The sequence below is a fragment of the Phragmites australis genome, chromosome 12 (assembly GCF_958298935.1).
Source record: "Phragmites australis chromosome 12, lpPhrAust1.1, whole genome shotgun sequence".
Taxonomy (NCBI): Eukaryota; Viridiplantae; Streptophyta; class Magnoliopsida; order Poales; family Poaceae; genus Phragmites; species Phragmites australis.
In genome coordinates, this window is record NC_084932.1 from 30,927,628 (window position 1) to 30,999,716 (window position 72,089).

A 72,089-nucleotide genomic window follows, 5' to 3' on the forward strand; every position below is an offset into this window, starting at 1 on the left:
CCATACCCGTCACTCTTATTGCGTCACTAATTATGAAATATTAGTGACGGGTTGGGACCTGTCACTAATGACTGTCATCAGTAACGGGTCATAGTTGAGACCCGTCACTAAAGTGTGTCTCATATAGCCTGAGAAGGCCTGTTGCCCGTCACTGTGACCGTCATTAGTGTCGGGTGTATTTACCATCCGTCACTAATGACTCTATCATTAGTATCGGGTGTATTTACCACCTGTCACTAATGACTCTATCATTAGTGTCGGGTGTATTTACCACCTGTCACTAATGATCGAGTCCCAGTGACGTGCAGCTTTAAAACCCGTCTTTGGAATTTGGTCATTAGTGACGGGTGGTAACTACAACCCGTCACTGATGACCAAGTCATCAGTAACGGGGTGTATTTACCACCCGTCACTGGTGACTGAATCATCAGTGACGAGTGTATTTACCACCCGTCACTAATGATCCAGACAGTAGTGATGGGTCCATTTACCACCCATCACTGGGACTCGGTCATCAGTGACAAGTGAATTTACCACCTGTCACTGGTGACCTCTATAGTGACGCGTGAAGTTTTCACCTGTCACTAATGTTCTCATCCCCCGAAGGGATTTACCTGTTTCTTAGCTGCATCCTGAAGCAATGTCAGGATTTGGCAGCCGTCTTCTCCTGCAAATAAGACACATCCAGATACCCACATCGAGACCACTCAAAACATTCATGCCATAATCACATTCATGCCACACCATGCATTTTAAGATACCCACATTGTAGGGACCAAGTCACAAGATATGCACATATACATAATCAAAACGTACAACGATGCAAGTCCACATCAAGATAACTACAAATTACATAAGTCAAAAGTGCAACCACAAATTACATAAGTCAGCACCCCATGTCCCTACAATAGAACTCACCTTTTAAAGAGACGACTTCGGTCATTATTGTCGAAGGTTTTTTCCCTGACAATATGCTCGTAATTGACAGGGTGCTCTTCGTGGATCAGTAATCGACAATGTGCGAGACACGCAATGTAGACAGGTTCGGGCCCCCAGATGGAGTAATACCCTACGTCATGTATGTTGATGATCAATATGTGTTCATCCGAGTACAAGCAAGATGACTAGCCCTATTACAAGAAGTAGATGGGATCTAATCTAAAGATGAAGTCGCCGAGTATCTCTTGTCCTAGGATCTAGAGGCTTGCGTCTGGATCTCGGTTGAAGCTCCCAAAGTCCCCTCCTCTGTCTGCCCTCCTTTGCTTATATAGGGGTCCTGCGTCACCTCCTATATAGCCTTAGTCGATAGGGAGTCCTTGGTTCTGTCGGTCGAGAAGAAGCAGATAGAATCAGGATTGGATACTAGGTGTCCCCGAGTTGGGTAACCAATCGGGACCTTCCTAATACAACTGTGGATCTTCACGAGTATTAGGTACCGCCGATTCGGTTCCGTAATATCCGGAGTCTATTAGGTGTATGTATTATATACCCTATTTCTGTGAAGTATACTCCTTATGCGTATATATCCCATAATTAGATATTCGAAGTAGCCCCCGAACTCTACTCGGAGGAAGAGAGGTTTCTACAATCATCCGCTCGAATAACGCCAAGTCAGAGCTTTGGTCGAGTAAAGGCAGATTAGGCTTGCAGTTGAAAGAATCGAGTAAAATAGATCTCGTTCTGAGTACCGAGTGGAAACGCTAGTGGGTCGGACGCCCTGTTGTTAACCTCACTCGAGACTTTGTGAAAGGACAAAAGATCTCGACTAATCAACACCCGTCTCCGAGTAGAGTTAGAAAACCTTTCGAAATTCGAAGCAATGGGAACATTTAATGCAGGCGTGCTAAGATTCACACGGTGCCATCATGCCACTTTTCACCCCTATCGAAACGTCGTGGAAAGCGGGATTGATTTCTGAAGTGGAATCGTCCACCGAATTCCATCAGGATATTAAACCTATTTATTCATCTGGTAAGGGAAAACCTCCCCTCACCTCGCCATCATCGCCAGAGCTCCGTAATTTAGATTTGTCCTCCAAAGTCTCTCGACATCACCTTTCTCCTCCATAAAGATCTTCGTCTTGCTCCCAGGGCCTCATGGCAGGGAACCCCGATTGGGCTTTTTTACCCCCTTTTTTGAAATATCTGTCAATTCCTGAAATTTGACTAATCAAACCATTAGATGATTGGTCCCCGAGTAAGAACTCGAAGGAACCAAGAAGGTAAGAGAAAAGACTAGTGAATAACTAGAAATTCAGGGACATAATAAAGATTTTTGCAAACTTTCACTGGCTTGTGCTTTCGACCAATCGTAAGAACTCGTCAGAGAACATATGCAGGATCGACTAGGACTTTTGAGACCTTTATCAGCCGTTAGGCGTTGAGATGTCTAACAATCTCGGTTTCGTTATGCCTTATGAGGTGTAATTGTCAGTCATCAAGCAAACATGTGCCTCCGTTGGTTCTATCCAATGCCAACATTACGAAGCCAGATAAATAAACTTTTTTGCAAAAAAGATGTGTAAAAAATATGGTGATATTATGTAGCCCCCGACTCTATGGTCGAGGAAGAACTTTCTCGATCGGAGAGTAAGAAAGAACATACCTGTACCATTGAAAAGATATAGCGTAACTCTCGACTTATCACTCGATAACTGAATAATGTGAAGAATTAGGCTCCAGCATCGAAAGTATGCGATGTAGCCCCCAACTCTCTGTTTGATGTGATAATCAACACAGAGAGTAAAGCATATGCAACATACTTGGTGTGGCCCCTGTCTGCTTACTTAACAACTGAATTCGAGCAAAAAATGGAGCATAAGCGCTAATCTTGCGACGTTATTCCTGTTTCTCCAACTGATATGATAACCAGACAAAAATCAGAACAAAAGCATGATCAAAAAGATGTGATGTAGCTCCCGACTCTCTACTTGATATGAAAATCGAGTGGAGAGTAGAGCATAAGCATCAAAGAATCCGTGATGTGGCTTCCTACTCTTTGTTCAATGCGTTAATCGAACCGTTTGAGCAAAGCATAAGCATCAGCATATCATCCTCGACTACCCACTCGAGAATGTTAGCCCCCGAGTGGTATAACTATTATTGAGTGAATTTGTAACGTAGTTATCAAGTGAATTCGAACCGCCGGGTAGGTAGGCATTAAAAACTCACTCCCATTAGAGCTCGTTTTCACCGCAACCCTGATTTGACGTGCCGTATTGACTGCCCATCCCTCTTTGCAATGATGAGACAAGTCATAACGTTATCATGACGTCTCGACTTCCGCTACCGTGCCGCGCCCCCGAGGCAACTTTACACATAGCAACGTTTCGGATTTTGACGCCTCCGTTTCTACAGTGCGACCCGTTCCCACGTCTATAAATAGCGGGGACTCGAAGCTGGCTTGCGTTCACCTCGTCATCTCTTTTCTTTCTTCGCTTTACCCAGTAGACTCATAGAGCTTAAGGCTATGGCCTCCACTCCACCGCCGTCTCCCGAGTCAAGCTCAGAAATAGGAATAGACACTCTCCCCCCAAGGCCTCTCGCCATGGTTCCACCTGGCACAATTATTATCTCTTCCGACGATGAGGACTCGAAGGAGAGGCCCAGAGGGAGTGTTCGTGAGGTTCCATCAGAGGATGATCAGCGAGCACAACGCTTGATTGCCACCTATGCCGCGAGGCGAGCAGCGAGATTATCGCGGAGCGATGATCTTGACGAGATCATCGACCACACTGCTGACGAGGTCTTCAGCGATGAAAACCCCGAGTCTTTGGCAACAAAGAGAGCACAGTCGTCCCCTCCACCGACAGCCATCAGATCATTTTCGCAATCTTTGGAGGGTCCGTCCGGATCACCAGCGCCTGTCATCAGCTCTAGCAGGGCTTTCGCGTCGACGACCTTGCCCGACCCGTACACCGGCCATCGCCTGATTCCAGGGACAATTAGCTGCCGCCCTATGGAAGAGCACAAGAGGTTCCTTGATTCATTCAAGGGCGAATTGGGCGACCATGGTGGCAAGGACCTCGATACGCCGCTTTTTGGTGTACTTGACGCTCTCTCCACAACTGGTCTGCTGAACCCTTATGGGTGGTGGATCGTCACTTTTTATGAATGAAACTTTCAGAGTTGATCGATGTGCCACGAGTTTTCGAGTACCTCACCGTCTGATGTAGATAACTGTACTGATCCAGGTCGAGTAACTTCGACTACCACGTAAGGCCCCTCCCACTTAGGCGATAACTTATGGCGATTAACCTGTTTTTGCACCTTTCGTAGGACAAGATCTCCGGCAGCAAGACTCCTAGGCTGAACTTTCCGACTATGATATCTACGCAACGCCTGTTGGTACTTAGCTGCTCGAATAGGCTCTCGATTACGATACTCCTCTAGTAAATTGATATCGTCCGCTCGTAACTGCTCCTGCCCTTCTTCCGAGTAACTTTCCACTCGAGGTGACCCAAACTGTAACTCGGTAGGAAGCACTGCTTCTGCTCCGTAGACCAAGAAAAATGGGGTTTCACCGGTGGCCCTGGTAGTCGAGGTTCGAGCGACCAATAGTACCGAAGGAAGCTCTTTCACCCATCGTTTTGAGTAAGCTTTCAACCTATCGAAAACCTGGGTTTTGAGACCTTGCAAGACTATACCATTAGCACGCTCTACCTGGCCGTTACTTTGAGGGTGAGCTACTGAGGCGAAACAAGTTTTAATGCCAAATTCTTCACAAAATGCAATAAAGGTTCCGCTTTTGAACTAGCTACCGTTATCTGTAATTATCTGATGCGGAACCCGAATCGAGTAATTATGCTCCTCATAAACTTCTTGGCCGCTTCTGTGGTTATCTTTCCTATGGGTTCGGCCTCAATCCACTTAGTGAACTTGTCGATAGCCATGAAAAGGAATTTGTAACCACCTTGGGCCCTTGGGAACGGTCCCAGGATATCCAAACCCCATACGGAGAATGGCCAAGAAAGAGGAATGGTTTGCAGAGCTTGGGCTGGTCGAGTGGTCTACCTTCTGAAAAATTGGCAGCTCTCACACTTTTTGACCAGCTCGAAAGCATCCTAGAGGGCAGTCAGCCAATAGAATCCCTAGCGAAAAGCTTTTCCGACCATGGTGCGGTAAGCCGCATGATTACCACACATGCCTCCCTGGATATCAAGCAATATTCTATTGCCCTCTTTCTGAGTGATGCATTTCATCAAGATTCTGTTACTCCCCTTTCGGTAGAGCTTGCCGTCTACAAAAGCATAAAGCTTGGATTTACGAGCAATTTTCTCTGTAGACGCATCATCGTCAGGGATGTCTCGACCCTCGAGATAGGCTTGGTACGGAGTCATCCAAGTCGGCTCGCGTTCGAGTAGAGCAGCTACCGTGTATGCGCATTCTGCCTCGCTGGCCTGACCAGACTGCTGGTTGGGCTGAGCAGTATCCGTTCGCCGAACTGTCAGGACAGAAGGTCTGAGAAGTTTCTCAATGAAGACTCCTATGGGTGCCGGTACTCGGGAAGAAGCGAGTCTAGCAAGTTCATCCGCACCAGAGTTGTCACTCCTTTTAATGTGCGTTACTTCTAGCCCTTCGAACTTCTGCTCAAGCTTTCGCACCTCTTGCAAGTAAGCCGCCATGTTGTCTTCCGAGCACTGGTATGCCTTTTGCATTTGGTTTACGACTAGCTGTGAGTCCCCTTTCACGAGAAGTCACCTGATTCCAAGTGATGCAGCTATGCGGAGGCCATTTACCAATCCCTTGTATTCGGCAACATTGTTGGAAGCTTTAAAATCAAATTGAACAACATACCTGAGTTCGTCACCCGTCGGAGATTTGAGTAAGTATGATGCCAGCCCCCGAGCCCTAAAGCATGAGCGATCCATCGAAGAAGAGCGTCCAGTGGTCCTCGACCACACTTGGTTTGACTTCGTCAATGTTAGTCCATTCGGCGATGAATTCCGCTAGTATTCCCGACTTCACGCTCGTGTGTGGTACGTAGTGTATGTTGAATTCATTGAGCTCGACCGCCCATTGCGCTATCTGTCCAGTAGCCTCCCTGTTGCGTATGACATCCTTCAATGGAGACGTCTGTGTGCTTGGAAATAGTGCCGTAGCTTCCGGGAAGTCATCAAGACTGCATATAGCAACTTTTGCACTTGTGGGTATCGTAGCTTAGCATCGTGTAGGACTTCACTCACGTAATAAACAGGTTTCTGGATCTTGTTCTTTTTCTCGAGGCATTCTCGTTCGACCACCAAAATCGTGCTTACAACTTGTGGGGTGGTTGTAACATACAACAATATATCCTCTCTTTCAAGAGGCAGTGTTAAAATTAACGGAGATGATAAATACCTTTTTAAGTCCTGGAAGGCCTGCCCCGCTTCTCCTGTCCACTTGAACCGATCCTGTTTCTAGAGTAGCTTCAAGAAAGGCATCCCTCGTTCGCCCATCCTTGAGATGAATCGACTAAGAGCTGCAATACAACCGGTTAGTTTTTGGACTTCTTTTACCGTTCGAGGTGACCGCATTTGGTCGAGAGCTTCGATTCTGCGAGGGTTTGCCTCAATGCCTCGACCTGACACCAGGAAGCCGAGAAGCTTACCGGTCGGCACGCCAAATGTGCACTTTTCTGGGTTAAGCATCATGTGATACTTCCTAAGGTTGTCGAAAGTTTCCCTGAGGTCGCTTACCAACGCGTCATCGGTTTTCGACTTTACCACAATATCATTGACATATGCCTCTACATTGCGCCCAATTTGGGGTTTTAGACAATTTTGAATACACCTTTGATATGTAGCACCAGCGTTCTTTAAGCCAAAAGGCATTTTTACATAGCAGAACACGCCAAAATGAGTAGTGAAAGCCGTTTTCTCCTCATCTTCGACCCCCATGCTAATTTGGTGACACCCCGAGTAGGCATCTAGAAAACAAAGCAACGCACAACCAGCCGTAGAGTCGACTATTTGGTCGATGCGTGGGAGAGGAAAAGGATCCTTGGGGCAAGCTTTGTTGAGGTCGGTGAAATCGACACACATTCTCCACATGTCCTTAGCCTTCTTGATGAGAACCGGGTTCGCAAGCCATGTAGGATGACGAAGTTCTCGAATGAAGCCCGCTTTTAGGAGTTTGTCGACCTCCTCCTGGATGGCTTGCTTCCTGTCCTCCGCAAATCTTCGCTGCCTCTGCGCCACAGGTTTGGCGTCGGGTCTAACAGCTAGTCGATGCTCGATTGCTTCCCTGGGGACCCTGGACATATCAGACGGTTGCCAGGCGAACACGTCTTGGTTTGCCTGGAGGAAAGCAATGAGCTCGAGTTCCTATTTGGGGTCGAGACCGGCCCCAATCTTGACCGTCTTGTCCGGTCTAGACGGGTCAAGGGGCACTGACTTGACTCCATCATCAGTTCTTTTGTCCTTGGTACCGTTGTTGGCATTTTCCTTGGAGGTATCATCGAACTTAGAGGTACCAGATAGGCTTACCAACCTGGAGCTTTCAGCGGCTTGGTTCTTCTGGCGCTTAGACCCTTCTCCCATTAAGATGATCGTCGCCTGGTTGAAGTGCTCGACCATATCCAAGCTTTGTTTGTCGCACTTCACTGCCGCACGCTGATCCCCTTTGACGGTTATGATTCCTTTGGGACCTGGGATCTTGAGCGTTTGGTATGCGTAGTGCACCACAACCATAAATTTACCCAGCATGGGGTGGCCCAGGACCACATTTTACGTCGTCTCGAAGTCCGTGACATCAAAGGTTAATCTCTCAGTGCGGAAGTTGTCGGGCGTGCCAAACGTGACCGGCAACTCGATCTGGCCAAGAGGCATGGTTGAAGAATTGGGAGTGATACCATGAAAGGGCTCGACTCCTCTTTTGAGCTCCGACCTACTGATCCCCATTTGGTCTAGAGTCTTGGCAAAGATGAGGTTGAGTGAACTTCCGCCATCGACAAGGGTCCAACAAACTTTAATGTTGAGGATAGTCGGTTGTACCACCACTGGATATCGACCAGGACAGGGAACCGCAGACGGATGGTCGTCTTGATTGAAGGTGTTCGGGACCTCTGACCACTTGAGGTATCGAGTAGGACCGGACAAGGTCAGATTGACTTCTCGTTCGACTGCCTTGTATTGCCTTTTGGACTTATAAGCGGTAGATCCTCCGAAGATATGTGCCAGGCTATGATACGGCTCGTGGAACTCGGGTTTGTCATCCTTAGCGTCCGGCTTGACCTGCTTGCTGAGCTGTTCAGTCGCAGCCTTCATCCTTTCTTCGAGCTTTTTCTTGAAGACGTAACACTCGTCGAAGTCGTGCTAGTTGGTGCGATGGATGGGGCACCACTTCCCACCACCTCGGCTCTGGCCTTTGTTGTCCCCAGTGTTGCGTGATTTTCTCCTGTCGACCGCCGCTACGGTCGTATCTGGTCCTTTACCCTTGTCACCGGGCTTGCCTTTCTTCCCCCCGTTCTTCGAGGACTCGGGATTGTCCTTGCCCGATCGAGGGTCCTTGGCATGTGCCTGAGCCTCGGCACGTTTTGCACACTTATCGGCCAACTCGAAGAGTTCCTTGACCGTGCGGAGCTTCCGAGTAGCCATCTTTCCGAGTAAGTCGTCATTCTTCACTCCTCGTTTAAAGGCGATGATGACTGATTCATCAGAGATGTTCAGGATCGTGTTACGTCTATCACTGAATCGTCGTATGAAATCCCGAAGAGATTCATCTTCACGCTGGTTCAACTGATGGAGATCGTTTTCCGTTCCTGGGCGTTCAAATGTGCCCTGGAAGTTGGCTATAAACTGAGCCTTCAACTCTGCCCATGATCGGATCTAATTGGGAGGCAGGTTCAACAGCTAGGACCTGGCTGGTCCATCGAGTGCGGTCAGCAGGTAATTGGCCATCACCTTGTTATCACCGCCCGCCGCTCGAATAACCATGGTATAAATCTGTAACCACTCGTTAGGGTTGAGCTTCCCGTCGTACTTTTGTATCGGGCCCGCCTTGAACTTCTCGGGCCATCGTATCGAACGGAGCTCTCGAACGAAGGCTTCGCAACCTCCATCGAATTCCTCAGGAGGGGGCGAGCTATCGTGCTTGTTCCTTTGAACAGGGGAGCCACGTCGACCGTCCCGTGCTGGAGATCTACGCTGTTCGTATTGTCGGTTATCTTCACGACGCTCCTCGTGGTTATTGTTGATGAGTTCCCGCAAGTCGCGTCGGTCATGTGGGATGAGATTTTGTAGATCTCCCTGATGTCTGCACTCGTGTATGGGGCGATTGCAGTTTGGTCGGTAGGGTCGAGGTCGAGCTCCCGAGCTTCCTGACTGCGACCCTCCTGCTTGAAGATGATCGTGACCGTGGCTCCTCGACCCAGTATCTTGCCGGCTGGAGAGCCTAGAGCCGTTAGGATTGTTTGCTCGAGCATTCTGAGCTTGAGCCGCGTCAAGCAAAGTCCTGGCCTGTTCGAGCAGAGGGGTTAAGGGATTCATCGGATCTACTCGAGGAGCAGACTTAAGAATCAGGTGTGCCCCTTGGATGTTAGCTTTTGGGGTGCTAAAAACATCGCCGCCACCACTGATCTGGGGTGGGGGAGACACATCCCTATGAAGGTTGTCCTGTTGAAGTTCGTCCCTCGACCGTATGGTCGGCACCGGAGGAGGTGTACCCACAGGTAGTCGTCGTCGCAGACCAGGGGGCGGTGGATCTCCTGTGGGCCGCTGATGAACAACGGTGCGCAGAGCTCCGGCCGCTGACGTCCCTGGCGGGATATCCTCAGTATTGCCAGCGTTGGCAATCGTCGCAGCTGGATCCCTAAGGTTCTCCATGTCCTCATCTTCGTTGACGGTCTGATCTACCACCATCGGATCGAGGGGTGGTGCATCCTCTCCTCGAGCCATGAACACGAATCGATCTGTTCGGCTACTTCGGCTATCGACAGAGGCGTCATCGGCACTCTCCTCGCTGCTGGTGTCGCTGAAGTTCAGAACATTGGGCTCATTGGGATCCCACTCGAGGTGCCCCACCTCGCGATATGCGTCCACTGGGCTAGACTCGAGAATACCGGTGTGGATCAATCCACCTTGACTGTGCCATTGAAAGACCATAGTTCCAAAAGTGATATGCGATCCGGCCGGAGGCGATTCGAAGGCAATCGCTTGTGACCCAAAGCAGTCGTAGAAACTGGCATCCGAAAAGCCGGTGCGAAGATGCACTCGAGACATTGTCGATCTGAAAAAGCAGAAGCCCCCTACCTGGCGCACCAACTGTCGAAGATTTTTTCCCTGACAATATGTCCGTAATTGATGGGGTGCTCTTCGTGGATCAGTAGTCGACAATGTGCGAGACACGCGATGTAGACAGGTTCGGGCCCCCAGATGGAGTAATACCCTACGTCCTGTATGTTGATGATCAATATGTGTTCATCCGAGTACAAGCAAGATGACTAGCCCTATTGCAAGAAGAAGATGGGATCTAATCTAAAGATGAAGTCGTCGAGTATCTCTTGTCCTAGGATCTAGAGGCTTGCATCTGGATCTCGGTTGAAGCTCCCAAAGTCCCCTCCTCCATCTGCCCTCCTCTGCTTATATAGGGGTCCTGCGCCACCTCCTATCTAGCCGTAGTCGACATGGAGTCCTTGGTTCTGTCAGTCGAGAAGAAGCAGATAGAATCAAGATTGGATACTAGGTGTCCCCTAGTTGGGTAACCAATCGTGACCTTCCTAATACAACTGTCCTGGATCTCCACGAGTATCAGGTACCGCCGATTCGGTTCCGTAATATCCGGAGTCTGTTAGGTGTATGTATTATATACCCTATTTCTGTGAAGTATACTCCTTATGTGTATATATCCCATAATTAGATATTCGACAATTATGAACGAGGCGATTCGTCCTCGAATGTTGGCGAGTGCAGACTCCTCGATGTTGCCATCTGGTAAGTTGAATTCCTACTGAATGAAAGTAGTTATGGAAAAAGTATGCAATTAGCATGAGCAAAATCATTTTATCATCATATATTAGTAATGAATAAAAGCAGTTATGAAAAGACTATGCAATTATCTTACATCTGGGGATTTCATATCCTTGGCTGCCATGGTTAACAGCATGTGACGTGCAACATAGAAGCCGCAGGCGTTGCCCGGTGGTTGGTGGTGGCACTAGAGAGGGAAAAAACAGTCAGTTCAAAAAAAGGTAGTAGTATAGTATTTACAAATATGTATGCTGGCACTTACCGTGAAGGCGGTCTTATGTGTCAGTGTGCGGGGCTCCTTCGGATCGTACTTTGGATCACAGCGCATATACCTATCAAAATCCCTACATGCGAAGCGGGATCCAATAGTCAATATTTGGTGTAAGTTTGAAAAGTTCAATATGTAACCTAAGTCATAAAGAACTTACTTGTCGAGGATTTGTTTGACGAAAGTATAGTCATGTTGTCCTCGTTCGACGTTAGGTCCTACTACTGGTCTTGATGAATCGAGATACCAGACCAAGTTCTACTTGGGAGCAATGATCAGGTAGTCCCTCTTCGAAAAGTGGCTCATTGCCTTAGCCGCATTTGCCACAACGAATTCCCTTTGTTGTTCCATCACATAAATCGTCATAATTTGGGGGTCAAGGAATCCGAAGGGCTCCTTCTTCCTCGTTTATTGCATCAAGAGTCTACAGATAAGAAATTAGTTAGATTGGAGAATTAGTGGTAATAATTAATGAACGTCTAGTTTGAAAGGGCTTACAATGTAAAGCATCGCAATAACCCCACGTCCAGGTCATCGTGGTTGAAGAGGTCGTATAAGTCGTTGAAGCCCACGAGGAAGTAGTCGTCCCCTTCCAAGAAGTGACGATTTTGGTAATAGACGACAATGGAAATCTTCTTCTCTCTACAACCTTACAGGTAGTAATTATGCAACTGGACACAAGGTTGTCCCACCCTCCGAAGTGGATCTGCTGGCAGCAAGGGCTTCCCAAGCTTGAATTTTGGGTTGTCCTAAGTCCAAGCTGCCGCTATCTGGTGCTTCTCGGTGATTGAGTCCTTACCAGAGGATGTGGATTTCTTCGGCAGCTACTTCTTGGACCCTGGCTTGGACTTCTTCTTCTTCTCTGGGCTGCCCTCAGGTTGCTTAATTGGAGATGGCAGAGTAGGCAAAGGTGACACAACTAGCGCATCTCGAGGCTGAGGCTTGGACTTCTTCTTCTTTGGGCTGCCCTCAGGTTGCTTAACTGCAGATGGCAGAGGTTGGAGTAGGGAACTTGGTGCACTTGAACGTCTAGGCGGATCGCAACTAGATGGTTCCCTGTGCACCACGATGTCCCCCCTCTTTCATTGGATCCTTTGAAGACGATCTTGACCCAGTTTTTGGATCTCATCATTGGGGGGCATAGGCAAATCTGTGTCCACAGCATTGGTATGTACAAAATCCATGAAGACCACGGCATAGCCAGGACATATCGGGACTGTATGTAACACCTGGACCTCTGGATGCACCTGGCCCTTTGCAACCTCAATATAGTAGCCACCAGGTCTTACGACCAGCGAGCATGGCATGGGCCCATCGAGAAGGTCTATAGTATCGGGCTCCATGGATGGAGAGAAGACAGGTTGTTCAACCTCCCTGGAGGCTTGACTACTCTTGTGTCTAGCAATGGGGTTACCACCCGCTGGTGCACTAAGTTTTGCTGGATTTGAAGGTTATTTCTCCACTATCTGACAGCGTACCCCTCGCTCGCAAATACGATTGCGATCGTCCCGGGAATTGCCACCAAGGATTCTCGCGGCCTTCGTTGGCCAACTTTGCATCCTCCGCCTACCATTTATCCCTTTTCCTCACGTACCCGCCTGTGCCCAGGTTGTGATTCTGCTTGTTCTTTGCCTGAAGCTACTTCTTTGCTGAACTATCTGTTTGGAACACCTCTGAGGTCTTCAACTCCACAAAAGCTTCCCAATCCTCTCTTTTAATATATGGGTACTTGCTGAAGGGCTCCAACTCTTTTTCCATATTCTCGTTCACAAGCTTGCTCTTGTGGCTTCTCCATAGTTTGGCAATCATTTTCATAGCAGCCTTGGAAGCCTTCGCCTTCATGTTCTCCAGGAACTCAAGAAACATATTGACACCATCATTGAACAAGGCGTCCTTTTGAGCCACAGTGAGGTCATTGAACTTAGGAAGGGTCAATGGCACCCTCTCCCGAGCATTAAGGCCTGCGAGCTTCCGCAACATCTGCAGTGCCTTCTTCTCCGTAGGCACACCGTCATCATCGATTTTCGTGACAGTAATCTTGTCCGTCGGCCACTTTTCTTGTGCCCTTGGACTTCGTACTGTTGCTCCACTGGGACCTGGTTGCGCAGACGTTTGACTGGGAGCTTGTGCTTCGTCAGAGGATCTCGATGACTCGTTGGCAGACATCTAATAGATACGAATATGCAGATATAATTGTAGAAGTCTTAGTAACTATATTCACTTTTATATGAATTTATGAAAATATGATGTATTTCTTATCTAAAGCGAAGGATCCTAGCTAATTTCTAATAGGCAAAGATAGGTCCTAATCCCATTCGAGAATATGTGGCCCGAGTAGGTTTCCATGCTCTTGTACGGTTCTAGAGAAAACTTCAGCAGCACCTCCCCATTTTCTCCAAATACACGTCTTGACAATGAATTGAGAGGGTGTGTATCCGAAGAACAACAGGGAGACATCACCGAAATTCTCTCTAGAACCATACAAGAGCACATAAACCTACTACTCGGGTCACATATCCTCAAACTGTCCAAAGTACGTGGACAATTCGGGTGCATCTTCTTATAAATATGACGAGTTGCCAAGTCATATTTATAATCAAACACTCCCGAACGGGAGACGACGTAATAGGTTACACAACCTAAATTCATTTTTGGGATTTTCTTACAAATTTAATTTTAATTTCCTAAATGTCATCATCAAAGCAAAAATGGGTAACAACATGTGTATTGAAGCAAAAACATTCTAATAACATGATCTTGCATAACTGAAAGTAACTAGTAAAAAGCAGCATAAGAGAATCTAAAATAACAGTCACAAAGAATTCATCCTAACACTCACAAAGAAGGAACAAAAACTGTAAGCTTTGTATAATAGAAATCACAAGGAGAAATAAACTATATAAAGACAGCATGACGTACTCTTAATCTTCGGCTAATAAAAAACAAGATGTCATAGGAACAAGAATGATCCAATACAATTTATAAATATCAGTAGACATTATGGTCCACAAGATCATGTATAAACTAGCAGCATAAGAAGTTAAGAACATAATACGCTTAAGCATGAACCATATTCACCTCGACCCAGTATACAAGAACTGACACTCAGATTGCTAAACAGTTTTAACTTCCTAGCCTCCAATCTAACACTAAACACTAAAAATCAATGAAGCTAGAGTGCTCAAGCAAGCAAGTAAGCACATACGTGTGGCCTCACACAAATATTGATTACAAAAAGTGAGCCAGGAGGCCGGCCTACCTCGACGGATGAGGACGATGGCGGCAGGCATCGATGAGGAGGGGACGGCGGGAGGCCTACCTCGACGGATGTGGACGATGGCGGCGCAGAGCACGGTGGAGCGGGCTCCTCGACGTCGGGGTGCTCGTCGGGGAGGAGGCAGCGGGCTCCTCGGCGTCAAGGTGGTGATCCTTGGCGACGGCGGCATGGGCTCCTTGGCGTTGGGGTAGTCGGGCACCAGGGTGCGGGGGAAGACGGCGTCGGGGAGGAGGATGGGGACGGCATGGAGACGGTGGCGACCTCGGGGACGGCCGGGAGAAGGAGGCGACGAGGAGGGCTGCAGGCGACGAGGAGGAAGCTTAGGCGCGGGGCTTAGGCAAAATTGGAGGCTAGGGTTCTCGGGCCCGTTATATATACACAGATCATTAGTGACGGGTGAAATTACCACCCGCCACTAATGACTAGGTCACAGTGACAGGTGAAATTACCACCCATCACTAATGATCAGGTCACAGTGGTGGGTGGATTTAGCACCCCTTCACTGGGACTCGGTCTTTAGTGATGCACGACGTTATCACCCGTCACTAATGTGCTCATCCCTCTAAGGGATTAAGGGATTTACCTATATACTGGATGCACTCATAAAAGACTTCACCCCACTCATGTACTCGTTACAAGTACGGCAATCAAGGTACATCCAACTTCGGTCCACCATCTACAAATTGAAAAAATATTCATTCTTAACATAAACGACAGAGTAGCTAGAATAAGTATAAAAATTCTAACTCAATTTAAGTAAATTAAGTGTGTGCGTGTACTGTTCTAGTGATATTCAAGCTAACAACTAACATCCAAATATGGTAAATGTTATCTATGGCGAAGGATCCTAGCTAATTTCTAATAGGCAAAGATAGGTCATAATCCCATTCGAGGATATGTGGCCCGAGTAGGTTTTCATGCTCTAGTACGGTTCTAGAGAAAATTTCTGCAGCACCTCCCTGCTATTCTCCAAGTACACGTCTTCACAATGAGCTGAGAGGGTGTGTATCTGGAGAACAACAGGGAGACGCCACCGAAATTCTCTCTAAAACCGTACAAGAGCACAGAAACCTACTACTCGGGCCACATATCCTCGAACAGTCCAAAGTATGTGGACAATTTGGGAGCATCTTCTTATAAATATGACGAGTTGCCAAGTCATATATATAATCAAACACTCCCGAACGGGAGACGTAGGTTACGCATATACACTAAGGGGGACAATCCATATATATCAAGATCTAGGAGAAGGAGCAAAATTGATGATTCCAAGTACTCAAACCCTAGAATCCACCATGCATATATGAGCAAGAGGAGGAGAGGGGGAGGCAATACTTCAAAGGCCAGGGACAATCCCAACTTCAAATCACCGAGATTTGATTTGGCCTCAACAGAATCGCCAAAAAATCTCCCCTTTGCCGAGCAGCCGGCGGACATACACTGTCTGGTCATGCTGCTCGGCGCAGAAAATAACAGTAAACATCAATAATTAGTGACGGGTTAGAAGGATATCCGTCACTAATGATTTAACATTAGTGGCGGGTCATAAGTACATCATCACTAATGACTTCACATTAGTGATGGGTTGTAAGGAAACTTGTCACTAATAATTTAACATTAGTGATGGGTGATAAGGACACTCGTCACTAATGACTTTCATGGCATATTAGTGATGGGTGAAAACTAAGACCCATCACTAATGACTTCTACAGAATTGATCGACTTTCATAACAGAGGCATGCATGCAAACAGAGAGTATTTCAACTGTTCCCATTCAACAGAACAGAACAGGATTTGACAGCAATCTTCACATTCAAGAACACAGATATGCATCCAGAAACTTCAATTTAACTCAAGACAGTCATACAATATAGTTATACATACATTACGTACTTATCTAAATATCCATATATCATTACACTTGAGCATTTGCCGAAGCACGTAACCTGAGATATTTAATATAGTTGAAATCTACAATACTGTATCCTAGTACTTCATCGATATACATTAGCGCATGAATTAGTGCACTCTCTTTCGCTTGACATAGACGACCCGATGCTTTACCATAGAGAGTAAACAATGTCTTATTAGCTGGTTCATTTCCTCTTAAATGAAACCTTATATCAGCCTGGAAGTTGCCTTCAGCAGTGAAGTCCACTCCGGGGCCATAAAAGCTTAACCCAAGATGATCCATGGCTTGATCTAAGATAGCATGAAAACTAATTGATGCAAAGGTATCACCAAAAATATCCTACAAGCAAAGAAAATAAAATTATGAAAATAACACACGATAACAGTCATGTATATCAAAACAACCGGATTATATATTATTGTACCATATCATATTTATTGAACTGAGCAAGCCTCTCATTGATTGAAGCCAAATCCTCTTCACCCTCCTCAAGCGTTTTTATTCGAAAATAGTTGTAGTCAGGCAAAAAGAACTCATGCTCCTCAAGCGCTTTCAGGCACCCTTCCACAGTGGTTTTTTCGGCATGCAACGCAATCGGTGATGCATTGCCACATGCCCTAATAGTGATATCTCCACTACTTTCTCCCCTTAAACATATGTCAAAAGAGATAGCTACCTTCACAAAATTCCTTCCATCTACCGTGGATTGCACCAAAGGTACAATACTATCTATCGCAGGGATTACCTCTTTGAGCCATAGGATCGGTTTCAACACCTATATGATAGAATGATATGAATTGAGCCTAATGTACTATAAACTCAATTAAATTGTTGTGTCCTAATGAGTGTTACTATGAGCCTAACAATGAGAGAGAGAAAAGGAAAGAGGTTACGTACTATGCTAGGGCTCGATCCTGACCGCCGTGGGGTCGTCACCGGGGACGCCGCCAGTGGACAAACGCCTGGAGGGTAGTGGACGTCTGGTGCGCGAGCCGATGGAGGAGTCATCAGGATCCATCCAAGACCGCCAAGGCCACGGCCACGGCCCCCGCCGCTACCTTGATCCATCGCCCTAACCCTAGAGGGTAGAAGGGGGTGGCGACGTCGGGCTGTGGTGGAGGCGGGAGGATGGCGGCAGCTTCGGGCGGCGCGGTGCGAACGGCGGCGGCGGCGGGAGGAGGAGGTGAGCCGACGTGAGCGGAGATGAGAGTGGTCGAGAGAGAGAAATGAGAGGATAAGAGTGGCCGAGCAGCAGAGAGTGGTCGGCACAGAAATTAGTGACGGGTGATAAGGACACTCGTCACTAATAAGTAATTCATTAGTGACGGGTAAGAACTATGACCCGTCACTAATGACTATATTATTAGTGACAGTCTTTAATGTTACCCGTCACTACTATCTTTAGTGATAGGTCGTTCCCTCCCCATCACTAATGAACCCTCGTTAGTGATGGGTCTTGATCAAGTCCCAGCCCGGGCCACACATTAGTGACGGGTCGGTACTGGACCCGTCACTAATATTACATTAGTGACACGTGCTAAGGAGACGTCACTAATGACGTGTCGTTTTTGATGATTTCTTATGTAGTGATGAAGATTTGAAATCTCTATCTCCTGGCTGTCTGACAGCGGGTCTTGGTGGTCTAACCACTACCCATACATATTCAACATCGTTCCACCAACCAAACATAAGGTGCGCACAATAGGCAATGCGCCGCTGAGCTCTTCAGGAACTTCGCTGAGTACAACCACGGTGAAGTTGGGCGGCGTCGCACCGGCGTGCTCACCCTCACCGAGGCAGCGCATGGCGGGATCAGGAAGAAGCGCTGCATGCGTCATCAAATACTTACGTAATTTGGTTAGTTTATTAGTTTAGGCTCTGGTTAAGTAAGCACGTGCATCTGCTAAGTTTGCGTGACACACGCAGACAACACGTCTGTGGGCAGTGGCAAGGTCTCAGGGAGGACGCATGGGGAAGCAAGAGATGGCCAGAGTGCGGTGGCGCTCCGGCGAGCCATGCCTTGGCGCGGAGGAGGCTGTTCTGGGGGGGTGGTCGTTATTTGGAACACCGACCACCCCTTGGGTCTCTAACAGCCGTTCGATCTCGCTTGTGCAGCCCATATTAGTCGAATTCGCAAGCCGCGCTCTTGGTCGTCAGGTTCAACTTCAGAAGCCAGACGCCAGCGGTGCGCTGGGGAATTCTTCACGGACTTCGCCGAGTATATCCACGGTGAAGAATTGAAGATGGGCGGCGTCGGGCCCTGCTCACCGTCACCGGGGCGCATGGCGGGCTCCGATTTTTCATCTCTACTCTTAATAGATGCATAGTTTTGCAATTTTTAAAATTTAAAAATATAAAAATAAAAAGGTTGTAGCGTCGCTCGAAACGCGATCAGACGGTGGAGAGCTTTTCCGCCGACGTGGCCCGACGGAGCAGCGGCACCTGGCTAGCTTAAACTTTACGAGGCCCGGACCCACACGGCAGTGTCCGCCTCCGCGTCTCGTCTCGTCTCCTCGTCGCCGCGGTGTCTCCGGCGACGATGGGGAAGAAGAATCGGAATGGCGGCTCCAAACCCGAGTCCTCCTCCGCCGCCGCCGCCCGTGCCGCACAGCAGCCGGTAACTAAGCAACTACCTTTCCCCTCCTCTCTCTATTCCCTCCAATCTCTAACGGCGTATTCATGGCGGATTGGGTTGCTCGGGAAATGGTGGGGTTTTGCTTTCCTTTCGGATGGGGTTGGTTACTCCTGGTCCTGTGGAGGGGATTAGGGCGGGGTTAAGAGAAGCGAGGAGCGTTTCCGCCATGCCGCGCAGTTGGTTCCGTTCAGCAAGCTAGTTGAACGATCTGGTCTGGTCAGGTCAGGTCAGGTCAGGTCATGCCATGGGTGGGTACAATGATTGGTTTGGTTGGTCGGGGATTAAGAGGCAAATCAAGTTGTGGGAGATGTGGACGCGCACTAATCGTGATGTTTTTTATCCCTATTCTGGGCAATGATATCAGTGGGCGCACTAATCATGTTGCTGCCATGTGCCCTCACCTGTGGCTCCATCCAGTTTGCAATGTTGGTCCACAAATCCCCTCAAAAAAAAAAAAAATGTTGGTCCACAAACTAGCATTCCATTCTACTGCAGCTAGAATTTCATAAGTAGTAATTGTGTATCTGCAGCTGCTTTGCATGCCCCTCCCAGGCAAAACTTCCAAAACAGTAGTGACCCATTAATCATTCAGCCTCCTGTAGCAGCGCAGCAATGTAAATGTTCATATCAAATATAACTCCTCTCTCCTGGTAGCACCTTAGCTTATTAGAAGACTTTCTTAACTGCATCAGTAGCTCCACTTTTGCAAGATAGAGAATGCCAATAGCAGCCCAGCTCAGTGGTGTGCTTGTCTTGTTGATAGCATGGTGACAAGCTCCTCAACGCAGTGGCCGTGCCCCTGCTGGTCGTCTTGTCCACCTGGCCATCACGTGCCTTAGAAGCACCTGATTGTCTTGTTAGGTACTCAGGTCATGTCATGGGTAGGATGATTGGTTGATCGGGGGATTAGAGGCAGCGATGGGGAAAGTCAAAGTCATGGGGGGTCTACGGGTCTCCAGTCTTGGCCCTGGATCCCTCCCTTGCGGCTTGCTAATCTTTGTGTTTTTGTTCCCATGGGCGATGGTATCAGTGTGCATTGCTAGAGTTTCCAATTTTGCCGCCTTCTTTATGCTTGTTATTCAGACTGTTGCTGCTGCCATGTGCCCTCACCAGACTCGCACGGCCCCAGTTTGTGATGTAGACCTACATTCTATTCCACTCCACTACAGCTAGAATTTCAGAAATAATTGTCTGGACTGCAACCGCTTTGCATGCCCTTCCTGAGTATAACTTCCAAAAGAGTAGTCTCCCATTGATCATTCAGAATATCATTTCCTCCTGTACCAGCGCAGCAAAGCAAATGTTCATATCAACTATCCTGTCGCCTGGTCCGGGTACCACTTTCACTTATCAGAAATCTTACTTAACTGCATCAATAGTTTCCACCTTTGCAAAATGGAGAATGTTACTACTTCCTTGTCAGATGGATGTCGTCCTAGGGTTCTTGTATGCAATCGTTTGATACTTTGACCATCAATATCTGTTAAATTATGGCAGAATTAGTTTTGTGGCATGGAAAGTTCACGGTTCTAGTTTTATACCAGTGAAAGTCTTGGGTTCACAAGAGTCTTGTAGGTTCTGCTGGGTAGTAGCATGGTTGTTGTACTAGCCAACTACGATGCGCAGATACTTCAGTACCCCATAGGTAGCCAACTCGGGTTTGAATTGTCCCTTTTTAAATACGTTGTTCTGGACCATCATGAATTTGTAAGATCTCAAGGTTTTTTGTATCTTTTATTAGTACTTCAAATTTGTACTGCCCTCCACACGAGAACATTTCAGTTTGGCTAGTTGCTTTAACATGTTTGAGTGCCTTGATGATAATACAATATACTGTTGTACAATCCTGTCAACCATTATAAATGTTAAAACCAAGGGTAGTCCTGACTTTTTGTATATATTCCTCCCATGCATCAAAGTACATGAGTAGAGAAGTCTGTTGAAATTGAAGCAAGTCAGTCTGGTCATAACAAGTTAACAAGTAATTAAATAAATTGTTCGCAAATCGAAATGGGCAGTGTTTAATATGCCAAATACACTTTGACCTTTCTGCCCATATCACTTTTTGCTAGCATATGTGAATGTAGCTTCAATCATTACTTTTGCTTTTGTTGCAGTTGTTACCTCACGGCAATGGGGAAGCAGAAAGAAAAGTGTGGCTGCCTTCTTGGTGTTACCATCCTTTTAGTGACCAGGTAAGTAACTGCTCCTTTATTTTAGGTTCTTCTTTTCACATATTTGCTACCCAAAAGATTGGCAATCCATGTTTTGTCACTTTAAAATATACTCAACATAATGCCACTCAAAAGATGGAGATTGTTATTATTTGCCATAATTACCCATATTTTCATTTATCATTTAGGCATTTGTTTACCCACTAAAATTCCACCTGCATATCTCCTTAACCACTACCCACAAGAAAACTGCCAAATGAGTGATGACATATAAAGAACAATGCCTTCTGTAGTTTCAATCTCATCACACAATGTACACTTCTCACTTCCTGGACAATTTCTCTTTTTCAACTGCCCACCTGACCAGCGGCGGAGCCAGAGCTGTATGGCGGGGGGGGGGGGGGGGGGCGGACAGAGGGGCGGTGGCGCTCAGGGTACTGTTCATGTCCCGGCTACTGTTCACACAAGACAGTGAGCTGAAAGGCAAGGGGCGGGGCGGAGCCCAGGTTGGCCAAAGCCTGGCTCCGCCCCTGCACCTGACTGAATCTTCCGTTGCATGACTCGCCATATTTTAATCTTCAGAGGAATTTTTGCTTTCCACATATCTGTCCTCCTAGTATGAATGATTGCATGAAAGCTCAACAACCTATACATCGACCTATCTGCATACATGTTGTCCGATAGAAGTGCGACATGCCATCATGCACTAGCCGGCCGTTGCAAGCCTGCATACCTGTCGCATGTTGGAAGGGTCAAAGCCTGTACTTGCAATTTTTCAAAACGGACGTATATATTTGCAAATGTTTTATTTAAACAATATAAAAAAAATCGAGAAATCGCTCCTACCGTTGAACCGTCCGTTCCTAGTCGCTTCTGCTTCTGACGACGCTAGGGTTCCTAAACCCGAGCACCGCCGCCGGTCGAACGGGCCACCTCGAAGCCCCTCTCCAACAGGCGGTCTCCTGCGCCATCGGTCGGTCGTCTTCATCGTCGAGCCGATCCGCTGCAACGCCTCTTTCCCTTCCTGTACGGATGTGAGGTGGAAGAAAGATGTGGACCAACTCCAGGCCGACTCCGATCCGGTCGACCTCGAGAAAAGAGCCGCTGCGATGAAAGAGGAGGCGGTGGAGGAGGAGGAGGAGAAGTTGGCCGTCTTGGACCCGCACAAGGCCGATTTGATCAGGCGCTTGCTAGTGAGGCTACTGTTCCTCCCTTCTCTTACCCACATCAATTTCCTTACCCTGATTCTTTTTCTTTTTGTTACTAATGCTTACTTGCCTTGCCCTCGATGGATACTCTACTCCTAGCTGCGAATTGAGATGCTGCATTGCTGCTGGTTTTTAAAATTGAGTGTTCAGATCCCACAAATTTGGAGTGCGCTGCAACAACTACTATTCCTTTTTAATCTCTCTGGAAATTTGTAGCCTGCTTGCTACTTCCTTTACGTTGTGGATGGTGATACAGTGACCTGACAAGTATTATGTTTTTGTGCAACTATAATATATTTCTTACCTGTTATCTATTCAAATGGAAGGAACCTGGTTGGACTTGATTGAAAAAACCTCTGTTCATTTTCAATTTTTGTATTGATCGATCATCATTGCTAAATTACTTTCTAGAGATCACTTTGGTGGGAATATATATGAAAAGAAGAATCATTCATTAAGGAAAATATTCGGTGGAAACCCCTCTCTTAGTGGAATCGTGGTAACCCTCCTAAAAAACATGACTTTGACAAATTCTGAAAAAGATCACACATATAAAGGATGGGGTTGCATACACGCATATAAATTTTCAAGTCCAAACTCGAATTCATTTGTGAGACATAAAACTGACAAATCTCAAACAAAGAGGGAACAAAAAGACAAAAACTGTATTTTATATGCATTCATGCAACTCCATCCTTTATATATGTGAATTTTATAAGAAATTTTCAAAACTTCTAGACATGTTTTTATAAGAGTTTTCACGATTCCACCAGGAGAGTTTTCACAATTCCATCAAGAGAGAGTTTTCACGTATGGCACAGACACACACACAACTTTTACATGTGCAATCGGCTGCTGCCAGCGCTACCCAGCGCATGATAGCTTTTTCGATGGATGAAGTCTATTTTGGCTCTTCCAACTTTTGCCTATATCCAAGTTTACTCCCTTAATCGAAATACCAGTTACGCAGGCTCACTCAACAATTGAAACCGTTTGTTTTTCCTCCCTAAGCGGTTTGGATAGTGGTTTTTGTTAGAGTATATGGTATAGAATATATAAGGATCCGGTTGTTATGGTAGGATAAGATTAGATTCCATATCAACCTCTTGTCCGATGTGAAACGAGCCAACATGTTCTATCATCATCCATACGATGGTTGTGAGCTCACCACCACGGTTAAGCTGCTTGGCATGGGATTCTCTGGGGCATCGTATGCCTGCATACATCAGTTTATCCACCCACACATCAAAGATGAGTTTTAACAGTTCTGGCATGTACCATTGATGATATTTTAGCAGTTCAATGCGAAGTTCAATTCCATCTGACATAAGGCGCGTTTTAGCATCACGTTGACTCCAATATTTATTACCAAACTTTTCCTCACGCAGGATCTCGGCAAGGCTCTCTTTCCTTGATGTACAACTGGGGCTATTTTTCTTATATTTAGTCCATACGTCACGCAAAGCTTGGAGGGTTTCCTCAAGCAGGCTTTTGAGCGGAAGGCCTGGTAGCATTTGTGGGCGCACAGCGACAAGGAACATCAGGTATTCTGACAGCACCTCAATTGCCTTCACATATGTGCCATTGATGAGCCGTTGATCGGCGCAGTAGAGGAAAATGCAGGTGCCAATGTGCCATGCGAGGATGTCCTCTTGGAATTCACTGCCGAATTTCAGGTTGAGGTTGCGGTCCTTGAGTTTGTCCGGACATCTACTGACGGCCTCGTGATCCCAGCGTGTCGTGATGTCCAGCATGGAGTAGGAATCCTCTGCAGCTGGGCCGGACGCCGGCAGCGGCAACCTTTGCTTGATCCGTTGGAACAACATCTTCTTGACTTCTTGTCGACACTTAAATAAGCAGCTCAAGTACTGGTGCTCTTTCCAGATGTCCAAACCAGCTGCAGCATGGAGCTGGCATGCCACCACGAGCACTCGTGCACTCGTGCAGCAAGTTGTACCGCCCAGCAATGCCCGGCCGACCACCTCCTGTAGCTGCTTGGATCCTTGCCAAAGAGCCAGCATGGATCCAAAGACGCGACAACACGATGGAACCAGAGCCACCTTCCAGAGCACAGGACCTGATGGTGAAGCCTTGCCCATGTTCCAGCATTCAGGAATGCGTATGACCATGTCGACCCTAAGGCCCTCGGTAGCCATATCGCATCCAGGAGGAAGGCAGAAGCCAGCATGATGTAAGTGAACCAGACGTCAATAGTCATGCTTTGGGGTAGAACCAGAACAGTGAGGCTCCTGTTGCCGTGGCGAGCGGCGAGAGTAGACGGATGAGGTAGCCTTTCCAGGTGTGGATCACTGTGGCCTTGGTGTACAGGATGTCGTACATGAGGGAGAGCTCCATCTCGACAACCTTGCACATACTCCATCTCAAGGAGAATATCTTCACGCTGCTGGTATCTTGCTGATCTGGAGAATTTTCCAGGAGTACCGAAGAATCAACCATAGCACGCTTGCAGAAACGGAACATGTTGTGAGCAAACAGCAGGGCTTGCTCGTTATCGAGCTCCCGTCCTATTGTGAGCAAGTCCAGACGCCCAGACGAATCGCTTGACTTCTGCTCATTGCTTGAGCTTCGGATGTTGCCCAAGTCGCCTTGGTACAATGCGCGTAGCCTCTCTTAGTACTTGGCAATACCCACAAGAAGCATGATAGCAGAAGCCGCAGACAGAACCCTGCTATCGCTAAGAAATATGAAATTGTACAGGGTGAAGAAGGACCCAAAGACCTGCGTGACGATCTCAAACCATTTTGCGCAAGGAGAGCATGTTGTCTTCAAGGGAGTAGGCGGTGACGTTGTCCGGGCCGCCAAGGTGCAGTAGGAGGAACGGAGCCCAGAACGCAATCAGCTGCTGCTCGCGCGACGTTGCGTCGGTGCCTGAAAGGGACAGGTCACCCAGGGCGTACGTCGGCGCAACATCTGCGATCTGGTAAAACACCCACAGGATCGTCGTCCCCCAACGGGATCCGTGCCGGCGGCTCCTGGCGAAGACGATGAGGATTACATGCGTGGCGAAGCTGAAATAGACCGCGATGCCGGCCTTCCTATCCAGCACGAGAAAGAAGTGGTCGCGCTCTTCGATGCTTCGACGGAATTTGAGGTGGGTAACGGAGAATCAACAATTTTCTGGACTGATGCTTGGCTCAATGGCCGCTCCATTCGTTCCTTCGCTCCAGACCTATTTGGCTGTGTTCCTCCTTCTACTCGGAATAGAACAGTCAAGTCCGCTCTGTCCGAGCGAAGATGGGTCAATGATCTCACCAGGCTTCTGTCATTTCCAGAAATTTACCAATATTTGCTGCTGTGGTCTTTGCTTCAAGATATCTCCTTAAGCTCTGAGCAAGATCGAGTACGGTGGAAGTGGACTTCCTCGGGAGAGTACTCGGCTTGCTCCGCTTACCAACTCATGTTCCAGGGTCCATCCAATTCGACGGCGCCAGTTTGGTATGGAAAGCATGGGCACCTTCCAAGGTGAAGTTCTTCGGTTGGCTCATGCTCCATGGGCACCTCTGGACGGCTGCAAGGAGAAAGCGGCACAGGCTGCAACTGGAGGATTTGTGCTCGCATTGCTTGCAGGATTCTGAAACAACCGATCATCTACTCCTTCACTGCAATCTGGCACGAGAAATTTGGTGGTGAGTCTTGGGCGTTCCGGCGACTGACCAGGAGCTCTCCTTGTTGGACCGGTGGTCTGCACTTAGGCAGCACGTCGCCAGCGATCTGCGCGATGGACTGAACTCCCTAATCCTCCTCACATGCTGGAAGATTTGGTCATCTCGCAATGACGTGGTATTCAATAACCACCGCACCTCATTGGACGCCTTGGTGGCCCACATCTGGGACAAGGCGGCACTTTGGTGTTTTGCCGGAGCGAAGAAACTTCCGCTGATCCTTGAGCAGCTGCGGAGCGTTGGCAGGATACTTTAGATGAAGCTTATCTTAGCTCTCCTCGGTTGTTTCTGCTCTAGCATAAGTTAGTCAGCTTTTAGTTACTAGCTCTTTTCTTGGACCTTTCATGATCGCTGTGTAAGAACCTGTGTTTCTTTCCTGCTCTTAATATAAAGATACGCAGTTCTCCTGCGTATTAAAAAAAAATAGACCGCGATCCGGAGCCCCCACTCGTTCCAGAACTGGGCTGTCTGAGTAAGCCATGAAGCCATTGTTGGCGATCAACCTCCTACCTACACACAAATCGAGAGGCTACACGACATCAAATAGACGTTCATGCCCTGAGACCTACACATATCTACATGTACAAATTCGACTTAATTAAAAGAAATAAGTGGTGAGAACGAGCTTGAAGATACATACCGGTAGGTCGGGCAATCGTCGGAGACTTGGAGGCAGTCCAGCTCGCACCCTGTATCTAGAATATTTCTTTGATTGATAGGTCAGACTGGAAGCAGAGGCAAGCAAACCAAGCTATAGGTTTGGAAGTTGGAACTCGGAAAGGTGTCCTGTGTAATGATTACCAAGCGTTTCGATGGGTTTAGTACGCTTTTGAAAGCATGTAGCGCGAGGCTAATAGTCACCACTAAGGAGTAACGAGGACATGTACAATACAAGGTGCTTTGACACAAGTGGTTAACAAAATAGAATGTTAATATATCATTAAGCACCTGTGTAAAAACTCTTCTATTCAATGCAAACAGGTGGTTAAATAGGTCTAACTGCCATGTTACACACATTAAGCACATGAAGCAAACTTAAGCACCCACTTATAAGACGTGGCAAAAATAAACCCTTTTTTTATAAACACCTACTCTAAACACAGCCGAAAGGGAGACTGCGCCAAATGACACTGGGTCGCCAATTATCCATACCTTAAGCTTGTCCAAATGCTCACTTGGTTAGATTTTTGTGGTTCAGATCTGTCTGCTTGTAGGTCTACCCACTACATATTTCATACGGTTCTCAGTTACCTCAATTGGTTAGCATTTCTTGTTTCAGCTTCCACATCACTCGGCTGTGCCTACTGCATATTCCATACAACTCTCTGATCTGTCTGTCACCGAGGATTCCAATTCAATAAGAGTGTGTTTGGTTGCTCATATCATGGGTATTCTGGTTCTGCCCATGTATATACTCCCACAGAGAATGTCGTTTGGTTGCCTACATATATTGTTCCTCACTGCATCCGCGGATGCAATTATACGATTGGAGCCTGGCCTAGTAGATATGCCCGGATTGAGTTTTTCTATGGAGCCTGGCCCGGTGGATGTATTGCATCTGCTACGGTGCTGCAACGAGTCCACTCGTTAGTCTCAAGTGCAAGATCATTGCATTCGTCTATACAGACAACCAAACACTTTCATATGATCATTGTATCCGCAACTGCATAATTATTGTATCCGTAAGTGCAGGATCATTGTTTCAATCCATACATACAACCAAACACTTTTCTTTTTAAAATTACTACATCCGTTCAACCTACTTCTACTTATCCAGAATATACACTGCAGCTCACAACAATTTATACGGACAACTAAACACACCTTATACGATTGTTTGACATCTGAGCTATGTACGATGTGCCTCAGCAACTGAGCTGAGTGGGCCCACGTGTTGAAAGTTACATCGCTAAAATTAAGGTAACCACCTACACATAGAAGAAATGTAAAAGTTAGCTGCCACAAATTAGGTAGACTAAAAGACAGCAAACAGGGGTGGGGGAGACAGGTCACTCTGTTACATTCGATAATCTCGCACTCCGCTCACAAATGATTCCAAGCTCGACCAGGTTTAAAAATTCGTTTACAACCGAAATATGGAGATTAGCGATTTCACAAAATTCAAAAATTTAGTGAGAATTCGGCCAAATTCACTTGGTCTGGTTTGACCGCGGCAAAAAACGGCATAATCGACCGAGCGAAAGCCCATCAAATTCAACCGAAAACCAATCGCATTTTCCGCATTGACCGCATTTAGATCAAATTAGTCAAAAACCGTTCGAATTGCTCAATTTACCGAGAGCATTTGTTGAATTTTAGTAAAGTTCAAGAAAAACAACAAAATCATAAAAAATCACAAAAAATTCTGAAAAATAGAAACCAATATGGCATGACATTTCCTCTATTTTGTTTAATCTCTACCATCTACTCCACGCATATATCATACACAAATTGTCATTCCATTGTAAATCCTTTTCTATTCGACGAATGTCAAAATTCCATTTCTATTTTGTATGATTCGATATGTATGGTTTGGAATCATTTTGCTAATTAAAAAATCATGAAACCAATTTCTGTGTAAAAAAGAAAGAAATATGACAACAATAAAATTCATTACAAATTTTATCACTCACCGCATCCAGCTGTGCTGAAACAGGCCGTTTGTACTGTGCATTCAGCCCATTTCGGCCTTTTTAATTTTTTCGTCTTGTTTTAATCCATCAATGTTTGAGCACATATTTCCTGATGCAAACAATTTTTTTTTTTGAAAACTTTTTTCACAGATACTCTTAGAATTGTCTCTAGTTTTTTTATAGAATTTTTTATTTTTTTTAAAAATCCGATTTGAATTTTTTGAATTCAAATACGAATTTCAGTCACATTACAAAACCGGACCGCACCAAATTGACCGAATTTTGCGGTTTTCGACTGGTTTTCATCGAATTTGCGAACCCTACTCGGATGGCCGCCACAATCTCATCGCGAAAGACCTTCACGTTCTGGGCCTTCCAGATGTTCGAGAGGATGGTGTCGAAGCAAGGTTGCTGGGGGAGGCCGTGAACTGGCCTGACACTGAATCTAGGCATCTTGAACAGAGGGGAGGTCACCGACGTCCTGCCTGCTGCCCAGTGACCAGACCGCAAGGGCACGGGGGCAGGTGCAGAGGATGTGTCTTTGATCTTCCACTTCTCCGCAGGAGAACACAGCAAGGAGAGTTCGCAATCCCGCGAAGATGTAGCCTTGCACTGGCAGGTAGATGGTCATGGTGAACTAACCAGAGAAAGTGCTTGTATGGCGGCGCCAGGTTGGTCCAAATGAAGTGTACGAAAGGATTGAGGGGCACTGTGACATAATCTGTTTCTTAGATTAACCGTGGGGCCGGTAACCCCTATTACGTGAAAAAAAGGTCATGATGACAGGTGATAACCGTCATAGATGATGGGTCCCGCAACCGGTATTCCGAACATGTCACTGATGAGTCGTCATTAGTGACGGGTTACGACCCGTCACTTATAAGGTCAGAGGTGACGGGTGATAACCATGATCCGTCATTGACGTGCGTCTCCCATGTGCTGGGGAGAAAGACATAAGTGACGGGTAACCTCGTTACCCGTCCCTTATGTGTAGGTTACCCAGTAGGTTTCTCATATTTTTTGGCTGCATCCTGAAGCATAGTCAGGATTTAGCAGCCATCTTCTCCCTGCAAATAACAGTAATGTATCCATATCCATATCGACAAACACATTTATATAAGAACCCACTTCATCACAGAATCGCAAAGGTTACAAAGTTCCAATCAATTTATCACAGAATCACAAGTTATAAAGTTATAATCACTTCAGATTACATAATACCTCACAACTCAGGGTTTCTACAGTGGAACTCGTTATGTGGGTTGATGACTTCAGACATTATGAACTCGGCGATCCATTGTCGAATCCCCGGGAGTACACCGTCGTCAAAAAAATAAGCTTCATAATCCTGCATAATTTGACGCGTAACCAATGTCATATTATCATAGAATTAAACTAATTACTGAAATTAGTTATGAATAATCATGTATTGAACTTACATCGAAGGATTTGATATCCTTTGCTCGGATCGTGAGAAGCCTGTTCCACGCAATATAGAATCTGCAGGCGTTGCTCTGTGGTTGTTGGTAGCACTGCGGAAAAAAAAATTAACTGTTAGATCAAAAGGAAAAAAACAGCAACAGAGAGCATTTGATAATCTATTTGGTAGTATTTACTGCAAACCCGGTCTTGTGTGTCAGTCTGCGGTCGTCTTTCGCGTTGTAGTCAAGATCAGCTTGAAGGTACTTGTCAAAAGCCCTGCATAAAGAGCGATCGATTAGGGAACCTTTGAATGTTAGAAAAGTTAAATCTGTAAACGAAGTTAGGCAGAACTTACACGTCAAGGAGTCTTTTTACAGCGTTGTAATCAAGCTCTCGAGGTTTGCCTTTTGGTCTTGCTGAGTCGATGTACCACACCAAGTTCCACTTGAGGCAAATGACCAGTAAGATCTAACGACCACCAGTGTTGTGGGCGCCCAACAAGTAGTTTATTTTGGAATAGTGTTGCATTGTCCTGGCCACATAGTCCACAACGTAGTCACGATGCGCTTCGATGATCGAGATTGAAATGACCTCAGGGTCAAGAAATCCGATGGGCTCCTTCTTCTTGTTTCTTTGATTAAGTGTCTACAAATAAGAATATAGTTAGATTCAAGATTTAGTGGTATTGATTAATGAATGTTCAGTTTTAAGGGACTTACAATGTGAAGATCCGTAATAATGATACGTCCATAACATCAAGGTTCAAGAGATCATATAAATCATTGAAACCCACAAGGAATAAGCCGTCTTCAGTTAAGAAGTGACATCGTTTGTATTGTACAACTATAGATTGACCCTTGGTGTCTCTAGAAATCTGCATGTAGTAACTATGCAGATCGACACATGCTTGTCCCACCCTTGTTAAGTCATCTGTCATCATAAAGGATTTCCCATATTGGAATTTCGTGTGGGCACTAGTCCACGCTTGTTCAATGTTCGTGAACTTCTTTACCGGTACAATGGCCTTCGACTTCTTCGGCATGTGCTTCTTATAGCTTTTCTTCCCGTCTCTCTTTTCCTTCTTCTTTGGGCATTTCGATGGGTTTAGTATGCTTTTGAAAGCATGTAGCGCAAGGTTAATAGTCACCACTAAGGACCAACGAGACATGTACAATACAAGGTGCTTTGACACAAGTGGTTAACAAGATAGAATGTTAATATATCATTAAGCACCTGTGTAAAAACTCTTCTATTCAATGCAAACAGGTGCTTAAATAGGTCTAACTGCCTTGTTACACACCTTAACATGAAGCAAACTTAAGCACTCCATCCTTCCTATAAGCACCAATCTTATAAGACGTGGCAAAAATAAACCTTTATTTTTTTGGTAAGCACCTACTCTAAGCACAACCTGCGAGACTGTGCCAAATGACACTGGGTCGCCAATTATCCATACCTTAAGCTTGTCCAAGTGCTCACTTGGTTAGATTTTTGTGGTTCAGATCTGTCTGCTTGTAGGTCTACCCACTACATATTTCATACGGTTCTCGGTTACCTCAATTGGTTAGCATTTCTTGTTTCTGCCTCCACATCACTCGGCTGTGCCTACTGCACATTCCATACAACTCTCTGATCAGTCTGTCACCGAGGATTCCAATTCAATAAGGGTGTGTTTAGTTATCCGTATCAGAGGCATTCTGGTTCTGCCCATGCGTATACTCCCGCAGAGAATATCGTTTGGTTGCATGTATGTACTGTTCCTTCTTGCATTCACGGATGTAATTATACGATTGGAGCTTGATCCGGTGGATACGCCCGGATCAAGCTTTTCTATGGAACCTGACCTGGTGGATGCATTGCATCTGCTACAATGTTGTAACGGGCCTACTCGTTAATCTTAGGTGCAAGTTCATTGCATCCGCCCATACAGACAACCAAACACTTTCACATAGTCATTGCATCCGTAGGCGCAGGGTCATTGCTTCCGCCCATACAGACAATCAAATACTCTTCTTTTCAGAATTACTGCATCCGCTCAACATGTTTATACTCATCCAGAATATACGTTGCAGTTTTATAAAAACTCATACGAGCAACCAAACACACCTTAGACCATCATCAACCATTTTCCCTTCATTTCGTTCCCTTCCTGATTCTCTTTCCTGTTCTCATTCTTTTTATTTTCTCTCATCTCCAACAGCTTCACTTCGAAGGCCTTCGTAAAGCGAAAGGAGAGAGAATCTCATCTTAGAGAGAATGATCTTGAGAATCCTTTCGTGAAGAGAACCGTGAACGAAACCGTTGGAGTGCTGAAGAAAACAAAAATCCTTTCGTGAAGAAATACTGGATCGGGAAGGAAATCCGTTAGGTATAATCTTAGATGATGTTTGGCATCCGAGCTATGTACATGTGCCGGAGCAACTGAGCTGAATGGGCCCACGTGTTGAAAGTTACATCGCTAAAATCAAGGTAACCACCTACACATAGAGAAGAAATGTAAAAGTTAGCTGCCACAAATTAGGTAGACAAAAAGACAGCAAACAGGGGTGGGGGAGAGAGGGAGACGGGTCACTCTGTTAGATTCGATAAGAATCTCGTACTCCTCACCAACGATTCCAAACTCGACCACCAGAGCGTGAGTATGTCCGGACATCTACTGTCGGCCTCGTGACTCCAGCGTGTCGTTATGTATATTAAACTCAATAAAAAAAATGCTTCAACCAATCAGAACAACTCAATCATTGCTAAAGTCCAAACCTGCGACGGCTGAAGGTAGATCGCACGTCGCAAGCCAGGAGTACTAAATGCGTGCTAGTTGGAAGCTTTATGAGTCCCTTTTCATTGTTAATACCTTTACTAGAAACACTTTTTACCGATGGATTATTAAAACCTGAATCGCTACATTAGTTAGCAGGAAATAATCTCACACTCGTTCTAGTACATACATAGCCCCGGACGGATACATAGATCAAACTTTGCTCCCCCACATTGTATTGCCGATCGATCGATGTTGGACTGAACCCAACAATAGTTGTTATATATTTTTTTAAGTAAATTTCACAAATCCATCAATTTTTTTTCTAATAGTCACAAACTCACCAATTTTTTCTCATTTCATAGACACACCAATACTTCGACCTGTCATCTCACAGACCCACCAATTTTGCATTTCGGCACTGTTCACTGGTATTGTTCATAGGGTAAAGTGGTCTTCGGTTTCTTAAAAAATTGGTGATCTTCTATTTCTTTAAAAATTCTAAAACTTTTTATATGTGTTTTATAATCCATGTGCAGCTCATTTTAATTAGATTCATCTAAAAATCCCGTGTATAATTTAATCTAAAATTCTTAAAAAAGACTACTTTTATAACTACTAACAATTGTTAGGGCCTCAAACAAAATCCCAAAAATCTAGAACAATTCACTAATATTTTTCTTATGTGAAGGAATAATTTCTAAAATTGTTTTTAGTCCTATGTTATATGGTGAAAAAGTGAGTTCATTTGTAATGCTCTATTTATATGCATTTTTAAAATTATTGCATATAAATAAAGCATTACAAAAGAACTTACTATTTCATCATATAATCTAGGGCTATAAATAATTTTAAAATTATTCTATCATATAAAAATAATATTAGTGATTTTTTTCAGATTTTTTGGATTTTATTTGAGGCCCTAACAATTATTAGTAGTTATAAAAGTAGCATTTCTTGAGAATTTTAAATTAAATTCTACACAGAATTTTTGGATGAATCTAATTAAAATGAGTTGCATATGAATTATGAAATGCGTATAAAATTTTTTAGGATTTTTTGAGAAACAGAAGAACATCAATTTCTGAAGAAACCGGACCACTTTGCTCTGTAAACAGTACCGGTGAACAGTGCCTCCGAAAACGCAAAATTGGTGGATTTATGAGACGGAAGTTCGAAGTATTGGTGGGTCTTAAAAAAAAGTGATAGGTTTATAAAATTTACTCTATTTTCTTCAAAAGGGTCAATGACCACCGTTGAAATTGGGACGAAGGAATGGTACATGCTAAAGCAAAAGTGATGAAGACGGAAACTGTCGTAGTGCAATCACGTTCGCAATAGACTGATAGAAGCAGAATTCAGAGGTATATACAAGTATCTCTCAGGCTCCCGTGAGGTTTGTGTGGCCGGGCTGGTTATGGCCTATGGGAGGCAAGTTTGAGTGGTTGCCTCCTGTGAGGTCTTTGAGTTCGATCCCAGTCAGCACCAACATTTAAGCTTTCTTAAGGCTGGGGGCCTCCTGTGAGGTTTTGAGTTCGATCCCAGTCAGCAGCAACATTTAAGCTCTCTTAAGGCTGGGGGTTTTATCCACCCCTTTAATATTGTTATTATATACAAGTATCTTTATACTCCCTCTGTGCACAAATGTAGTGCTTGCTTCTGTTGTGAGACGAATGATTGACGAGAGTGTCATTCCTTTTTTATTTGTGCCTGAGATAACCGTAGTTTATTTATTTTCCTGGTGGGTGGATCTCAGCTTTAGCAAAGCAACCACTGCGCTGGCGAGATGAGGCGGTGCAGGGCAGTGCAGTACACTACAGTGCTGTATGAAATACTAGATCTATATGTTGATTGGTAGTTGGTACAAGCAGTGTAGCCTGAACCAAGAAATATACAGTACAGTAATGAGTGATGACCATATGCCATGAAGCTCTATATATATAGTACTGGAAGCTTGTGCTACTCGATCAAGCAAGCGCGACTGGGGCATGAGCTAGCGAATTCACTTGGGTCCAGTTCGTTCAAAACGAACGCATACCAAGCTACCATCATCGATTAGCCAAGCTGCCAGTAACTATCCTTTTTCTCGGTCGGTTCTGACCACTTGTTTCCTTTCATTAAGAAGTCAAATCTGTGTGTAGTCTGAAAACTTTATTTTTGCGTCGGTCCGTCGGCGGCGGCAAATGACGGAAACGTGGTTCACTCGGGCGGTGGATTTCTGGCACGAATGGGCGATCCGGGTTGCGGCCAGTTCAAGCCTGGTCGCCCATGTCGTCCTCGCCCTCCTCGCCGGGAGCCGTCGGCGCAATTGGTGTCCCGGCTGGAGGCTCGTCCTGTGGGTGGCGTACCAGATCGTGGACATTGCCGGAACCTACGCCCTCAGCAACCTCTCGATCGACACCACCGGCGACAAAGCGGCGGTCGAGCGCGAGCAGCTGCTGGTTGCGTTCTGGACGCCGTTCCTCCTGCTGCATATGGGTGGCCCGGACAACATCGGCGCCTACTCCCTCGAAGACGACAAGCTCTCCTTGCGCAAAGTGTTCGGGACCGTCTCCCAGGTCCTGGGTGCCTTGTATGTCGTCTACACCAACATATACCTTGGCGACAGCTGGCTCCTGCGCGCGGCAACCATCATCATGATCACCGTCGGTATTCCCAGATTCTTCGAGAAGGCGCTCGCGCTTTTGGGAGGCGACTTTGGCAAGATCCGGGGCTCAAGTAACAAGAAGCATCCGTCCCCTGCGGTCTTGTTTAGCATAGGGGAACAGGAGCTTGACAACGAACACGCACTGCTGTGTGCTCAGATCATGTTCCTATATTGCGGCAGGCGCACCATGGCTGATTCCTCCGACGAGAAACACAACCTTGAGGTCAGCCGGAAGATCCTGTCCTTGGGATGGAAGGACATGTGCAAGGTGGTCGAGTTGGAGGCCTCCCTCATATACGACGTCCTATACACCAAAGCAGCCAAGGTCCACACCTGGGGAGGCTACCTGCTCCGCCTCATCTCGCCGCTCGCCACCGCCACCGCCGCCTTCCTGTTCTGGCTCTACCCAAAGGTTTCTGTGGAGCCAGTTGACGTTATCATCACTTACATCTTGCTTGTCGCTGCATTCATGCTGGATGTGGTCTGGCTGGTGACGGCCCTGGGGTCGACCTGGGCGTACGCATTCCTGACTGCTAGGCCAAGGGTTTGGCTTCACCATAAGGTTCTGTGCGGTGGCTGGTGGTGCTGGTTCCGCCACATCGCTGTGTCTCTGCATCCGTGGCGGCTTCTTGGCAAGGATCCAAGCAGCTACAGGATGTGGTCGGGCGCCATTGGGCGGTACGACTTGCTGTACGAGTGCACCCGTGCTCCTGGTTGTACAGCGAGTCTATGCAGCTGGCTGGCGACCAAGGTGGGACAGGAGGACACATGGAACGAATGCCGCTTCTGGAAGTATTTATCTGAGATTCCGCAAGATGTGAAGGAGTTGCTGTTCGAACGGATAAAGCGAAGACTGTCCGACACAACTGATGGGAATGCCACTGCCTACCCCAGGAAGGACATCAGGGCGCTCTGGGGCCAAGAGGCGGTCAAGAGATGCAAGAAGAAATTCGGCGGCCTCAAGCTGCCTTCCTTCGGCCGCGAATTCCAGGAAGACATCCTCTTATGGCACATCGCAACCACCATTTACCTCTGGTCCGGCAACCACCAACTCATCAGGGGTGCAAATGCATCGACGATGCAGCGGAACCATGTCAAGGCAATCGAGGCGGTGTCAGAGTACCTGATGTTCCTCCTTGCTGCACGCCCACACATGCTGCCAGACTGTGCCCTCCGCAGGCTGTACGAGGTTACCTGCCAAGTATTGGAAGAGGAATGGGTTAAGGGTAAGGAAAATAGTTCCTGTTGTGCATCAAGAAAGAAGAAGTTTGCTGAGATCCTGTGCAACAAAGAGGAGTCCGGGGACCCAGATTCGGACCCTAATAGACGTCTTATCTCGGAAGCAACTCGACTTGCCATTGCGCTACAACAAGTGGACTCAATGAAAGTGAAGGATTTAGTGGAACTCATCTTCGATGTGTGGGTGGATAAGCTGCTCTATGCGGGCATCCAATGCAGCAGGGAGTCCCATGCCAAGCAGCTCAGTCGGGGTGGTGAGCTCATAACCATCGTGTGGATCGTGGCAGAGCACGCTGGTCTGTTTTGCATCGGGGAACCCTACAACGAAATTATCGATGATGGTTCTTCTCCCGACTGCTCGCCCACGAACCCTCGCGTGCGCACTGGGAGCGGGACTGAGCGTGTGTGCGTGTGTGTGTGCGCGGGGGTGTGTGTGTGCGCTCTTCGTGCCCGCTCTCAGGCCGCCAGCCTCGGTGGCACCGGTTGCCCCCTTTCCTGGCCCATCTCGTGAAAAAAAAAGCCTGACCCCGACAGTCCAAACAAGATTTGCCACAAACATCCTAAGAGGCATGTGTGTCCTCACTCCTGTTCTATGACAGACTATTATTGCTAAGCAATTTTCTGATTTATTTAATCCAAAAAACAAATTTATTATGGAATGTATAACTATCATATGTATATAAATGAAGGTACACAAAAAGTGGCATGAGCATTTCAAAGTTGTAAAATTATCGCTAGCAAAGGTGAGAATTTTTTATTTTCTAATCTAACCTTTTATTATTAATCCATTTCAAACTATAATTTCAAGAACTAACTTCTTTGACCACACCAGGCCCCGTGGCGTGGCAAAAAACACACTGTCACACCACATGCAATGGTGTGATAGTATGTGCCACACTGGTGCATGCCGGAGCTGCCTATCAGCACGGATGATATGTGGCGGGTACACTCTTGTCATGTTAACAAACTTAAAAAAATCATGACATTTTTATACGGTGTCATATAAAGACAATCTTTATATAAAAATTGTTGCTTTCAATAATAATATCTACAACTTTGTAATGGTGACTTTTCCCTTTTGAAGTCGTTAAGGTACCAAATAATTAATACAAACTTCAAACAGTGTAGGAGGCACTGGTAACTCAGGATCGGCACCAGCGTACTCCCTTCATCCTGATTAATTCGTATGAGTTATTTAGCTCCTTTATCTATTTAATAATAAAAGAAAATGGCCCTTCCTCTCTTCCACTATAGTTGTATGAAAAAAGAAAGCCTAGAAATTCTCGCGTAAAGCAAACACATCCTGTTGTTGATTTGATACACCCGATGGATCTAATTAATCAAAACCTAAACGCAACCAAAAGCAGCCAGCCATCCCTCTGCTCGGACCCTGTCGGCCATCACCCGTGCCGCAGGCCCATTCCGGTGCTGGCCGACCCTCGCCGCCCATCACCGCCGACTGCTGTCTAAGCCGCCTCCCCGCCAAGTTTGAAAGAGGTATTTGTAGTATGTTGTGTATAGAGATTGGTTTCTTATATTACTTGTATAATAAAAGAATAAGAAGATAGTTGGAGAGATACAGGGTGAGGGGTACGAGGAGGAGGAGGGTGTTGAAGAAGAGTACGAAGAGGATGTCGATCCGAATGGTGCACATTAATCGATTATTCGAATGAATTGACCGGTGAGACAAACGAGGAGGAAAGAATCACTTTTCTAAAATAGATAGAGCGGGATGATCATGAGGCTAACGATTACCCTGAGTATGATAACTCAGATGGTGAGGACGATGCTCCAGTTCCCACGGACTGGAACAATCCCAACTTCAATAATTTTGTGATGAATGAGGGAAATTAAGTGACCTGAGAGTATACGCAGAATAGGGTGACCCAAGATGCTAGGTATCCTACCAATTAGGCTATAAAGGATGCTGTGACTCAATAGGAGACATCGCTTCAACGGCAGTTTTATGTTGTCAAGTCAAACAAGAAGGAATATGATGTCAAGTGCACAAATGAGGGTTACCCGTGGCGGGTGCACGGCTACAAGGGGAAGTGGGTTGACTATTGGGAGGTGTCGATTGTTGTCGAGCACACTTGCATGATGGACGAACTTTAGCCCAACCACATGAACATAACATCATCCTTTGTCGTCAATGTGATGTACACCCAGATTATAAATAACTTGAACTACGAACCATAGTTCATAATCAGACAAATTAAGGAGGAGCACAAGTACACTATTAGCTACAATAAGACATAGAGGGCAAAGAGGAAGGTAATCGAAATGAGGTTCGAGACCTACAAAGCGTCATATGAGAATCTGACATATTTGCTGTAGACCATTGCTCGAAGGAACTCAGGGACATATTACGACATTGATAAGTACCTATTGATGTTCAAACCTGGTAAGTACGTCCTGAAGTGATGTTTCTTCGTAATATGGGCATGTATCGAAGCTTTCAAGCATTATTGGCCTATCTTATGCATCGATGACACTTTCTTTACCGGCAAGTTCATAGGACAGATCCTAATTGCTATTAGGGTCGATGGGAACAATCAAGTTCTACCGTTGACCTTCGCATTTGTGGAGGGTGAGAACAACAACAGTTTGTATTAGTTCTTGTACTGTGTAAGGATGATAATTGTTTGTGCTCGGCCGAACGTGTGCATTATACATGACTGGCATGCTAGGATGCTTAAGGCAATTCTGGATTTGCAAAATGGAACAGACGATGGCTTGATTGTACCTGTGTGGCTAGATTTGCAGAGTATGTGGTGCATGAGGCATTTGGATGCAAACTTCTTCCGCCAATTCAAGAGTAAGAACCTCATGAACATGTTCAATTGGTTGTGCGTTCAAAACCAGCATCGGAAATTTGATGCTCTTTGGAAGATACTGGATGAGATGACGAAGAAGAAAAAATAGGAGTGTGCAGGGAGGCCCGTGAGGGGGCTGGAGGACGAACTAGTACCTCTTGTGTTCCTGCCAAAGGATAATGAAGCTGGCATCACGCGAAGGACCGGATCATCTACTAGGTCATTTAGCGAGTAGATTGAGAATGAGCCGAAGGAGAAGTAGGCTCTTCTCTAAGACACAAATTGGGCTAGGTACGGCATTATGACTACAAATTTAGCAGATGTTTACAACTGGGTGATGAATGGTGTGAGAGGGTTGCCGTTGGCGGGGATTGTAGAGTTCATACTTCAAGGGACATGCATGTATTTCAGGGACCGTTATGCAGTAGCGCAAATGGTGCTGAATAATGCTAGTATGATTTATGGGATGAAGATGACTAAGTACATGGAAGACAAGACAGAGAAGGGAATGATGCACATGGTGAAGATCATGGGAACTGCACAGCACAAATACGCAATTCTATGCAGGGACAAAGGAACGAGAGGGGGCAAGCGTGAGAGAGTTATCCATGAGTGTACCATCTTTGATGACATGTAGGTTTGCACCTGCTACAAGCCGATGCTACTGCAAAAGCTATGCTCCCATATGATTGCTGAGTGTGCTGTGACGGGTATGAGAACTCGGAGGTGCATCTCTGACTACTTCAAAAAGGAAGCTTTGTTCGACACCTGAAACCATGAGGTCTACGATTTCAGGATTTATGGTTCTTTCACGAAGGAACCTGGGTCTGATTGTGTGTTCATCCCTGATCCCGACAAGATGAAGTAGAAGAAGGGACTGTATAGGACTACGAGGCTCCGTAATGACATGAATGAAGCAGAAGCTGGACGTTGCGTGAAATTGTGCAACAAGTGCAACAGAACAGGACACACTTACAAGAAATGCACTATTGGTGTCCTAAGTGTGAACCCCACGGAAGCAGGTCCTTCCGGGTCTGGTGCAGATGGGAGACGTCCTCAGGGTCATCGGCTTCCTCGGCTCATTTAGATAGATTAATTTTGTAATTCGGGGTGTGATGGATATTCATGTGCACAACATTGTACTTTACTATTTTAGTACTGAGGTTGTCACTATGTGCAAGGTTGTAACATGTTAGGTTGTGATTTATTCACATATTTATGTATAATTTGAACAATCTATTATGTCATGTTATATGTTGGACATTTGCTTGTTCAGTTCTCATAAATAAAGACCAGTTTAGATCAGGTCTAGAGCGGTCGACACCTCTTACTCTATGTTTGTTTTGTATATACAAATGTAAATAACTTGTGAACATGCAGGTATGGCGCACCCGGAGTTGCTTGACCCTGAGCTCGACGTTAGGCACCATTTGTACCGCATCGTAGTGCAGGCTGAGGAGCTCCCATTACTACGACCTCGTGTGCAAGATGAGCTCATGAGGATTGACGAGCGCTGAATCCCAAGGTTTGTCCACTTCGAATTTAACGTTTCATACCGATTTTTGTCGTTATTCGTCGCTAACTGTATTATGTTTGCAGGTTGCGTGCTGCTAACCTACTTCCGCTGTGCCAACTGGTGGAGGTAGATGCGTTGACGGGGGTCTCAAAGGCGGTGATGCGGTTCAGCTATGACAGGGCCCTCATCGAGGCCCTTGTTGACAGGTGACGTTCTGAGACGCACACGTTCCACCTCCCGTGCAGCGAGATGGTGCCCACGCTCAAGGGCGTCTCGCTCTTGATGGGCATACCTTGCGTGGGTATCACTGTTGGGGCTAGGGACATGGGCGTGGGCTGGCGCGATGAAATGTTGGCCTGCTTCTCCGTCGTTGAATGGAGGGATGGTGTACAGGGACCAGGCGTGTTCTCTTGAGGTACGAATAACACTACGTGAGTACGAAGAACACGTTATGTTATTGTTACTGTCATAATATCTTTTATGTATTGTGTTTTTGTTTTGTGATTTTATTCGGACCATAGACTCGTACAACGACCATTTCATAATAGTGTCATGAAAAACATGTCGACCGAACATACGATGGCATATACGATACCCCTTGTGGTATACCAGCCCTTCACCTTACATGTCTAGGGAATGAAAAACAGTACACGTCAAATACGAAATTAAATCCTACCTACTACAAGAACACATTGATATTACTCCCAATTGTTCCTCCAACCCACCATGCGAGGTGGGATACAACTTCTTCTGATGTTTCTAGCTCTCTCTTGGCGCAATTGTTCATGTAGTTCCTCGATGATGACGTGAAGGTGACGGATATGTTTTTGAATGTGTGGTTTTATGCGCGGGTCAATCTAGTACATGAACCTACAATCATCCGTCTGGAAAAAATTATAGATGAGATAAGTAAATGGTGTTGAGAAAACAGGAAAGAAGGTGAGTATTATTTTTTCGTACTCTGAAATGTGGACAATGAAAAAATCGACGTCCTCCATCACCAAAATGCTCATAAACTTGGACTACAACATCATCTCCATATTGACATGGTGGCCAAAACGAGCAAGGAAGAGCATTGTGGTTTTCGTAGAAATCTCTACCATAGACGTCTGAATGGGGGTGTGGAGGTGGTGGATCAATGGGGCTATCGAGAGGATGAGGATACGTTATTCTCTTGATTCAATTCGAGGTCAAGAGATGTGTGAGTAGAGAATCAATTGGGTTGTGTTTATATACAAGACGTCCCGGTGGTAGTGGACATATGTCGTAGCACTGAAAAGCCTATTGGCTAGACTGCACCAGCCTATTAGGGGTAGCACTGAAAAATCTATTCCATAGACTGCACCGGCATAAAGATAACCCAAGGATGAATATGATTCAGTGCATATAGTCCACCACAATCTCGCAGTACGTCAATTATTGAACTACAGTGACCCATCACCTCATCTCACTGCAGCATTGATTCATGCACAGGTTTTTGCCTGCCGTTGTGCACGCTAATGATCTTACCAGAGTATCCGATGCCCTTCATCAGTATAACGCATTGCAGCATTGACTCATGCACAGGTTTTTCCCTGCCACTGTAGTGAAGCACGATGATGAGTTTACCAGGGTATCCGATGTTGCCACTCATGTGAGTGGGCATAATAGTCAAAATATTTGGAGGAATGGACGGTGGCACCATTGAAGTCCTTCAGTGACGTCATATGCACAGTGACAAATCGACCAGACAAATCTACTCTCTAAGTAAACCTAGCCATACTGGGGTAACACATGTTCTTTCTTTACATTGTTTTCCAAAATAGATGCAATCAGTTGTATACTCAACTTTCTGTAAATATCATTTATCATTGAGTAAAAAGGCATCGCTGTCAAAGGCTCCGAACAAGAACATGGTGCTTTAGACATGAAGTGGCCACATGCCTCAGCTTTTAGCATGGAGTGACCATATGACAGAGCTTTAAGCATGAAATGACAACACATCTATCATGAATCAGGCTTTAGACACGAAGTGACCATACGACTCAGTTTTAACTATGAAATAACAACACCTCCCTTCAACACATTCAACTGTTCCTGGCAGTATACCCCTGTGTATATAAGGGTAACCCATCCATAGCTACTTCTTCTCCAACACAGTCCAACATAATTCGACAAGGGTAAAGGAAAGATGGACCCTTACGAGCTATGGTACGACATCATTGATAGATGCAAGCGTAAGGATGAAGAGTGAAAGAGAAATGATTTTTTGAAACGGCCGTGTATTCTTGAATATATATATATATATATATATATATATATATATATATATATATATATATATATATATATATATATATATATAATTCCTTGCTCGGCTTCTCACCATATGTTCATCAAAATGTTTACAGACATGGCTTATTCCCCATGCTATTTTTCTAGCTGCTATTATGGGAAAAAAAAATTAATATTAGGCCACAATGATCCATCCTGAAACCACTTTCCTTCCATTTAACAACTAGCACATGTTGACATTGATTTCTGAATTTTTTTTATCTGAACACTTATAGCAGCTGCATGAGAGCTAGGGTGAAGGAGCAGCTGGTCTGGATTGAGATGAAAGGAAGCATTGTTAGCGAGTAGTAAGCATTGCCATTTACACTATAAAGCAACTGTAAGATTTGATTTCCAGCTTTTAGTGTGCACATAAACTAGAAGTCAGTTATTCAGATATAGAGTTGCACTTTATTTCCTTACTACAAGAAGTTGAAGAATCGAAGCAAGTTTCCAGTTCTTTAGTCCTGTCTCTTTTATGGTTAGCTCTGCTAGATCTGAATTCAATCAATTAGAGAATGCATTAATTTGGAGAGAAATATTATTAGCCTTGGACCATGCAGGCTTGGTCGGCAACGCCAAAGTGAGGTCACTGAACTTTTGGCACTTGCGCTGCAGTGCACGAGGACACCAAGCCAGCTCCTCAGCGATGAAGTGCAAACAATGGCAACCGTGAGAAGATGAAGATTCTGTAGTGGGCAATGATGTTTTGCTTGCACTTACTGCATGCATGTGATGCCGCTACCATCTGACACAGATCCTATGACCTCTGACACCACTGTGTTGGAATTGATCTCGGCCTTATCTCCTAACGTGCACCCTAATTGACAGAGAAATAAGGGGGGAGATCGATCCCCAAATGCGCTCTGATTGGGAGCGCAACCAACTCTTGGTTGCAGTCCCATCCCGCGCTGCTCAACATAAATAGAAGGGGGTGCCAGCGCCTAGGCTAAGGGTGTACGTGCTAGGTTTGACGCCCCCAAATTTGCAACCCGATATTGACGTGCGCAACAGCGGGGTGAAGGCCGCCGCCGCATCACCATCATGGTCAACGACTCCATGCCGGCACTGCACCGATGCGCCTACACCGACTACTTCCTCACTAGCTAACATCGTTGACGACCTCCGACTTCACCCACTAGCACGTATTTGCCGACGCTCTACATCACCTCACCAGCAACACCCATCAAGATGGCGTCACCAAATTTGGGTAACCAATCATGCTTCCGCTCTAATGTTTCGTGTTTGATCCTAGGGTTGGCATCATGTCAATTAGATGAGAATTAAGGTTTAACATTTGGCATCAGAGCCTAACTAGCCTTAATCAAACCAAATTAAGTTTAATGATATTGTATTATGATCAGCTGATGCCAATTAGTCTTAATTATGATCGGTTTAAGCATATTGATGATCAATTAGTCATGTATGATCAAGTTTAGGTTTAATTGATGTGAATTAGGCTTGGATTAGTGCTCATGACCATGAATCTAGATTGTTTATATCTTGGGTTAATGTTAATTATGCATGCTTAAGTGATGATTAGCCCTAATTAGCATCGGATTAGGCACACATGTTCATGTTTTAAGATAATTAAGCTCAGATTGAATGTTTTTGTGCACATACATGTGTGTTTTGGGGTTCGGGTTTTGGCAAATCCAGCTCATGGTTTTGGCGAAATCGGTCTCGGTTGAGCTGATTAGGGATTATGAAGCAATTAGAAGGAGATGATGTTGGGGAATCAAAAACCCTAAAGTAAAATCCCCAAATCATCCCCGAATCCCTAACCCTAAATTTCCCAATTCAGGAATCATGGCCACAAAAACCCCACATTCAGCACCTAGATCTATGGAGAGTGGAATGCTTACTTATGTGTTCATGTTCATGTTCTTCTCACCGTCGCCGGAGCCGCCGCGGGCATCTTACATCTTCAGTCCCACATGGATGCCTAAGTTAGGGCTTCTGTGCCCTTCCCTTTCACTGCGTGCGCCTTCACCGTCTCGAACGCCACTGCAGAAGAGCTCGACGGAGCCACGTGCGACCTCCATCGCACGCGTGTGCCAATGAGCAGATCCGCAGAAGCACCGGCTCTTCTGCTCTGACGTCGCTGCCCTCTCCCTCTCACTCATGTTCGCTCTGCTCCTCTTGCTCTCGCTTCTTTCGTCGGTGGCTTGCCATCACCAGAGCTGCCTCACATGCTCCCGTCGCTATCACCTTTTCTCTCTTGGGCTGTTGCGGGGAGCGGAGGGAGCAGGGATTAGGTTTAGGGCTACAGAGGGCGTCGGGTTTTGTCTCGGCAAAAACGGCGTTGCGCCATAGGATGGGATCTGATGGTTGGCGTGCTTCTACACTATTGGGCTGGCACTCGTGGCATATGGGCACGATGTTTGGGGCACGTGGGGGCAACCGCAAACTTGATGTCACCATTGATGGCACGCCGCGGTGCCCCTCCAAAGGCTTGATGTCACCGTCATCGGCTTACAGCGCGGCATGGTGCGCGCATGGCAACCACCGCCACGGCTGCGAGCGCGCAGGTTCATCGTCACGGTGGCTGGTATGCTCCCTCATTCATGTGCAAGTGGTTGTGTTCATTCCACTCAGGATTACTAAGATATTCGTGTGCGCTTACACTAGATCATTCGTATGGCTGTACATCTCGTTAGCCCATCAGCGCATCGTTCCAGCCATCTCAAAACATTAGTATGGTAGCCTGCCCCTTGTCATATGAGTGTCTGGCCGTTCGCCACAATTCTGGGGCCAATCACTGAGTTTCCCAGTCTGGGATGGGTTGCCATCGACCTTGGATGTGGAAGCCAGTTGAGTCTCGGTACAAAGAGCTGCACTGGTAGTAAAATACTAACTAGTGGTGAAAAAAACTAAAGAGCTGTACCTACCCTACCGTGCTGATAGCGGCAGAGAGAGTACGCTAGTCAAAAGGTACAGGGCCGCTTGACGCATGCACCGTGGGCATGGCGTTGCAAGACTTGACTAAAAGCCCTTGCGTTCACACTATAACTTTGAGATATTTATTCTCTTGGTGTAGAAAGTAATGGCGAAAGAGAGAGCAGACCCGTTTAAATACTTATGAGATAAGGCTATAGCTTCTCTGCTGTACCGGTAGTGGCAGAGAAAGAATAAGCAGCCAGTAAAAAATTAAATTACCCTACCGCAAAAGGAGTAGACAACATGGTTCAGAATGTGTCTTACGGGTATGGGCACGCCAACCAAAGGATAAGAAAGGATAAGTACAGCATGGGTCTCATATCCTTCCACCTAGAACTTCATGCACCACGACGTGCCATGCTCCTTCTTGCTTCTGGCCTCTAACCTTATAGACAGCTCTAAACTTATTTATTCTAACGAGCATGCTAATCTATCTACGCTGCTGTTTGGTCTTGACTTATTTGTTTTGCACGAGCAAAATAACACCGGTTGCCATGCACGAAAAGCATGCACAGACGAGCATCCATGCGATTCAGGCCACCCTGCTCCAAGGCAGAGGCCTCCACACCCCGGTCTACCTCGCGGGAGCAGCTCCAAGCTGGAGGTCCACACCGGAGGCAAACCTCCGGCGCCGCACTCCGCCCTCCGGACCTCTGGAGGCCTCCACCACGGTCCTCCACTCCACGTCGGAGCAGAGCCCCACCCTCCGGGCCTCCACCGGAGCCGTGCTCTGCTCTACGGCCCTCTACGCCGCGCCGAAGCCAAGCTCCGCCCTCCGAACCTCCACCGGAGCCATCCTCCACTCTCAGGCCGCTCCCTCACCAGAGCAGCTCACACCGGAGGCCTCCACTCCAGTCCTCAACGCCGCGCTGGAGCCTAGCTCTGCCCTCCGGCCTCCGGAGCCATGCTCCGCTCTGCGGCCCTTTACGCCGCACCAAAGCCAAGCTCTGCCCTCCAGGCCTACACTGGAGCCATCCTCCACTCTCCGGCCCTCCACGCCGCACCGTAGCCTACCTAGCTCCACCATCCGGTCTCCAAAGTCGTGCTCCGCTCTGCGGCCCTCTACATCGCACCGCAGCAAAGCTCCGCCCTCCGGCCCTTCACCGCGCCAGAGCCTTGCTCCGGCCGTCCTCTCCTACTCTGGCGCAACTACGGCTTACCACCGGCGTCCAGCTGTGGCCCGCCGCCATTGGAATCCATGGAGGGTTTTGAGCCCTAGCGCCTCTAATCGTGCTCTCTCGTGGTCGTTTCCTCCGATTTGGCACAGGACAGGCTTCGGCCTAAACCCTAGCTCTTGGGCTTCGGCCTCACCAGAGGCTCTTGGCCTCTTCCCTTCTTCGCCTCGTCGTCATCCCTGCCGGTGTCTACTCCGAACTCCTCACCTTCTCCACTTCATCTTAGGGGTGGGACTCGACCAGCGATCTTGACACGGACCATCATGCCATGCTGCCGTCGCCTCCTCTCTTGACCGACTCCATGGGACGGTGGTGGCTCTAGTCACCACTGCAACTCCGGCACTGGCCATTTCATAAGGTCATAGCCCCTCGCCGGAGCAACAGCAGGCCATGGCGGTGGTGACGGCGAAGATGACCTTTCGCAAGCAGTCTACACGACCCTAGTGGCGGCGGCCATAGCACATCATGCCACAGCCAAGGCGCAGCATGCTGCCGCACCGCTGCTCAACCTCACGAGAAAAGTTTGGCCCCTCACCGCGGCGACAGCGGATGCCCTCCTCCACGCAGTGGGGGAGATTGCCATATTGGTGGCAGCCTTTGGTGAGCCCTGCACGGCAGCGTGTGTTGTCCTGTGCGGACGCCGTCCGAGGCATGCGAGCGGCATGGATTCTTCCTGGTGGCAAACCATAGCGTGGGTCCGGTGCTGCTCGCCGAGGCGTACCGCTGCTTCAACACCTACGCATGGTCACTCGCCGAGAAGCAACGTGCGCAGCGCTGCCCTAGGCGAGTTTTTTTATATATATATTTTTAACTTAAAATTTAAATAAATAGATTCCCGACGAAGGTATTTGTAAAACTAGACGTCTGAAGGGGGCTGCAGCCCTCTGAGGGGGCCGGTTAGGCCTACCGCTCTCTCAAAGGACGGATGGTAGGCCTAACCGCCCCTTCAGAGAGCGGGTGGGGCCTTCCCGCCCGACCCAGAGGCAGGGGGCGGTAAGGGCTCCTCCCCCCTGGTCGTGCCGCACTGCTCGCCCGGCGCCTGCTGCTATAAAAAGGCCAAAAATTGGCCAAAAAATCATAAACATCTGGAAAAAAAAGGAAAAGTTGAGAAGAGAGAGGAGAAGAGAGGAGAGGAGAGGGGAGGAAGAGAGGTCAGCGAAGCCCTGCTGTATTTGAGCTGTGGATTTGAAGAAAAATTTCAAGTAAATATTTTTTCCTTTTTATTGTTGTTAATTAGTGCAGTAGTAGTATATGATATAGATTTTAGATATTTATGACCTAAGGTTTAGAAAATTATCAAATTTAGTTAGAAAATGGTACGATAGCAGTTCAATATAGAATATTATTTTTAGTATATTATTTTTAGTATGTTATCTGTAGTATATTATTTTTAGTATATTATTTGTACCTGCGGACGTAGGAGGCAACAGTAGATGATATTTTGCGAACCTAGGGTAGCATTTAAAATTATTTTATCTGATAATCAGAAATATAGTGTGTTGTCTTAACATGGGTTATGTTTGCGGGTGTTTCCAGGGATAGCAGATAAATTAATTTTTCAGATATATTATGGTGAGGGTGAAATTAGGTACGGTCCCAACGGTGTAGATCTGTCTGGATTTCGTCATGTCATGAAGGGGCTTAGTAAAGCTAATGAGAGGACTATTGTGGGTGTGTGCAAATGGCTCATGCGGTTTTTCCAACTGGATCCGCAGCAATATGAGCTGAAGTTGAAAGCTGTCCTGAGTCGTGCTAGTCATGGATACTTTGGTGAGCTTGTTCCCATCGAAGCCACATCAACTTGGAGGCAGTATGTAGATATATACTGTGAACGTTGCCTGCCGCTTGTTTTGTTAGCTGAGGCGTACCTGAAAGATCAAAATGAGGTGAACTCTGCAGAAGCAGTAGCAAGACTAAGTGAGGCAGTGAAAGATGAGTCAGAGGCGGCTAATGTAGAAGTCCAGGGAGGAGGTTGGTGATGTTCCAGAGCTGCAACCGATGGGTGTAGCTGATGAAGGGGAGCACATCCCTACCATCATTGAAGATATGGATTTGGAGGATGAAGAGTTGGAGTAAGGCCTTGCCAATGGGGATTCTTCTGATGAGGAGGGTAAAGCTCCAGTTCCTGCAGAGTGACGGGATCATAAATTTTCAAAATTGGTGGTTAGCGAGGCTGACCAGACACCGTGGCAGTACCATGAGAATGAGGTGTCATAGGGTGCTATGTACCCTACAAAAGAGGCAGTTATTGATGCAGTGAAATTCTGGTCGTTGTCTCTTCGTAGGCAATTCAAGGTTGTTAAATCAAGTAAAAGAGAGTATGATGTGAAGTGCTTGGTGCCTCAGTGCCCTTAGCGGGTGCATGCATTCAGAGAGAAATGGGCAGACTACTGGCAATGCTCAATAGTTAAGGAACACAATTGTCACATTGAGGAAATAGAGTTCGCCCACCGGAACCTGTATTCTGCTTTCATTGCAAATGTTATGTACGGAGAGATTGTGGACAACCTAAGGTATGAACCACGATTAATAATCCGTGCTATTGAGCAAAGGTTCCAGTACACAATAAACTATGCGAAGGTATGGAGGGCGAAACAAAAGGCTATCGAGATGAGGTTCGGTACATATGAAGATTCGTATCACAACCTACCTCGTCAATTAGCCACAATTTGTGCAAGAAATCCAGGCAGCTACTATGATATCAAGCATTATCCCTCTACTGATGTGGAGTACAGCGGAAAAAGAGTGTTGCAGCGTGCTTTCTTTGCATTCGCTGCAACTATCAAAGCATTTAGATATTGCCGACCCATCATATGCCTAGATGGAACATTCCTGACTGGGAAGTACAAAGGGAAGATTTTGTCTGCAATAGGGGTCGACGGTAACAACCAAGTCCTGCCACTAGGGTTTGCGTTTGTGGAGAGTGAGAACGGGGACAACTGGTATTGGTTCCTAGAGCGGGTTAAGCATGCAATTATTCTTGACCGACCAGATGTGTGTCTCATTCATGATAGACATGCAGGATTGTTGTAGGCTTTGCTGGATATGCAACATGGTAGCGTGCGACGGGGTGTACCAGTACAGTGGCCAGATCTCAAAAGCAGGTGGTGCATGCGCCATATGGGTGCGAACTTCTACACAGTTTAAAAACAAAGAGTTAATGAAGCTCTTCAAGAAGTTGTGCAGTCAGAACCAGCAACGTAAGTTTAATGCATTATGAGCAAGACTTAATGAACTGACTCTAAAACAAACTGTGGAGGCTGCACCTAACGGTGACGAACCAATAGCTCTCGGTCCTCTCCCAACCGATACTCCGCAGATTGTAAGGAGATTGGGCTCATCTATTAAGAGCTTCTCACAGTGGATACGCAATGAGCCGAATGAAAAATGGGCTCTGCTGTACGACAGTGGTGGTGCTAGGTATGGAGTAATGACTACAAAACTTGCAGAGGTTTATAACTGGGTCATGCGAGGAATGAGGTCCCTACCACTAGTTGGAATTGTAGAAGACATTTTGCATGGGACCTGCAAGTACTTTATTGATCGGGATGCACCAGCTAAGGTTGTAATGGAGGACAATTGTATGCTTTACGGGTGAATGCTATGTGAGTATATGGAGAAGGAAAATAGGAAGGCCCACATGCATCGCGCAAATCAAGAGGGCACTGCAGAGCACAGGTTCAGTGTCCTGTGTCGGGATAAGGGTCGGAGGGGGGTAGACGTGAGCAGCATGTTCAAGAGAGTGTGCTAAGGAGTGGGACATGCATATGTAGTTGTCAGAAGCCACAATTACTCCACAAACCTTGTACACACGTCATAGCTGCGTGCGCGGAGCACCATATGCTTCCCAGGCAATATGTGTCACAATATTTCATAAAAGATCAAATACTGAACACCTGGAATCAGGAGCTGTATGGTTACGGCATTGTTGACACTTTTACAAGTAACCCAGGGCCTGCAAGAATATATGTGCCTGATTTGGGAAAGATGAAGAACACACCGGGCCGAAGACAAACTCGTCGGATTTGCAACGATATGGATGAATCCGAGACTGGCCCTAGGATTAAGCGATGCAGTCAGTGTAATGAACTAGGTCACACTTACAAATATTGTCCCAAAAATGTAGGCGGTGATGCACCTGTTGTCTAGGTGAGCTTCATGTGTGTTGTGCTAGTTTTGTACCATTTTAATATTTGTTAATTTCGCATATAGTTAATTTGCATTCAAAGTATATTGTTGTTGTATTTATTTATCAATGTATTAATGTACATGTATTTCAAATGCAGAGATGGCTCACCCTTCGACCCCCGAGCTTTTGGACCCTGCCGTGGACAAGAAGCATCGCAGCTTCTTATCCGCCGAGCACCAGACAGAGCTAGGAGTGTTTCGCCCACGAGGCCCTGGAGAGCTGCTGACGATAGACGAGCGATGGAGCCACAGGTACTTAGAAAATTTGATACGAAATTGTCATATTACTGCTGTTGTTACATATTATTGATATACTGCAATACTTATAGGTTGGCAGCGGCCGGACTCCTACCGCTTTGCCGGTTGGTCGAGGCTCGATCGACGGAGATCCCTGAGGTTGCGGCCCATCGTTTCTACTTCGATCGGTCGCTGATAGCAGCACTGGTCGACTGTTGGAGGCCGGAGACACATACGTTCCACCTCCCATGCGGAGAGATGACCCTGACCCTGCCGGACGTCTCCTACCTCTTAGGGCTTCCTTGCGCGGGAGCTGCGGTTGGGGTCATCGATATGCAGGCTGATTGGATGAACGACATGCATCAGCGATTTGGCCCGGTGGAGCGAAAGGCAGACGCACCCCCCCTACGTGCCTGAGTTCTTATCCGATGCACGAGGGCCAACGAAGAAATGGATCCTACAGTTCTAGGTACGGTAACATACAACCTATCGAATATTAACAAAGTATGTCGTAATGATCCTTTTTGACACCAGTCATATGTGCAGCCGGTGTACATACACCCACACGCCAACGCATACGCGGTCTCGAGACATTTGGAGGCCTTCCTGCTTTGGTTGATTGGGTGGGTGATGTTCACTAGTGGCCAAGGCCACCTGGTTACGAGGACTCTTGTGCTGTACGCCCGGTCGATAGCGGACGCTGATGCGGAGGACGTACCGCAGTTCAGCTGGGCATCCACTGTTCTTGCTGCGACGTATCGGGTGCTCTGCGATGCATGCACGAAGAAGGAGGCACTAGCCACTTTCACCGGGTGTCCACTTCTTCTTCAGCTATGGTCATACAAGCATTTCGCCATAGGCAGGCTGGTGGTGAACCGCTCCCCGTACCCAGAGGAGTGGTACGGTGAGACGGACGAGGACGCGCCTACAATGGCCTCGATGTGGTGTCGTCGACGGGTACGTATTTTATATTAACAGTTTCCTTCGTATTGTGTTAGTCTCTGAATATTTGTATCGATGTTTGTCACTCAGCCACACTGGGCGCACGAGCAGCCTCGCAGCGCGTACGAGCATTTTCGTACCCAGTTTGACAGGCTACGTCCTAACGATGTGGTATGGGAGCCATACAACGTTCCGTCCGTGCAGGCACGTGCAGGGTTGGGTTTCTCACCCTTGTGCACCCGCGACGAGGAGTACTGGCTCACCAAGGTGGCCCTTGTCTTTGACATCTACGTCGAAGAGTACTCACCGCACCGTGTCATGCGGCAGTTTGGCCGTCTCCAGGCATTCCCACTCGTCCCCATCTGTACCGTCCCCGTGCAAGTCCACAGGTACATTTGCAAAATTATAGTTTGAGCAACCTTCGTTTCACTGTGACTTACATTTACCGTGGTTTCAATGCAGGTACACGCGGAAAGGCCTGCCAGCTGGCAACCTCTGGGCGGAGCACTTGGCCCCTTACGTGGCAACATGGGCCCAAGTGCTACATGACGTCGTTGAGGAGGCTCGTCCCCATAGCGAGCGGAACTTCAAGGAGTACCTACGGTGGTATGTACCACGTATGCGAACCCGTGTCACCTACACCCCTGAGGATGTTCGGCCCCACATCGCGTCGACAACGGAGACATACCCGGTGCTTTGGGACAAGGACGCCGCTTTAGCAATAAGTAACTTTTTGAAGTCCGTACTCCGTATTGAATGAACATAACCATATACTTTAATTGTTCACTTTTTTCGTATCCGCAGACAGATATCATTTATGACGTAAATAGGGATGCAGCTGCTGCCATGGACCGCGTCCGGCAAGGGCACCACCTAAGTGCGTCGGATGTTGCGAGCTTCATTAGACGGGTTTTCGACAAGACGACGCACGCCTTGAAGCTCACCTCCTGTCGATCTACCACAGATGTAGCAGGGCCACCTCCCAGGTCGAGTGGTGTACACGCCGAGTCATCTCGGCCGTCAGATGTGCACTGACGTTCTTCAGTGTTGGCACCCACACGACCCCTTGTACCACGTCATGGAGGGTCGGAGCAACATGGTACGAATTATACTTTTGAATAATGTTGAACAATATTCTTTACTTATTATTATTAAACATTCATTAGGTCCGCCTGCACAAGTCTCGACGCAGCCTCGTAGATCGAGCCCTGTGTGTCCACACTCAGGTATTCCGGGAACCCTTATTCCTAGTTTCTAATACTTTCAGCAAAATAAGTTAATATTGTGCTGAGGTTACTTCGGTGATGAGGCCGGTCCATCTTTGGCAGCCCCACGCCCTACCCCGCCCGCAACGTACTACGGCACGTCAGCGTGGCCTTCTTCTGCTGCACCGTTGTACCATGTAGGTACAATTATATATTTTTTACTACTACTTTCAATACCATATTGTTCGTATCTAACGTGATTATTTGTTCATAGGCCCCTCCAGCCAGTACACATGGACTCCTGCCGAGCCTTCACAGTCCTCCTACCCTAGTCAGGAGGATGAGGCTGGCCCCGACACCACATACGACATCATCCGTGACTTCTTTGGGGGCACACCTGACTACGACGTCCTTCAGCGGTCCCAGGTTTTCAGTGCACCGCTTCGGACACAGCCCATGCAGGACGAGCCCTCGACACCGGTGGTCCCTACTAGGCCTACCAGACACGTCGGTCCACCCGACCCCCTCACGTACTCCAGGGGTCACGTGAGGGTTAACCGGCGGCATCGGGACCACGATGGGGCGCACGGGCGATGACAACGATGGAGGCATGAGTAGCATTTTACATTTTATGTAACTAACATATGCATATTCGCTTCGTGATGTACTCCTATGTATTAAGACACGTTTACTTTGTATGGTTGACTTAGCATTTCGTAAATGCATTTCATATTCAGACACGTTCAATGAAGAAGTGACCACAGCACTAAACTTTAACCATGACTTGACAACACATGCCTCCTGCCGCAGGCTTTAAACAAGATGTGACAACACTACCCAGCTTTTTCCAATCAGTAAATGACAACACGGGTACCAATAAACGTGGAATCTCTGACCATAGGCAATGACACAACTTTCCCATTCTTCAAGATGGAATCCGATGCTCCTCCCACCAGCTACGCCCATGCCCTCACTCCTTTCTTCACGAGCGAATCCAATGCTCCTGCCTCCCCCAACTATAAATAGCTGAACCTCCTTACGGTGAAGCATCGCTCATTTCTAATATCTCTCAAGTGCAATGTCTTCCTCAGCTCCATCGAGCCCACCAAAGAAACATTGGGGGACTACCATACCTGAAGGTCTCGAACCACCAATGTGCTTCTGTGGTGACCTTTGTAAGCTCCGTGAGTCGCAGGACATCTCATACACCTATGGGCTGCGCTTCTTCATGTGTGCCAACTACGAGTATGACAAGCCTCGCCATGCAACAACTGGTTATCGATTGGTACGGTAACAGATATCCGCCTCATCTCTTCCGATTACACACCCTTTTTTACTAACCGCTCATCTTGTTCCATTTGTTCAGTCCCCTCCACCGCTCTGTGATTTTATTCAGTGGCTCGACAATGAGAAAAATGACTCACAGAAGCTCTGGGTCGACATGAACATGAGGTGGAGAAGGAAAGCATACGCACGTCGGGAGTACGAGTAACAGCAAGAGGAACTTTTCCTCAAGCGGGAGGAAGAAGAGCGCATAAGGAAGGCGGCGCATGACCGTACCATGGCTCAGGCTCAAGAGGCTGAGAGGGAAAGGAAGCGGGAGAGAGCCCGCCGTGCTAAGGTGGCAGGTCCCGATGCCCTCCGAAAGGGAAAGTATCCTAGATGCACGCAGTAGAGAGTACCTAATGTAACCCGACATACTTTCCCTCCTTAAGGCATGTTATGATTAGGATCGGCGCACTAATAAGTAGGTCTTAGTGCAAACCGTACATGCCACCTTTGTTTCCTCATCGTGTCGTCGCGGTTACAGTGTATTGTAATGTTTTCACCCTGTGTTTAATACTATGTTTGTCCTCGTTCGCACCCCATACCCACGTAAAATGCTGCAACTACTAATTACTGATTTTTTTCTCCCACTATTACATAACCTACTCCAAATTTAAATTATTAATTTCCTTACACCCCTTCCTTTTTTATTTCTTTAATTTAAAAAAAAGACATTTTTAGAGGACAAAATGAAAAAAAAAACTTTTTTAGAGGAAAAAATGCCCCTAACCGCCCCTTGAGAGAGCGGCTAGGCCCTGAGGGGGCGGTTAGCCCCTCTTGCCGCCCTCTGAGGGGGCGGTTAGGCCTACCGCCCTCTCAGGGGGCGGTTAGGAACCGTAACTGCCCTCTCAGAGGGCTGCAGCCCCCTGAGAGGGCTGCAGGCGTCTAATTTTGCAAATATCTTCGCCGAAAATCTATTTATTTAAATTTTAACTCAAAAAAATATAAAAATAAAAAAAACTCGCCCTAGGCTGCCTCCGCAACGGCCGTGGGCCTCCGCTATGCGTCGGCCCGCCACGGGCCACCACGGCTCTATACCATGTCTTCGGCCTCTACAGGTATCCACACTGCCCCTTTTTATTTATGCAAAAAACCAGAATAAGCTCTCAGTAGATATTTACGTCGACTAGATGAGAAAACATCTATGATGTAGTCTCCTATTTGGCCCTTGGCGAATATTCACGTAAATTGGACTTGCTGTTTGCATTCGACCTTTATATGGCATTCTACTACAAACTAGCTATTAGCTAGCAACAGTAAATATCAAAACTTAAAGTTATATTATAATTTGACATGTGCTAAGAATAGACGTCCGACCTAATCATAACTTATGCTACAACTAACTATTCGCTGATAACAGTAAGGTACAAAACTTAGCTTAAGTTATGCCTTTGCTCAAATAGTGCATAGACATCAAAACCCTTCGCACCTGAAGGCGTTGCTTCTGTAGTAGAGATGTCTTGAAAATCTCCGCAAACGGAGATATTTTAAAAGCCTCCGCATGCAGAGATGCCTCAAAAACCTTTGCAAACGAAGATGTCTTAAAAACCTCCGCGCGTGGAGATGTCTTAAAAACCTCCGCATGTGGAGATGTCTAAAAAAAACCTCCGCACGTGGAGATGACTTAAAAACCTCCACACGCGGAAATGACTTAAAAACCTCTACACGCGGAGATGCCTTAAAAATCTCCGCAAACAGAAATGTCTTAAAAATCTCCGCGCGCGAAGATGATTTAAAGACCTTCGCAAACGAAGATGACTTAAAAACTCTGCATGAGGAGATGTCATAAAAAACTCTGCACGAGGAGATGTCTTAAAAACCTCTACACACGAAGATGTTTTAAAAACCCTCTGGCATCTTGAAGGTGATAGCCTCCGTGCCGGAGAGGAGAAAAACTTTACGCTAGACAACATAGTGATTAGTTTAGCCTCCGTACCAGAGAGGTGAAAAAACCCTCTGGCATCTTGAAGGCGATAGCCTCCATGTTGAAGTGCTGAAAAACCCTCCGGCATCTTGAAGGCGATAGCCTCTATGCCGGAGAGGAGAAAAACTTTATGCTCAAAAAATGCGCAGGTCACTTTACATTAGACAACGTAGTGATCAGCTTTGCTCGCACTCAACACAACTAAGCACCCCTAAAAAATTGCACCCTCCAGCCGCTAGCGGCCGCAGAACATGAGGTGGCCGAGAAAGGGGGCATAGGTGAAGTGATGGTGCGATCGAAATTGCAAGGCAAAAGGTGAAGTTAACACAGTACAATTTTTACTCATACATACATATATGCTAGCATACATTTGCATATACATACATGTGGCATAATCACCTTAGAAGCTTCCCTGTCTCGGCTAGAGCCATGACGATAGCTGTCGGCGATATGGGATCGGGGGGTCCCCGAGTCCCGAGGCCAGGACAGTGCAGTGCCACGTGGCGCGTACCCTGTTCTGAGAGAGAGTGCTTGGGGCCATGAACAGTGGTCCCGGAGCACTCGGTTCCCCGAGGACCAAGAAAGAGCATATCTGAGAGAGAGTGCTCGGGGCCATGAATAGTGGCCCCCAAGCACTTGAGTTCCCCGAGTACCTGAGAAGACCAAGTATAGGGAAGAGAGTGCTCGGGGCTATGAACAGTGGTCCTCGAGCACTCGGTTCCCCGAGGACCCGAGAAGACCAAGTACCGGGAAGAGAGTGCTCGGGGCCATGAACAGTGGCCCCCGAGCACTTTAGTTTTCCCGAGGACGCGAGCAGTCAAGTTCCGGGAGAGTGCTTGGGGCCATGAACAGTGGTCCCCGAGCACTCGGTTCCACAAGGACCAAGAAAGGGCATATCCGGGAGAGACGACTCAAGGCCGTGAACAGTGGCCCCGAGCACTTGGGTTCCTCGAGGACCTGAGCAGTCAAGTTCCAGGAGAGAGTGCTCGTGGCTATGAACAGTGGTCCCCGATCACTCTGTTCCTCGAGGACCAAGGAAGGGCATCTCCGGGAGAGAGTACTCGGGGCCGTGAACAGTGGCCCCCGAGCACTCACAATTCCCCGAGGGCCTGAGAAATCCTTTGCCGGTGGTCCCCACAAGGGCTCAGTAGTGAGGTGCCAACTGGTGAGAGGCCCGATGTTGCATTGAAGAGGGCGCGTGGCCTGTACTTCCAACCACTCCCCCACGCCTGCTGTCAGCCCCTGCCACGGTCTGGCAGGGAGGCGTGGGGACATTTAATGCACGGGTCCCATCGCGCATCATTCGGCGTGCCTCGGGATAACATCACGAAGCTCGAGGCACACCGCCTACCGCCCTGCTGTGTCAGGCCTGCTCTGACCGGGCGGGCACGCAGGGCTGCTCGGTGGCTGCCCGATGGGCCCTCCCCGCGGCACTCGTCGAAAAACGGGATAATGATGACAGGACCGGACGGGGGCACATTTTCAACCACCCGTAACATCAAACTACAGCCCATGATGGTTGCTCTCCATTTATGGTGCCTTGAACTTGCGCCATCCTTTCTGGGCACGCTACCGCCCCGACGGGTATATAAGCAGGACGGGCTCCCCGGAGAAAGAGGGGTCCAGGAAAAGGGAAGAAAGAAGAACCCCAGAGCTTAGAGCAGGAGGCTGGTAGCCGAAAAGAGGAAGTCAAAGCACGAAGCTCTAGACTTAGACAAATATTCTTGTAATACAGCAGATCCTCTGAGAGATATTCTCAGAGCATTAATAGCATACACACAGGAGTAGGGTGTTACGCTCAGTGCGGTCCGAACCTGTCTAAATCCCTTGTGTATTTACTCCCACTACTATCAGACGATCGTCCGTCCCGCCTACATCACACATACTTAGTTTTAACCTGACGAACAAAGTGGATTCAGAATCAGCCCCCTGTCCGAATCTCAAAGGGGGTCTCTCTGGATCCCCACTAGAGGAGTTCACCCTCCGACAGTTGGCGCGGCAGGTAGGAGGGTTGCATCCCTGAATCTACCATGTTTTCTCCACAAAAAATGGTGGGCGGACATCGTCTCCAACACACCGGCTCCAACTCCAGCGAAGAAGTGGAGCCCATCGCTCAGGAGGCCCTTGTTTCTGCTGTTCCTCAGCAGCAGCAGCGGTCGGCCCTCACGGTGCTCCCCTCCCTTGGGGGCAACGACGCTGGGCCCAAAAGAGCCGCCACCGTCATCGCAGGCGGGCCACCACCGTCGTCGCAGGAGGGCCGCCTGACCCCCCAGCAAGCGGCAGATGCTCCTGCCGTAAGATCTACGTTCGGACAACATCGAGCGCTGTTACGGTGCAAACTCAACTTCGATAACGCCAGACCTAGGAGTGCTTTGCTTGCGGCGCAAGCACTCCTTAGGCACCCGCCTGTCCAAACAGGGGAAAAAACCCCAGAAGGCCGTTGGCTGCAGGAGGTGGCCGCCTTAGTGGGCATGGCTCACCGGCAGGTGCTGGCCGAAAGCTCCCGTGCCACCTCCCACAACGGCGCAACCAGGGCCGTACCATCTTCGGCTACCGGCTTCATCGGCCGTGGGGGCTCCAAGCGGAGTGCCACCCCTTGGCCACAACAGTTGCTCAGGACCTTCGCTCACACCTCAATGAGCGGAGGGCCATCGAGTATGCACGCGTCCCTCTCGAGTGCCACTGGGAGTTCCGGCGCGAGGCCGAGGCAGAGGACCAAGCTTCCTCTATGCCGGCCTGCGACCGCCGGGGTTCCCCGGCGCCCCGACATTCGCCCCCTAGGGGCACGACCGGCGCTGTGGGATACGGCACGGGCTGCCGTGCATTCACCAACGAGCTCCGCTGGGTCAATTGGCCCACAAAGTTCCAGCCCCATCTATTGGAGCAATACGACAGTTCCATCGACCCCATCGAGTTCCTCCAGATCTACACCACCGCCATCCATGCGGCGAGCGGGAACGAAAAGGTCATGGCTAACTACTTTCACGTGGCCTTGAGGGGCTCTGCTCGCTCTTGGCTCATGAACTTACCCCCAGGCTCTATTTGCTCCTAGGATGATTTGTGCCACCAGTTCGTGACAAAATTTCAGGGAACATTCACGCTCCCCTTCCTAGAGTGCGACTTACATGCCGTCAAGCAGCGGGAGGGGGAGACGCTGAGGCAGTTCAGGCGGCGCTTCAGCCAGGTCCGCAATACCATCCCGTGGATCACCCACCACGTTGTCATCATCACCTTTCGGCAGGGCATCCGCGACGAGCGGATGCTCGAGAAGCTAGGCACACACGAGGTCGGGTCCACCGTGGAGCTTTTCATGCTGGCCGACAAGTGCGTCAAGGCCGCAGAAGCTCGGGCGTGGCATGTTCCGCACCCTGAGCAAGCCGCAGCCGACGAAACAGGTCCTTCTCGTTCCAATGAGTGGGAAAAGAAAAAAAAGAAGAAATGCTATGCTGCCCCTGTCCTGTCGGTGGAAGGCGCCGCCCACAGGCCAGCGCGCCGAGCGACTGTCGAGAAAAAGCCCGCTCCCGCAGGGCAAGAGGCAGGGAAATGGTGCGAAATCCAGCATACCAACTCACACGATCTCACCCAGTGCTGGTCGGTGAAGGGTCTCGCGGAGCGATACCAGAGGGAGCGCCAGGGGTGTCACAAAGGTGGCGACCACAAAGCCGCCCCCGAAAACGAAGAACTCGGATTTCAAGAGCCCGAGTGCACCATCGCCTTCATCAATTGAGGCGCGTGCATGCCCTCCTCTCCCGCTTGGCCTCCGCCCGGGTGTTCATCCCAGCCTGGGCCTTTGAAGAAAGGCTCACAACGGCCATCCGTCCTACCTGCTGACCAAGATGAGGGTGAACCCTCGAGCTCAATCGGGGGAACCCAGGCCGCACCCTTAGTGGGAGGTCCCGTCAGGGTGACGCCGCCTAGCGAGCGCGTTGTGCTTACCGGTAGTCCTCAAGAATTCTCGTCGATCGGTGAGATCCGAGGGTACTTGAAAGAAAATATCCTTCCTGGGGGCGACACCTCTGCAGTGGGGATTGCACGGCGGTCCAAACGCTACGCTGTTGTAGATGAGGATCTCTACCGACGTGGCACGGACGGTGTCCTACTATTATGCATCACCCGGGAGGAAGGCAGTGAGCTCCTCACTGAGATTCATGAGGGCGAGCGTGTTGGCTATGCATCGTTCTGCACGCTGGTTGGGAAGGCCTTCCAACAAGGTTTGTACTGGCCAACAGCTCTTCTGGACGCTTCTGAGCTGGTTCAGCGCTGCACGGCGTGCCTGACTCATGAAAGCAGTTTTCACCAGCCTGCTCCGGCTCTTCGTACCTTTTCCCTGTCTTGGCCCTTTGCGATCTGAGGGTTGAGTGTTATGAGTCCTTTCCCCCGAGCAATCGGGGGCTATGTGTAATTGTACGTCACCATCGACAAGTACTTGCCAGAAGGTTGTTGGCTGACACAAACCAAGTGAGTTATCATCTGCAATTTAAATTCATCACATCAATAAGGATCGTTCAATATACGCCTATATTGTTCTTGTTTCGGTTTTTTCTCTGGAACCCATATGTTAATTTTCTTGGTGAGATGCTCAACTCGTGCGAGGAAAACATGCTCTCTCTCATTTTCCCGCTGATAAAAATGGATCCCGGTCGGTATGAGCGTAGATAGTAGCCACTGACCAAAGTATGTTGTGGTAGGCTATGGTGTCCGGCTGCATGGCAGTACCCCGAGCACTACTGAGCCTCTGGGGTTCTCGGATAATCCTACTGCTTGAAAAAAGAGTGGATGGGACCGACTATGCCCCAGGGGCGGGCTGTCGGTGCTCAGCCTGGTCAGTCCTATCCTGGGCACCACCAAACCTTTGGACCTCTTGGTTATGCCTATGTCTGTATACTTCACCGGTCTGGGTATTCGAGAGGTCACGGGTAAAAAACAAGAGCATGCTATGAGTACCGCACTGACAGAGCGCACCAAGCAAAAAAGCCTTTGCCTATTTTTAGCTCACAGGTAAATGCTCGAAAGCCAGGCTACCCGCACCTACTGAGCACTACTGAGCCCTTGGAGTAGTCTTACCACTCGAACAAAGAGTTGTCGAGACCGCCTAGTCCCCGGGGGCAGGCTGTCGGTGCTCAGTCTGGTCAGTCCTACAGCTCGGATATGAGCGGTCGGGATAGCCTAGCCCCTGGTTCCATTGGCGGGTTTACAGTACTCGAGCACCAAAAAGACGGCTTGGGGGCTAAAGTGCTCTCCGCAAGGCAGACATCGACTCAGTGAGTCACTAAAATTATGTGAATTTCCATTCATACATACGTAATATACTATGGTGGGCTGTGGTGTCCAGCCGACTTGGCAGTACCCCGAGCACTACCGAGCCTCTGGGGTTCTCGGGTAATCCTACCGCTTGAACAAAGAGTGGTCGGGACCGCCTAGACCCTGGGGGTGGGCTGTCGGTGCTCGGCCATTTCAGAGCTACCTCGGGCACCACCGAACCATGGGGGCTTGTGGTTGCTTTTCTGCCTGTGCGCGTCTCCGGTCTATGTGTTTGAGAGGTCGCGAGAGAAAGTGCGTTCACGAGTCGCGCTGGGCACTGTGCCAAGTGGACATACTTCACGAGCAAAAAGGGCTTGTCTTTTTTTTACTCTGCAGCCGCGTACAATGGCCCCCGAGCACTTGAGTTCCCAGAGGACCCGAGCAGTCAAGTTTTGGGAGAGAGTGCTCGAGGGCCATGAACAGTGGTCCCCGAGCACTCGGTTCCCCGAGGACCAAGAAAGGGCATATCCAGGAGAGAGTGCTCGGGGCTGTGAATAGTAGCCCCCGAGCACTTGAGTTCCCCGAGGACCCGAGCAGTCAAGTTCCAGGAGAGAGTGCTCGGGGCCATGAAAAAGGACGAAAGAAGAAGCCTGGAGCTTAGAGCAGGAGGCTGGTAGCTGAAAAGAGGAAGCCGAAGCACGAAGCTCTAGATTTAGACAAATATTCTTGTAATACAGTAGATCCTCCGAGAGACATTATCAGAGCATTTATAGCATACACACAGGAGTAGGGTGTTATGCTCAGCGCGGCCCGAACCTGTATAAATCCCTTGTGTATTTACTCCCACTACTATTAGACGATAGTCTGTCCTGCCTACATCACACATACTTAGTTTTGACCCCACGAACAAGGCGGATTCAGAATCATCCCCCCGGCCGAACCTCAAAGGGGGGTCCCTCCGGATCCCTGCTAGAGGAGTTCACCCTCCGACAATAGCGCTAATAGAACGCGCCCTCCTCCTGCTCGTAGCCAAAAAGAACGAGGGGGGCTGGGGAGTCGCTATCCCTGCCAAAACACCTTGTTTTCAAAATAGTTACAGGAACAATGCAGCAGCCGAGATTTGAACAAACCTGAGTGGGACTCGGAATGTGTTGGCTCCAGATAGCCCAACCTCCGATGAGCCCCACCACACTTACCGCTAAGGGGGTAGCGTACTGCTCCCCTCAGCCTAGCCATTGACTTCATCTCCGACTATTGACGCAAGGTTCTCCGGACGGCCCAGCCTCCGATGAGCCTAGCTGTGCGTATCACTGAGGGGGTAGCGCACTGCCCCCCTTAGCTTTGCCATCAACTCCGTCTCTGGCTGCCGACGCGGGGGGCTCTAAACGGCCCAGCTTCCGATGAGCCCCGCCACGCTTACCGCTGAGGGGATAGCGTACTGCCCCCCATAGTCTCGCCATCGACTCCGTCTCTAGCTACCACCGCGGGGGGCTCCGGATGGCCCAACCTCCGACAAGCCCCGCCATGCATATCACTGAGGGGGTAGTGTACTACCCCTCTCAGCCTCACCATCGACTCTGTCTCCAGCTTTCGACATGGGGGGCTCCAGACAGCCCAGCTTACGACGAGCCCCATCGCGCGTACCGTTGACGGGGTAGCCCTCGTAGCTGTGTTCTAGACAGCCACGCCTCCGTCGAGTCCCACCACAGTGGTGCTCCGAGTGATGCGGCTCCTTTGGGCCATGCTACCATTACCCCCAGTGTGCAACCCCGAACAGCCTTGTGGCATTTCACGCCCCAACCTGGAGATATTTAGACGATGCACTGTGGTATTACTATAGCTATCATAGTATCTCAGCCACCACCTCATATGTAAAGGGGTGAAATACCCAAAATACCCCTCTATACACATGATTGTAATATAATATCTTAGTGGCAGGCTGGTAATTCTCCCTGCCCCTTCTCTCTATAAATAAGCCCTCAAGGGCAAGAGAGGGGGGCTCAGTTTTTTTCCCTTCTCATGATACAGGCTTCTTCCTCTTGCTCTCCTTCCTCAAAGCCATTCGCCATCCCTAAGCTTGAGCCTCCTCAAAGAGGCTCTCACCACACTCTGTCTGGGGCACATTTCCGTGCCCCAACACCCGGCCTCCTTAATCATCTGACACCAAGCACCTCACTTAGCTCTGATCATCCCGCCGTCAATCGCTATCAGAGGGTGAACTCCTCAAGTGGGGATCCGGAGGGATCACCTTTGAGATTCGGCCGGGGGGATGATTCTGAATCCGCTTCGTAAGTGAAATAAATGAGAGTAAATGAGATGCAGGTAGGGGTGGAATGATCAGATGCAGGAGGAAGTAAATGCTCAGGGGATTTTTAGACAGGTTCGGGCCGCGCTGAGTGTAACACCCTACTCCTGTGTGTATGCTATAAATGCTCTAAGAATGTCTCTCAGAGGATCTGCTATATTACAATAATATTTGTCTAAGTCTATAACTTTGTGAGCTTGTCTTGAGCTTGGTGAACTTGGTCTTCCAGTCTTTTTCTCTAAGCTCCGGGGACCTCTTCTTCTCTTCTTTTTTCCAACTTTCTCTCGGCCGACCCTTCTCCTTCTAACCTCCTTTTTTTTCGACCCCTTTTTTGACCCCTTTTACTCTGGGGAGCCCGCCCCGCTTATATATCCACCGGGGCGGTAGCGTGCCCAGAAAGGATGGCGCGAGTTCCGAGGCACCATAAATGGAAACAACCACAGTTCCCCGAGAGCCTGAGAAGTCCTTTGCTGGTGGTCCCCACAGAGGCCTAGTGGTGAGGTGTCGACCAGTAAAAGGCCCGATGCTGCATTTAAGATGGCACATGGCCTGTCACTTCCAACCAGTCCCCTCACGCCTACTGTCAGTCCCAACCACGACCTGGCGGGGAAGCACGGGGACATTTAATGCACAGGTCCCATCGCGCGTCATTCGGCGCGTCTCGGGATAACGTCGTAGAGCCCAAGGTGCCCCACTTGCCGCCTTGCTGTATCAGGCTTGCTCTGATCGGACGGGCACGTCGGGCTGCTCGGTGGCTGCCCGGTGGACCCTCCCCACGGCGCCCGTTGAAAAGCAGCATGATCACAAACAAGATGGGACTGGGGAGCATTTTCAACCCTCCCCGTCGCCTCACGTAGCAGCCCATGATGGTTGCTTTCCATTTATGGCACCTCAGAACTCGCGCCATTCTTTCTAGGCACGATACCGCCCCGGTGGGTACATAAGCGGGGCAAGCTCTCAAGGGGAGAGGGGCCCGGATTCAGAAGGAAAAGGATTAATTCCGAAGAGGATCCTGGATTGATTCAGGTCTCCGGATCCCGGGAAAAAGAGAAGAAGACTGGAAGGCCGGGCTCTCCAAGCTTAAGACAAGCTAATGAAGCTCTAGACTAGACAAGTATTCTTGTAACCCAGCAGATCCTCTAAGAGACATTCTCAGAGCATTTATAGCATACACACAGGAGTAGGGTGTTACACTCGGTGCGGCCCGAACCTGTCCAAAAATCCCCTGAGAATTTACTACTTCTTGCATCTGATCATTCCACCCCACCTGCATCTCATTTATTCCCTTTTATTTCACCCGCAAGGCGAATTCAGAATCATCCCCTCGGCCGAATCTCAAAATGGGGTCCCTCCGGATCCCCGCTAGAGGAGTTCACCCTTTGATAGTTGGCGCGCCAGATTGGGGGGTTGCATCCCTGGATCTGCCTTGTTTTCTCCACGAAAGATGGTTGGTGCACATCGTCTCCGATGCACCGGCTCCAACTCTAGTGAAGAAATGGAGCCCATTGCTCAGGAGGCCCCAGTTTCTGCAGCTCCTCAACAGCAGCAGCCACGGTTTGCCCGTACGGCGCTCCCCTCTCAAGGGGACAATGGCGCTGGGCCCAGCAGGGCCGCTGCCGCCATTGCAGGCGGGCCTCCTAACCCTCAGCAAGTGGTAGCCACTCCTGCCGCAAGATCCACGTCTGGACAGCGCCGGGCGCCGATACGGCGCAGGCTCGCTTTCAGCGATGCCAGCCCTGGGAGCATGCTCCTCAAGCACCCGACCGTCCAGGTGGTGGGGGAAACCCCAGAAGGGCACTGGCTCCAGGAGGTAGACACCCTAGTGGCCACAGCTCACCGGCAGGTGCTGGCCGAAAGCTCCCGTGCCACCTCCCACCGCGGTGCAACCAAGGCCGGTCCATCCTCAAGTGGCAGCCAAACCAGCCGGGGGGCCTCCAGGTGGATTGCTACCACCCTAGCCACAACCGGAGCTCAGGACCTCCGCTTACACCTAAACGAGCGGAGGGCCGTCGAAGATGCGCGCGTCAGCCTCGAGCGCCATCGGGAGTCCCGATGCGAGGCTGAGGCGGAGCCGCGGAGGACCAGGCTTCCTCCATGCCGGCTCATGACCATCGGGGTTCCCCAGCACGTCGGCGTTTGCCGCCCAAGGGTGCTGCTCACGCTGCTTGGTATGTCACAGGCTGCAGCGCCTTCACCAGCGAGCTCTGTCGGGTCAACTGGCCCACGAAGTTCCGGCCAGAACTGCCGGAGAAGTACGATGGGTCTATCGACCCCATCGAGTTCCTCCAGATGTACACCACCACCGTTCAAGCAACGGGCAGCAGTGAAAAGGTGATGGCCAATTATTTTCATGTAGCCTTGAGGGGCTCCGTCCGTTCTTGACTTATGAACTTACTCCTGGGATCCATTTGCTCCTGGGATGACCTCTGCCACCAGTTTGTGGCCAACTTTCAGGGCACGTTCACACGCCCCGGCCTTTAGTGCGACCACCACGCCATGAAGCAGCAGGAGGGGGAGACGCTACGACGCTTCATACACCATCCCGCGGATAACCCCCCACGCCATTATCGTCGCATTCCGGCAGGGCGTCCGCGATGAGCGGATGCTTGAAAAGCTGGGCACGCAGAAAGTTGAAACCACCGCGGAGCTCTTCGCGTTGGCCGACAAGTGCGCCAAGGTGGCGGAGGCTCAGGCATGGAATGTTTCGCGCCCTCAGCAACCCGCTGCCGATCAATCATATCGTCGCATTCCGGCAGGGCGTCCGCGATGAGCGGATGCTTGAAAAGCTGGGCACGCAGAAAGTTGAAACCACCGCGGAGCTCTTCGCGTTGGCCGACAAGTGCGCCAAGGTGGCGGAGGCTCAGGCATGGAATGTTTTGCGCCCTCAGCAACCCGCTGCCGATCAATCAGGTCCTTCCCGCTCTGACAGGTGGGAAAAGAAAAGGATAAGAAGGCGCGAGGTTGTCCCTGTCACGCCGATTGAGGTCCCTGCCCTTAGGACGGTAGAGGGCCCCACCGCAGGCCAGCGGGCCGCGTGGCCACCGACAGAAGGCCCGCGCCCCCGAGGGCGTCTGCTCGCGCAAGGCCTAAGCCAGGAAAGTGGTGCGAGATCCACCAGACTGAGTGGCACGACCTCACAGAGTGTCGTACGATCAAAGGCCTGGTCGAGCGGCGCCAGAGGGAGCGCGAGGATCCCCGCAGAGGCGGTGACGACAAAGCCGCCCCCGAAATTCAAGAGCTCGGGTTCCAGGAGCCTGAGCACACAATCGCCTTCATCGACGGAGGCGCATACACGCCCTCCTCCCGCCGCTGCGTCAAAACAAAGTGGCGTGAGGTGTGCTCAGCAACCCCGAGCACCGAGCCCGCGAGGCCCCTGAAGTGGTCGGACACCCCGATCACGTTCAGTCTGTTGGACCACCCCATAAGTATTGCAGGCGTGGGGTGACTACCCCGGGTAGTGTCCCCTACCATCTGCAATGTAAAGGTCAGCAAAGTGTTGATCGATGGGGGTGTCGGCCTAAACCTCCTCTCCCTGCTGGCCTTCGAGAAGATGGAGGTGCCCTCCAGGGGCCTAAAGCCATCGCTCTCCTTCTGTGGGGTGACTCCAAGGCACACTCTGCCCCTCGGGCAGGTCAAGATGCCCGTGACATTTGGGAGCCGGGACAATATCCGGATGGAGAATGTCATCTTCGATGTCGTGGAAGTCTCTCTCCCCTACAACTCTATACTCGGGCACCCGGTGCTCGCTCGGTTCATGATGGTCACACACTATGCCTACCTCACAGTTAAGATGCTGGGCCCCGCAGGCCCCATCTCAGTGCCCGCCGAGACCAGCAGCGCCGTCTCCTGCGCCGAGCAGCTCTACTCGGCCTTGGTCTCAGCTCAGGCCGAGGTCGAAGGGCACCCAGGGGGACTGAGACCCTCTTCACCCAAACCCCGACTCACCGTCGACGCCTCCGTTCCTACGAAGGAGGTTGTGGTGAGCAAAGACGCTTCCCAGGTTGTCCGAATCGGCGGTGACCTAGGCGGCAAATAGGAAAGCGCGCTCGTCGCCTTCCTCCGGGCTAACATTGACGTGTTTGCATGGCATCCGTTCGATATGCCCGGGATCCCTAGGGAGGTGATCGAGCACCACCTTGCTGTGCATCCTAACGCGCGGCTGGTGAGACAGAAGGTTCGGCGATAGGTGCCCGACCGCCTGGAATTCATATGGGAGCAAGTTATCAAGCTCCTCGACGCCGGCTTCATCCGAGAGATCCTCCACCCAGAGTGGCTGGCAAACCCAGTCATCGTCCTGAAGGCCAACGATAAGCTTCACATGTGCGTCGATTACACCAACTTAAACAAGGCTTGTCCGAAAGATCCTTTTCCTTTACCCCGCATAGATCAAATTGTAGATGCCACTGCGGGGTGTGATCTTTTGTGTTTTTTAGATGCAAATTCTGGTTATCACCAAATTCGCAGGGCCAAACAGGACAAGGAAAAAACTTCTTTTACAACCCCGGTGGGGACTTATTGTTATGTGTCATTGCCTTTTGGTTTGCGCAGCGCTGGGTTGTCTTTCCAGTGCACCGTGTGTATTACCCTTAACTCGCAAGTTGGTCGTAACATCGAAGCTTACATTGACGATCTCGTGGTCAAGTTCTGAGACCGCGCCACCCTGCTGGAGGATTTAGCCGAGACTTTCAACAGTCTCCGCACTACCCGCTTGAAGCTCAACCCCAAGAAGTGCGTCTTTGGGGTGCCCGTGGGAAAACTCCTCAGTTTCTTGGTCTCAAGCCGAGGAATCGAGGCCAATCCGAAGAAGATCCGGGCCATCGAACAGATGCGTCCCCCGGCTCGACTCAAGGAAGTCCAGCGTCTCGCTGGCTGCATGGCGACCCTGGGGCGCTTTATCTCTAAGCTTGGGGAGTGGGGGCTCCCTCTCTTTAAACTCCTGAAGAGGATAGGTCACTTTGACTGAGCACCGGAGGCTGAGCAGGCCTTTCGCGACTTGAAGAAGTATCTCACCTCACCACCCGTACTGGTGGCCCCCTCCGAGGGTGAGCCTTTATTGCTCTATGTCTCGGCCACTCCTTAAGTCGTGAGCAAGGTGCTGGTGGTGGAGCGTGACGAGTGATCGGGGCAAGGTGCTGGGTCCCACCTCTCGGTCGCCCCCAAGCAGCCTTCAGTTCTCGCGGCTCCTCCCGACTAGGGAGTCGAGCCCGAGACCACGGCTCCTCCCAACCAGGGAGTCGAGCCCAAGCACCTGGCCGGCCTCGACCACTGCGTCGACCTCGTGGGCTTTGAGATGGTCTCGGGCGAGGCATCAGTCCGGGCCCGCCGCATCCAGCGATCGATGTACTTCGTCAGTGAAGTCCTCCGAGACGCCAAGACAAGGTATCCCCAAGCCCAGAAACTACTCTATGCCGTGCTCGTTGCTTCCCGAAAACTGCGCCACTACTTTCAGGCACACAAGGTCTCGGTGGTAACTACATATCCACTGGGCCCGATCCTCTGGAACCGAGAAGGCACTGGGCGAGTCGTCAAGTGGGTAGTAGAGCTAGCGGAGTTCGATCTGCACTTCATCAGCCGCTAGGCAATCAAAAGCTAGGCCCTGTCCGACTTTGTGACGGAGTGGACGCCGGTCCCTGAGATCGACCATAAAGAAATTTCCGCATACCCCGAGCAAGATGGGCCTGGGTACTGGGTCATGCACTTTGATAGATCCCTCACGCTGAAAGGTGCGGGAGCTGGAGTGGTTCTCACCTCCCCAACGGGTGAAGTACTCTGGTATGTCGTACAACTGCTGTCAGTGTATCAGGAACCGGGGGTCCCTGAGTCCCGAGGTTAGGCCAGCCATCCGCCACATGGCGCCAACCCGTGAGGTCCCTCCTGTGGGATGAGAAAAGATCAAGTCCCAGGAGAAGGTGCTCGGGGCCACGGTCAGTGGTCCCCGAGCACCCCAGTTCCCCGATGATCCACGGAGTCTAAGTACCGGGAAGAAAGTGCTTGGGGAGGTGCCCGGTCACCCCCGAGCATCCTAGTCCCCCGACGGTCAGAAGAACTAAGTTCCGGGAGAGAGTGCTCGGGGCTGCGTGCGGCGGCCCCCGAGCACTCGGTTCCCCGAAGGTCCATACGAGAAGTGCTCGGGAGATAGTGCTCGGGGCTGCACGTGGCAGCCCCCGAGTACTCGGTTCCCCGAAGGTTCGTGCAAGGATAGGCATTCTCGAGAGAGAGTGCTCGGGGAGGTGAACAGTACCCCCGAGCACTCGGTAACCCGACGACCCAGAAAGGCCCCCGAAGGGCCCACCGATGAGGTGTTTACCAGTCATAGGTCTGAACCCGCATTTAATGAGCGTGCATGGCCTGACATCTCCAACTGCTCCCACCGCGGCGTCAGTTCCTGCCATGTTTTGGCAGAGAGGCGTGGGGTTATTAATTGCACGGGTCCTGTCCCATATCATCCGGCTTGCCTTGGGATAGCATCATGAGGATCAAGGCATTCCGTCTATCGCCCTGCTGTGGCAGAGGAACAAGACAGGGCGGGCACGCCGGGTTGCTCTGCGGCTGCCCGGTGGGCCCTGTCCACGGCGCCCGTTGCCAGGGCGTTTATGGTGACAGGTGACCGGGCGTGTGGCGTTTTTCCCACCTCCGGTCATTTCACCCAAAAGAAATGATGCCATCTTTCCCAGTCATGGCGTCTTGAAACTTGTGCCCCCCTCCTTCCCGTTCGGGGCATGTCGCAGCCGGCGAGTACTTAAAAGAGCTGGCAGCATAGAAGCAAAAAGAGGAGGGGAGGGATAGGCAGACGGAACCAACACAGGCAACGACCAACAAAAGCCACAGACTCATACTTATACGAACTCGAGCTACCTCGGAGAAGACCGAGCACAGTTCCAGCCGAAGAACATGGAGCCTCAAGCTCTTAGTTAGGCTAATATTCTTGTAACCAGCAACATCCTTGGGGAACTTCCTCAGGACAGTTGTTGCATCCATACAGGAGTAGGGTATTACGCCTCCGCGCGGCCCGAACCTGTCTAAACTCCGGTGCATTTACTTCTTTTTGCACTAGGTCGTCACCCCCACCACCTGCCGTTGCTTTTACTCTCTTTCATTTCTCCGACGAACTTATTCAGGATCATCCCCCCGGCCGAATCTCTAAAAAGGGGTCTCTCGGGATC

General features: G+C 48.8%; 1 protein-coding gene and 1 pseudogene across 1 annotated transcript; one reads left to right on the forward strand and one right to left on the reverse strand.

Moving 5' to 3' along the window:
* Positions 1-23,489: 23,489 nt before the first annotated feature.
* Positions 23,490-26,267, reverse strand: LOC133886526 (uncharacterized; annotated as a pseudogene).
* Positions 26,268-34,899: 8,632 nt separating this feature from the next.
* On the forward strand, positions 34,900-37,309 carry LOC133886527 (uncharacterized). Its single transcript, XM_062326202.1, has one exon. The coding sequence runs from the start codon at positions 35,096-35,098 to the stop codon at positions 37,307-37,309; it is 2,214 nt and encodes a 737-aa protein (XP_062182186.1). The 5' UTR covers positions 34,900-35,095.
* Positions 37,310-72,089: the final 34,780 nt, after the last annotated feature.

Excerpts from the sequence above, each read along its gene's own strand:
- LOC133886527 (XM_062326202.1), top strand. The coding sequence starts at position 35,096 with ATGACGGAAACGTGGTTCACTCGGGCGGTGGATTTCTGGCACGAATGG.